This window comes from Myxine glutinosa, unplaced genomic scaffold, assembly GCF_964187855.1.
Source record: "Myxine glutinosa unplaced genomic scaffold, kmMyxGlut1.1 SCAFFOLD_1248, whole genome shotgun sequence".
NCBI lineage: Eukaryota > Metazoa > Chordata > Myxini > Myxiniformes > Myxinidae > Myxine > Myxine glutinosa.
Window position 1 is genome coordinate 49,644 of NW_027617343.1, and position 72,089 is coordinate 121,732.

General features: G+C 46.4%; 2 protein-coding genes across 2 annotated transcripts in view; both read right to left on the reverse strand.

Moving 5' to 3' along the window:
• Positions 1–6,251, reverse strand: part of LOC137432326 (plakophilin-1) — a 51,942-nt gene extending 45,691 nt beyond the window's left edge. The window contains exon 1 of the mRNA XM_078769122.1: positions 5,946–6,251. Within this exon, the coding sequence (XP_078625248.1) occupies positions 5,946–6,150 (205 nt within the window). The 5' untranslated portion in view covers positions 6,151–6,251. The remainder of the gene's footprint in view (positions 1–5,945) is intronic.
• A 9,722-nt stretch (positions 6,252–15,973) lies between these two features.
• Positions 15,974–39,444, reverse strand: LOC137432325 (aflatoxin B1 aldehyde reductase member 2; the record flags this gene model as incomplete). Its single annotated transcript, XM_078769123.1, has 5 exons — positions 15,974–16,918; positions 17,150–17,279; positions 20,477–20,573; positions 38,956–39,157; positions 39,257–39,444. Coding segments are annotated over 5 exons (779 nt in total), but the record flags the coding sequence as incomplete, so codon positions are not given.
• Between the last annotated feature and the right edge of the window lie 32,645 nt (positions 39,445–72,089).

The following is a 72,089-nucleotide window of genomic DNA, read 5'->3' on the forward strand; positions in this document are numbered from 1 at the left end:
TACCAGTATAATAATAATGTTGGAACCCATCTGTGGATCGGTCCCATCGGCCGATGGGTCTGACCCATCTGTGGATGCACGAGAAATGACAATGCAGACCCATCGGCCGATGGGTCTGCGCCATCTGCGGATGTGTTGTTCACCTTGAAGGAATGTGTATGCATCAATGGTGGATGAGTATGTTTATTTGAACCTAAAAATAAGCAATTGATGTCATAAATGTTTATAAAGCAGTCCGTGACATGTGGTTTGTCGATAAGATAAAAATAAGATAATATTTTTAGGTTCAAATAAACATACTCATCCACCATTGATGCATACACATTCCTTCAAGGTGAACAACACATCCGCAGATGGCGCAGACCCATCGGCCGATGGGTCTGCATTGTCATTTCTCGTGCATCCACAGATGGGTCAGACCCATCGGCCGATGGGACCGATCCACAGATGGGTTCCAACAATAATAATAATAATAATAATAATAATAATAATAATAATAAATCTTTATTGTCCCATATTCAGGGAAATTATTCTTTGGTAACACCGTAAGTTAACCATCATTAAAACATAAAACACAAAGGGAATAAGAAAACATTATATAAAAAGATATTATAGAATATAAAATAAATATAAAATATGGAAGATGGACGAAACAGCAATATGGCTACAAATTTGAATTTAGCATTTAAATTGCACATGGTACAAATTACTTTTTGAAAATGTTCTTCTTCATCCACCTTACACCAAAGCGTCTCCCTGATGGCAGTTTTTCAAAAAGTCCGTTCAAGAAATGACTTTCATCGGTACACACCTGCACCGCCTTCCTTTTCAATGCCCGCTAGTATAGAGAATCCAGACTGGTTGAAGGCCCACCCACTTTAAATGCCAGTGTAATGACCTTTCTCAATCGTGACTTATTCCGCACATTAAGATAACTGTACCAGGAAATCAAATTAAATGATAAAACACTGATCAGTGAGGAATTTGTTAACATCCGCATCACACGAGAGCTAACACCAAATTAATTCAACTTCCTGAGAAGATACAATCTTTGCATTGATTTCTTGTACACAGCATCAGTATTTCCATCAAAAGTTAGCTTGTTATCAATGAAGGTATTAAAATGGTACTGAGAGTTAACTGCTGTACCAGTATTAAATAACTATTGGGAGTTAACTGCTCTACCAGTATTAAATAACTATTGGGAGTTAACTGCTGTACCAGTATTAAATAACTATTGGGAGTTAACTGCTGTACCAGTATTAAATAACTATTGGGAGTTAACTGCTGTACCAGTATTAAATAACTATTGGGAGTTAACTGCTGTACCAGTATTAAATGACTACTGGGAGTTAACTGCTGTACCAGTATTAAATGACTACTGGGAGTTAACTGCTGTACCAGTATTAAATGACAACTGGGAGTTAACTGCTGTACCCGTATTAAATGACTACTGGGAGTTAACTGCTGTACCAGTATTAAATGACTACTGGGAGTTAACTGCTGTACCAGTATTAAATGACTACTGGGAGTTAACTGCTGTACCAGTATTAAATAACTATTGGGAGTTAACTGCTGTACCAGTATTAAATGACTACTGGGAGTTAACTGCTGTACCAGTATTAAATGACTACTGGGAGTTAACTGCTGTACCAGTATTAAATGACTACTGGGAGTTAACTGCTGTACCAGTATTAAATGACTACTGGGAGTTAACTGCTGTACCAGTATTAAATGACTACTGGGAGTTAACTGCTGTACCAGTATTAAATGACTACTGGGAGTTAACTGCTGTACCAGTATTAAATAACTATTGGGAGTTAACTGCTGTACCAGTATTAAATAACTATTGGGAGTTAACTGCTGTACCAGTATTAAATAACTATTGGGAGTTAACTGCTGTACCAGTATTAAATGACTACTGGGAGTTAACTGCTGTACCAGTATTAAATGACTACTGGGAGTTAACTGCTGTACCAGTATTAAATGACAACTGGGAGTTAACTGCTGTACCCGTATTAAATGACTACTGGGAGTTAACTGCTGTACCAGTATTAAATGACTACTGGGAGTTAACTGCTGTACCAGTATTAAATGACTACTGGGAGTTAACTGCTGTACCAGTATTAAATAACTATTGGGAGTTAACTGCTGTACCAGTATTAAATGACTACTGGGAGTTAACTGCTGTACCAGTATTAAATGACTACTGGGAGTTAACTGCTGTACCAGTATTAAATGACTACTGGGAGTTAACTGCTGTACCAGTATTAAATGATTATTGGGAGTTAACTGCTGTACCAGTATTAAATGACTACTGGGAGTTAACTGCTGTACCAGTATTAAATGACTACTGGGAGTTAACTGCTGTACCAGTATTAAATGACTACTGGGAGTTAACTGCTGTACCAGTATTAAATGACTACTGGGAGTTAACTGCTGTACCAGTATTAAATGACTATTGGGAGTTAACTGCTGTACCAGTATTAAATGACTACTGGGAGTTAACTGCTGTACCAGTATTAAATGACTACTGGGAGTTAACTGCTGTACCAGTATTAAATAACTACTGGGAGTTAACTGCTGTACCAGTATTAAATAACTATTGGGAGTTAACTGCTGTACCAGTATTAAATAACTACTGGGAGTTAACTGCTGTACCAGTATTAAATAACTACTGGGAGTTAACTGCTGTACCAGTATTAAATAACTATTGGGAGTTAACTGCTGTACCAGTATTAAATGACTACTGGGAGTTAACTGCTGTACCAGTATTAAATGACTACTGGGAGTTAACTGCTGTACCAGTATTAAATAACTACTGGGAGTTGACTGCTGTACCAGTATTAAATGACTACTGGGAGTTAACTGCTGTACCAGTATTAAATGACTACTGGGAGTTAACTGCTGTACCAGTATTAAATGACTACTGGGAGTTAACTGCTGTACCAGTATTAAATGACTACTGGGAGTTAACTGCTGTACCAGTATTAAATGACGACTGGGAGTTAACTGCTGTACCAGTATTAAATGACTACTGGGAGTTAACTGCTGTACCAGTATTAAATGACGACTGGGAGTTAACTGCTGTACCAGTATTAAATGACGACTGGGAGTTAACTGCTGTACCAGTATTAAATGACGACTGGGAGTTAACTGCTGTACCAGTATTAAATGACTACTGGGAGTTAACTGCTGTACCAGTATTAAATGACTACTGGGAGTTAACTGCTGTACCAGTATTAAATAACTATTGGGAGTTAACTGCTGTACCAGTATTAAATAACGATTGGGAGTTAACTGCTGTACCAGTATTAAATGACTACTGGGAGTTAACTGCTGTACCAGTATTAAATGACTACTGGGAGTTAACTGCTGTACCAGTATTAAATGACTACTGGGAGTTAACTGCTGTACCAGTACTAAATGACTACTGGGAGTTAACTGCTGTACCAGTATTAAATGACTACTGGGAGTTAACTGCTGTACCAGTATTAAATGACTACTGGGAGTTAACTGCTGTACCAGTATTAAATGACTACTGGGAGTTAACTGCTGTACCAGTATTAAATGACAACTGGGAGTTAACTGCTGTACCCGTATTAAATGACTACTGGGAGTTAACTGCTGTACCAGTATTAAATGACTACTGGGAGTTAACTGCTGTACCAGTATTAAATGACTACTGGGAGTTAACTGCTGTACCAGTATTAAATGACTACTGGGAGTTAACTGCTGTACCAGTATTAAATGACTACTGGGAGTTAACTGCTGTACCAGTATTAAATGACTACTGGGAGTTAACTGCTGTACCAGTATTAAATGACTACTGGGAGTTAACTGCTGTACCAGTATTAAATGACTACTGGGAGTTAACTGCTGTACCAGTATTAAATGACTACTGGGAGTTAACTGCTGTACCAGTATTAAATGACTACTGGGAACTATCCGCTGTACTTTGGAAAACTTTCAAATTCTTGATTGATTCTGCACATGGTTCGCAGCAGCAAAAGGTGACAAGACCAAACACGGTCCTGTCGTCCACAAACCCTCGAATGTTCCAACATTTCTCTTTTGTCTGAACATGAATGAAACAAAAAAAGTGACAAAAAGTCACAAATTCAAATTGCCAACTGAAATAAAAAAGGAAAATGGACAAAAATAGATGAAGAAAGAAAGGACATTTGTAGAGACACACACAGGTGGAGATGGACACGTGGAGGTGGAGATGGACACACACACATGTTGTGAAGGACACAGGGAGGTGGAGATGGACACTGGAGGTGGAGATGGATACACACAGGTGGAGATGTATACACGGAGGTGGAGATGGACTTGGACACACAGGTGGAGATGGACACACAGAGGTGGAGATGGATACACAGAGGTGGAGATGGATACACAGAGGTGGATATGGATACACAGAAGTGGAGATGGATACACAGAGGTGGAGATGGATACACAGAGGTGGAGATGGATACACAGAGGTGGAGATGGATACACAGAGGTGGAGATGGATACACACAGGTTGTGATGGACACACGGAGGTGGAGATGGACACACACAGGTGGAGATGGACACACGGAGGTGGAGATGGATACACAGAAGTGGAGATGGATACACAGAGGTGGAGATGGATACACACAGGTTGTGATGGACACACGGAGGTGGAGATGGATACACAGAAGTGGAGATGGATACACAGAGGTGGAGATGGATACACAGAGGTGGAGATGGATACACAGAGGTGGAGATGGATACAAACAGGTTGTGATGGACACACGGAGGTGGAGATGGACACACACAGGTGGAGATGGACACACGGAGGTGGAGATGGATACACACAGGTGGAGATGGACACATGGAGGTGGAGATGGCCACACACAGGTGGAGATGGACACACACAGGTGGAGATGGACACACACAGGTGGAGATGGACACACACAGGTGGAGATGGACACACACAGGTGGAGATGGACACACACAGGTGGAGATGGACACACACAGATTGAGATGGACACACAGATTGAGATGGACACACACAGATGGAGATGGACACACACAGATGGAGATGGACACACACAGATGGAGATGGACACACACAGATTGAGATGGCCACACACAGATTGAGATGGCCACACACAGATGGAGATGGACACACACAGATGGAGATGGACACACACAGATGGAGATGGACACACACAGATGGAGATGGACACACAGATGGAGATGGACACACACAGATGGAGATGGCCACACACAGATGGAAATGGCCACACACAGATGGAGATGGCCACACACAGATGGAGATGGACACACACAGATGTAGATGGACACACACAGATTGAGATGGACACACACAGATGGAGATGGAGATGGACACACACAGGTGGAGATGGACACACACAGATGGACTGATGGAGATGGACACACACAGATGGAGATGGACACACACAGATGGAGATGGACACACACAGATGGAGATGGACACACACAGATGGAGATGGACACACAGATGGAGATGGACACACAGATGGAGATGGACACACACAGATGGAGATGGACACACACAGATGGAGATGGACACACACAGATGGAGATGGACACACACAGATGGAGATGGACACACACAGATGGAGATGGACACACACAGATGGAGATGGACACACACAGATGGAGATGGACACACACAGGTGGAGATGGACACTCACAGGTAGAGATGAACACTCACAGGTAGAGATGAACACACACAGGTAGAGATGGACACACACAGGTAGAGATGGACACACACACAGGTGGAGATTGACACACACAGATTGTGATCGACACGCGGAGGTTGTGATCGACACGCGGAGGTTGTGATGGACACGCAGACGCTCCGACCGACCGTGACCCGGAGGGGGATGGATGCTCGAGGGGGAGGGGGGGGGGTCCTCAATCCTCACTGTTTTTAAGACTGGTCACGGTGTTCGTCCCACGGCCTCGCAGTAACATGGACACCTGCTGCGCGACACGATCGCTCTGCTCCCGCGGACTCATGTGTCCGCTGCTCCTCTCCAGCTCCACCTCGGTCGGCAACGCGAGCGTCGAAGTGGACAGTTCGCTCCGGGACGACGTGACCGTCCGCAGGAAACCGTCGCCCATCATCATGGAGATCGGAAAACAGGACACGGAGAGCGGGATGGCCGCGGTGTGAGACCGTCGGTGGCTTTGGGGACGTAGGGCAGGTGCGGAGTCGCGGACGAGGTGAATGGGCGGAGCCAAAACAAACTGGGCGTGGCTATTAAGGGCGTAGTCCCTGGGCCGACAGATCGACTTCCGAGGGTGCTCTGGACGACCTTGATGAGGTGCGAATCCCAACCCCGTTCCATCCGGGAGTTCCTTTCGATATTAGTCCAAACGCAACAGGTGAAGCTCAACTACACAAGCTCCAGGTGTAAAACCGGTGGAAGAGTACGAATTTGTACCTTGTCCGCGAATATACCTGTAAATCTCGTCTCGGATGGAATTTGGATCAAAATGCAAGGATCAACTTTTGGGAAGTTTTTGTAAAAGTTTCTCCTCTGTGTTTTGTGCCCTTTGACTATGGAGGACACCTCTTCGAATACACCTTTATACACCTGATCGCTATACGTCCTCCTCTTATTACGATCTACCTCTAATGATCGTCATTGTTGTACTTACTATTACTACACATTAACTAGTAATAGTAATTAGTAATAGTAATTAACTATAATAATAATAATAATAATAGTAACTAATAAAGTTACTAATAGTAACTAATAGTAATAATACTAATAGTAACTAATAGTAATAATAGTTAATAATAGTAAGAATAGTATTAATAGTAATAAAGTTAATAATAGTAACTATAATAATAGTAATTGTAATTAACTATTACTATTATTATAATAATTAACCCATTCGAATCATGACTGAGTTGAGGTCCACGTGAAAGGTCACCTGGACAGGTTTGTTTTGAAAACTCTAACATTTGCTTGGTGATTAACGTGAGAGTAAACTGGTATTGAAATAAGATCGATGAACATATAAAAATACTAATTAATAATAATAAATAATAAAAATTAATATTAATCAGTCGTGTGCAGCAATGCATACAGCATCATTTACTGCATCTGCAGCTGCGCCACTGATGCAGTGCCCCCTGTAGGTTAGGGCAGGTATATTTGTCATTTCTTTCAGGATCCCGGCGATAGCTCGTGTACTCGTGGCGAAGGACACCTTGGCATCTTTAAAGTTCATCAGGTATTAATGACGTTTAATATCTATCAGGAAAGAAATGGCGGGTCTGCTGTGTGGGGAGGCGGCGAACACAGTAACACCGTTCACACGGGGATACAGGCATGAAACCTGACCGTGATGTTCTCATATAGATACTCTTTAAATCCGGTCGATTAGCCAACTCGAAGTCCATTCGACATTTAGGCAATCCGAAAGCCATCTTTTTTCAAAATGGCCTTCAACATTGCTGAAATGTGCCATAAACCTTTAAATACGTATTGAATTTAGGATGTACGAGTATCAACAAAAAATTAAGAAAATTGAAAATTTTAACCACCTCTTCTACATAATATATAATTCTGCAATTTTGTATTGCTACCTGTACATCCTAAATTCAATATTAAAAGGTTTACGGTGTGGTGCTGTGCACACACGACTCGATTGCCAGAGAGGTAGGCCACAACGCGTGGATACAAACGAAAGTACTTTATTACACGTTCGCTCATCAGCACTGGGCGAGCTCGACCTGAGAGCCCGCATATATATCCCGAGGCCACGCCTTGCCCCCGGGCGTGGCCGAACGGCCGAAAGGCGGGGCATGTATTTCAGTTCCACGCCCGGACGCTCGCGCCACCCACTGGTGCGTGGAATTATTGACCGTTGTGCCCGCCACACGCGCCCCCCCAGAATTCCCGCGCACCTGAAGGGTGAGCTTGCGGGGAAGCCGGATGACCCGGCCGAAACGCCCCCTGGCGATGCGTGCAGGGCTGGGGGGTACCGGGACGGCGGGGCTGGGGGGTGCCGGGGGCCTGACCGCCAGGGGGCGGCCTCGACACGGAGGCAGAGCTGCTTGCGGGGGGTGGTCCAGATCGAGGTGGGCTGGCTTGAGGCGGTCCACGGAGATACGATCCGGGGCACCGCCGATGTCCACCGTGAAATGTTTGTCCCCGGTCTCTAGCACACGGAAGGGCCCGTCATACGGGGGCCGCAGCGGTGCCCGGTGGGCGTCGTGCCAGACGAAAACGTACTCCGCCGTGCGAAGCTCCAGGGTGACGTGGGAGGACGGGTAACCGTGGTGTGCCGTCGGCACCGGGGCGAACCTCCTGGCAGTCTCCTGCAGGGTGGAGCGCTGCTGCGCCGCGGACCAAGGAGCCGTGGAGTCGGGGATAAATTCGCCCGGCACCCGCAGCGGTTGTCCGAAGACCAGCTCCGCCGAGGACGCACGCAGGTCGTCCTTGGGCGCCGTCCTGAGGCCCAGCAGGACCCGGGGGAGCCTGTCGGCCCAGCTGCCGTCACGGAGGCTGGCCCGAAGCGCGGCCTTCATCGAGCAATGAAAGCGCTCGCACAGGCCGTTGGCCTGGGGGTGGTAGGCCGTGGTGCGGTGCAGTTTGACGCCGAGCCCTTGCGCCACCGCTCCCCAGAGCTCCGAGGTGAACTGGGGGCCGCGGTCGGACGAGATGTCTGAGGGGGCACCGAACCGGGCAACCCACGTGGCGATGAAGGCTTGCGCGACGTCAGCCGCAGTCGTCGCTGCCAATGGCACAGCCTCCGGCCACCGGGTGGTGCGGTCCACCATGGTGAGGAGGTGGGTGAACCCCCGCGAGGGGGGCAGAGGTCCCACCAAGTCGACGTGGACGTGGTCGAACCGACGCTCGGGCACCGTAAACGGGGCCAACAGGGCTTGGGTCGGTGGACCTTTGCGCGCTGCCACACGAGGCACGTCCTGGCCCAGTCGCGGACGTTCTTCCTAAGGCCATGCCAGACAAACTTCGCCACGACAAGTTTCTGGGAGGCCTTCGTGCCCGAGTGGGACAGGCCGTGGATGGCGTCGAAAACCGGCCGCTGCCAGCCAGCGGGCACGATGGGGCGAGGCCGGCCGAGGGAGACGTTGCACAAGAGGGCCGTGCCCGCGACGTGAAACGGCACCTCGGTGACGCGGAGGCCCGTGATGGCGGTCCGCAAGGCCTGGACGTCGGGGTCGGTGGTCTGGTCCTCCGCCATCCGGGCATAGTCGATCCCGAGGTGGACCGCGTGTGCGACGGACCAAGAAAGGCAATCCGCCACCGGGTTGTCTTTACCCGCGACGTGACGGATGTCCGTCGTGTGCTCGGACACGGCAGAGAGGTGACATTGCTGCCGGGCCGACCATGGCTCAGCGACCTTGGCCATCGCGAACACAAGGGGCTTGTGGTCGACGAAAGCCATGAACAGGCGGCCCTCGAGCAGATGGCGGAAGTGTCAGACCGCCAGGTGGAGCCCGAGCAGCTCGCGGTCGAAGGTGCTGTAGCGGCGTTCGTGCGGGCGAAGCTGCCGGCTAAAAAACGCCATCGGCTGCCAAGCACCACGCACCCACTGCTCGTGCACCGCGCCCACCGTGTAGTCCGACGCGTCGGTGGTGAGGGCGATTGGTGCATCGGGCGCTGGGTGCGCCAGCATGGTGGCGTTGGCCAAGGCCAGCTTTGCACCTGCAAATGCCACGGCCATCGGCTCCGACCAGGCGATGTCACCTTTGCCCGGCTTTCCCCGGAGGGCCTCGTGCAGGGGGCGCAGGAGCTGGGCGACGTGGGGCACGAAGCGGTGGTAAAAATTGACCATGCCCAGGAATTCCTGGAGCCCCTTGATCGTGCGGGGGCGTGGGAAACTCCGGACGGCCTCCACCTTGGCCGGTAAAGGAATGGCCCCGTGCCTGGTGATGCGGTGCCCCAACAAGTCGATGGCGGTGACGCCGAAACAGCACTTCGCGGGGTTGATGATCAGGCCATGCTGGCCCAGGTGTTCGAAGAGCGTGCGGAGGTGGAGCAGGTGCTCCTCCTGGGACGCGCTCGTGACTAGGATGTCGTCCAGGTAGACGTAGATGAAAGGTAAGTCACGCAAGACACTGTCCATGAGCCGCTGGAACACCTGGGCTGCATTCTTCAACCCAAAAGGCATCCGCAGGAACTCAAAGAGGCCGAAAGGGGTGAAGACGGCCGTTTTTGGGACATCGTCCGGTTGTACGGGGACCTGGTGGTAGCCCCGGATGAGGTCCACCTTGGAGAACACGGTCGTGTTTGCCAACCAGGCGGAAAAGTCTTGGATATGCGGGACCGGGTAGCGGTCGGGGGTGGTGGCATCGTTGAGCCGGCGGTAGTCACCGCACGGCCGCCATCCGCCGCCAGGCTTCGGCACAATGTGCAGAGGAGAGGCCCAAGTGCTGTTGGCGCGCCGTACGATACCCAGCCGTTCCAGCGTGGCGAACTCCGCTTTCGCCACGGCGAGCTTTGTGGGGTCGAGGCGGCGCGCCAGGGCATAGACCGGTGGGTCGACAGTGGGGATATGGTGCTCCACCCCGTGCTTGACGGCCACCGCTGAAAAGGTGGGCCGCGTGAGTGCCGGGAAACTGGCGAGGAGGCGGGTAAACTCGTCCGCTGCCGGAAGCGTACAAACTAATCTCGCCGGGACGGAACCATTCAGCAAGCCGCTTGGCAAGCCGCTCCGTGAGCCGCTCAGCGAGCTGCTCAACGAGCCGCTCAGCGAACAAGCGAGCGAGCTGAAGGTTTCGGCCTGGATGAGACGTCGACGCTTAACGAACGTCCACCAACAGCCCATGCGCACAAAGGAAGTCCGCACTGAGCAGGGCCATTGGCACGCTGGCGGTGACGAACGACCATTGGAAACGCTGCCCTCCGAACCGCAGTGAGAGGCAACACTTCCCGAATGTGCGGATGGGTGTTCCTTTGGCGGCAAGCAAAGCTGGGCCCCGGCCCGAGGCTTGCTTGTCGGACGCGGAGGCAGGGAGGACGCTTACCTGCGCTCCCGTGTCGCATAGAAAACGACGACCAGACGAGGTGTCCATGATGAACAGGAGGCTGCCGGAATGGCCGACGCTCATGGCCGCAAGTGAGCGCCGGCCCGGTCATTTCCCGACCCGTCAAAATAACACGGCGGGCGGCACGTTCTAGCCTTGCGACCGAACCTGGCGTGATAGTAGCACCAGGTTTGCGGCTGTGGCGGCCGCGTCAGCCATGCCGGCGGCGGTGGTCGTGGCGGCGGCGGTAGTGGGCGGGGCGTAGCAGCGGCCACGAGGGAAGCCGGGGGCGCTGTAGCCTCCGCACCGGGATCCACTACAGCAGCACCGTAAACCGACCGCGTGTCGCAGGCCGCGAAAAATTTGTCGGCCTCTCCGGCCAGGGCGCGGGCTTCCGTGATTTTGGAACCGGCCAGCGCGAGGCGCACCTGTACAGGTAGCTGGCGGAGGAAAAGTGCTCGGCACAAGAAATCCGGGCGCTGGTCTCCAAGCAGGGACAGCATGAAATCCATCCGAACGGATGGTCATGTGTCGCCGAGGGCGGAAAGGTCCAGGAGGCGGTCGGCGCGTTCGACCTCCGTGAGCCCGAACGTGGCGAGGAGGAGACGTTTGAGCACCTCGTACTTGTGGTCGCCCGGCGGGCGCCAAAGGATGGACATGACGCGGGCGGCAGTGCCGGGCCCGAGGGCGGCGACCATGTGGTAGTACTGGGTCTCGTCCGCCGTGATGCCCCGGAGTTGGAATTGAGCTTCGGCTTGCACAAACCAAACGTCGGCTTGCGCTTCCCAGAACTTCGGGAGTTTGATGGCGACGGCGTTGATAGCCATGGCGCGTTCGGGGGTCAGCAACGGCTGAACCAGTCGGGGTCACCAGTGTGGTGCTGTGCACACACGACTCGATTGCCAGAGAAGTAGGCCACACGCATGGATACAAAAGAAAGTACTTCATTACACGTTCACTCATCAGCACTGGGCGGGCTCGACCTGAGAGCCCGCATATATATCCCGAGGCCACGCCTTGCCCCCGGGCGTGGCCGAACGGCCGAAAGGCGGGGCATGTATTTCAGTTCCACGCCCCGATGCTCGCGCCACCCACTGGTGCGCGGAATTATTGACCGTTGTGCTCGCCACAACGGCACTTTTTAGAAAATTTGACGGCCATTTTGAAAAAATTGCCGCCATGTTGAATGTCGAGTTGGCTAATCGACCGGATTTAAAGAGTATCCATATAAGAACATCAATTGCAAGTTTCATGTTTGTACCATAATGTGAACAGAGTTTTTGTGTTTTCCGCCTAGCTAGTGGGACCAGAATAACAAGGATTAACTAGATCGACACTCAGTAGAGAGCATACATACCTCCACCTGGTTGGCCATATCACTCAATGTTGAAGAATCACTTTAAAAATTATACTAGCTGGATCCGGATCTTCACCAAAATTAATTCGATTCTTTCTTGTCACACACACACAACCTCTCCAACAAGTTTCGTCCAAATCCGTCCACAACTTTTTGAGATATCCTGCTATGTATAATTTTTAGCCATGGTGAAGACTCACTTAAAAAATTAAATAATTCTCATATCCGAATCCATATTCAGATCGTCACCAAAATTGAATATATTTGTCCTCGTCACACACCCAACCGGTCCAACAAGTTTCGTCCAAATCTGTCAACAACCTTTTGAGATATCCCGCTATGTATCGTTTTTGGCCCGATCTCCCAATGGTGAAGAATCACTTTAAAAAATTTAAATAATTCTCATATCCGAATCCATATTCAGATATTCACCAAAATTGAATATATTTGTCCTCGTCACACACCCAACCTCTCCACCAAGTTTCATCCAAATCCGTCCATAACTTTTTGAGATATCCTGCTATGTATCGTATTTGGACCCATCTTCCAATGGTGAAGAATCACTTTAAAAATTCTCGTATCCGGATCTGCACCAAAGTCGAATCATTTCGTCCTTGTCACATACGCTACATCTCTGTGCCAAATTTCGTCCGAATCCGTCCACAACTTTTGAGATATCTTGTTCACAAACAAACAGACAGACAGACAGGGACGAAAACTCCATCCACCTTTGTTGAGATAAAAAGGAGCCCCACAAGCTTTTATCAATTGTCAACGCATTTCTCCGACATCATTTTGAAAAATTCTTGAAAAACGAATCTATATCCACACTGTTTATTTTCTAGCATTGTGATATCTTTGCAAATTCCTCGTTTGGTTTTTGTCTAAAGCACACGACTTCTCACTCCCTTCTACATTTCATGATTGAAGTTGGTTCTGCTATTGATAATCCCTCTCAGACAGTCGGTGTTTTCTGGGCTTCCCCAAGCCTTTGACACAATTACCCATCATATGTTATTATGTAAATTATCTCACTATGGAGTCAGTGGGAAGGCTTTGGAGTGGTTCAAAAATTATCTTCCCAATTTGTTTGAAACAAAAAAAAAAACAATTTGTTTCTCTGAATGGAACATAATCGAGTTGGAAGTCAGTGTGTTGTGGTGTGCCCCAGGGATCCCTCCTCGGGCCACTTCTCTTTATCATCAACAGGTAGTGGGAAAAAAATGGAAACACCTGGATCTGATATTTTGGATACAATTCCACTTCTTGGTTTATGAATGGTTAGGGGAAAAGAAGCATCTCTGAAGACAAGTGATTCCCCGGTGATTCGTTAAGTATCCACCATCAAGTATCCACCATGGGAACCAACTGAATGCTACAAATCAGTTCCATGTTGAACGCTGTGGTCAACATCTGCTGTGGGCTGAGGAATATTGGGTGTTCCCACATTCCAAAACCACATCTTCGGTTATATACATGTTAATACATATGAAACAAGAAAGAGCAATCAGAGATTGCAGGACGTGTTGTCAGTGGTTTTTAAGGCTTTTTGTGTTAAAAACAAATATGGCAGCCGAACCACGTGACCAATGACGTCATAATTACTTTTTTTTTCTCCACCAATTTATCCCTAGATGATGCTCAAGAAATTTCATCCTGATCGGATTAAGTTTTGTACTTGTCGAAAAAGAATCGATTCTTCCTCGTCACACACCCAACCGGTCCACCAAGTTTTGTCCAAATTCGTCCACAACTTTTTGAGATATCCTGCTATGTATCGGTGTTATCCCTATCTCCCAATGGTGAAGAATCACTTTAAAAATTAAATAATTCTCATATCCGAATCCATATTCATATTTTTACCAAAATTAAATCGAATCGTCCTTGTCAGAGACCCATGTCCATCAAGTTTCCTTCAAATCCGTCCACAACCTTTTGAGATATCCCGCTATGTATCGTTTTTGGCCCTATCTCTCAATGGTGAAGAATCACTTTTAAAATTCTAGTAGCCGGATCCGAATCCGGATCTTCACCAAAATCTACTCATTTCGTCCTTGTAACATACGCTACATCTCTGCCAAATTTAGTCCCAATCCGTCCACAACTTTTTGAGATATTTTGTTCACAAACAAACGGACAAACAGACAGAGAGACAGGCGTGAAAACATAAGCTCCATCCACCTTTGGTGGCGGAGGTAACCATCAGGCCAGCCAGCACAAACTTACATTCATCACTATTGAGGACAATACCTGTCTTTTATTAAATATTGTCAAGTTAAAAATAAAAGACGAATTAATATATTGACTTTAATCAGGGTTTGTGGTAGATTTTGCAATCTGTGAACATCTTAACCTCAGATGATGCCCCACTAAAACATTTGTGGATCCGCTACTGTACAGGATTTATATTACGTTCACCTGGTGTCTTTCATGTTCCAAGTGAGTATAAAATGAAGTACCGCAGGCGTTAATATTAATCAAAAACCACGATTTGAGATTATGAGACGAGAGTTTTCACGCTATCAGAACAGACTTTACATGCAAAAGTTTTATTTATACTGGACCAACGTATTGGAATTCCCTCTCGATCCAAGCATCAGACAATCCATAAGTCTCAATGTATCCAAACATAACCTGAAGTTGTATTTGTTACATGTCCACTCAACTGATTGATAAAAAAAAAACTCGTAGAGCGCATAATCTCACCTCGAGCGTTCAGCGCGTTCATTCCGAACAAAAATCCCATCGTTAACTCGGCATACTTTATGCCACATCGTTTGTTGGCATGGGTTATGCACGTTTCAGATTTTTTTGGATAAAGATTCAACTCGAGCAATTATGGCTGGAATTCCACTTCACCGATGACATCATCGATATCACCCTATATACCCCATGGGGAGTTGATGACATATGGCAAGTTTCATTTTTTTCGTTGAGCGGTTTCAAAGAAAATGTCCAATTTTTTTTCCCTTTAATCCCATATGGCTGTCACACCATCTGATCTATGAGGTCAGAGTTAGCAATAAAATATTATACATGGAGAGTCCCTCCTCTGTTTAAAGTTTTGCATTCATCAGACAAGCGGTTGCAGAGAAAACCAATTTTAAAGTGAAAATATATAGACGCGGACACATACTGACAGAGAGACAGACAGGGGCATTGCAATAGTCTTGCATCCACTTCAGGGCGAGACTAATAATAAATATAAAGTCTGTATATATATATAGATAGATAGATAGAGAGAGAGAGAGAGAGAGAGAGAGAGAGAGAGAGAGAGAGAGAGAGAGAAAAAAAAAGAAAAAAGAAAAAACGTTTAGAGGCCATTTTTCCCCGCAAAGCGGGGGTTGGCCTTTTTCGGGGACCGTGGTAGTTGTTGTTTTTCGGTCCCCTTTTTGAAGCAATGTTTTACAGACAAGTAAAAGTTTTACAGACAGACAAGTCTCTCTTTAGAGAGAGACAGAGAGAGAATTTTTTAATTTTACTTTTTTTTATTAAAGGCACGTCTGATATTTACTGGGATGGGTTTCAATCCCGCTCCTCAATTCACATTCAGTACAATTAATCCCAAGCAAAGTTTGCAACATGGATCAAACAGACTGCTCTGTATTACATTTGTGGGGGGAAAAAATGAAAGTACAAAACACACAGCAAGTGTCAAAATTCAAAAAATCATTAATTAATTTCATCTTCCAAACATTTATGTTCCGGCACCTTCCTTATCCAATTACTATGTTGCATCCCAAAACATCCAAAAAGCACTTTCCATTTCCCTACCCATTACTCAATGAGCGTGGTATCTTATAGAAGACTCAAGACGAGTGAAGCTCTATATATGCCACACCAAATGTTTACATAAATACATCTTTACACCATTCAAATAAAGTTAATGTAAAGTGCGCATTGAATAAGGAGCAGAGTGAGCATCTGAATTACTTGTTAGGACCAATCATTGTAATGCCACATAAATAGCAGTAATAATCACAAATAAATTAATAACAATAAATCAGCCTTTGACCTGCCAGCTTAAGCACATCAACAAATTTGTTGTGGATCTGCAAATCATGAGTTAATGTTTCACTTTGTTGTTCCACATTCATCCACAAAATAGTATCGTTATACACGGGCGTTGTAAATGTTCTACGAACAAGATACTCGCAATCGTCGAAAATGCACCAACATGTTTTATTCCTAAATAACTAATAATAGAATGTAAAAATGTAGTATTTGTTTATACACGCCTTGTCATACGTTTTTGGCATGTTTTGGACTTTGCGAGTATTTATGAGTTTGTACATTTTGAACGTGCATGTTCCCTATTAACAGGAAGTGCTTGCAAGTTGCTCTTCGTAGGTATCGTAAGAGGAAAGCAATCAACGGAAGTAGTTTGGGCAGTCATGGGCAACCACATTCCAGGCCTGTTGGAAGGCTTCCACCACAGATTCGTGCAAAGGTCCCCCTGTTATGGCCATGAGGTTTTGATGTAGCTGAGCTAGATTGGAGACTCCCAAGATCACACCATCACCATACTTCTCCTGCCAAAGAACACAATAAAAGAGCATCAAAACCCAGGACATCCTTTTTCATTTGTACAAAAGTCACTCTACAACCCACAGTCATGGGCCCAATGAGAGTTCCAACTAGTACTTTAACCAAATGAGAAACGACTTTGAATTAGACAAAACAAAACAATCCAAATTGCATGATGTAAGCATTTCACAATGAACAAAACAATTGTCACACGAAAGCCAGCTGAAAGGCCTCACACTTAGTTGTGAGTGGTGTTGGAGCCAGCGCAGAGAAGCCTCCGTCAGTGCCACCTTTCCTGGCCCGTAGGCCTTGTCCAAAGAGGTTTTTACCTTGTCGAGCTCTTGAAACAACACGAGCTTCCAGTACCTGCTCAAGACACGCACGGTGGTACCACCATGAGAGAGATGAGCAGGTGCCACAAGCATAAAAATATCAATTTAAATAAATAAAATACATCATAGATCAAGCAAATTTGGAGGAAAAGTGTGTAAAACACCAAGGGTGGCATTCAGGTAGATAAACTGTATTGAAAGGAATTAACCATGTTTGCACTGAAAACGATTATATAGTTTGGACCCATCTATTTATTACACCAGTGGGCCCGTTGTACCAAATTTTCATTGGTCTTCACTGCCTTTTTGCACACCTGCCTGTCGGACTCGGTAGGGGGGGAGGTATTTTGAGTCCCCAGGGACTTTTGGGTCTTTTGGGTCATCAGGGACGTTTGGGTTTTCTGGATCCTCAGGGACTTTTGGGTCATCTGCATCTTTTGAGTCCTTGGGCTTTTGGGTCTCTTGTGTCATCAGGATCTTTTAGGACATCTGGGTCTTTTGGGTCCTCGGGATATTTTGGGTCTTTTGGGTCTCAAGTGTTGAAGGGTCTTCCAAGCTCTAAGAGGTCTCAGCAGTCTAAAGGGTTAAAAGGTACATTTGAATAGTACATAATTAATTAATAGATGTCAAAAAGTATGACGCGCACACACACAAAACTCATCCATTTATAGGAGATACGCCAATATGGTGGAATACTGCATGTGATGACTCCAGCCCTTCCCCCGCAGCCCCTTCTATTTAATTTCCATTCTCCTACAACACTCCCCTAACCTTTCTCTCTCCTATCATCTCTCCATTTATCTCTCCACCTCTGTGAATATGTAATTTATAGATGGACCCAAACCAAAATGAATGAAATCAACGACATTCAAATAGTAAATAACATTAAAGCAGCAAATTTCATAGTGAAAGACAAATAAGTCTCCATTCATCCATTTGTTAGCGATCAGGTTTCTTCAGATCGTGATCATAAGAAAGTTAATTGCCAGGATCAATATGTTATACCAAGACCGTCTCTTCCTGCTTGATGGATAATTTATATGTCGCTAATGCACTATTTCTTGGCACAATTGTTCTTTCTGAATGAAAGTCGGACTCACGGAAATACGACAAATAACCGGGGATGAAACTGAAAGGTGTTTATTTCCTAATTAGCGGACGCAGTGAATAAATTAAAACAAAACCAAAAAAACACTTTTAGCAATAGATGCAAAATTCTAGTGTAATTACCTCTGCAACCAAGGTTAACCAGAGGTTATGTTTTTCACCCCTGCCTGTTTGACTGTGAACAGGATTCTCCAAAAATCAAAATGATTCACAAGCCGATTAGATTTTGCCGATTAGATGCAAAACGTAAACTGTTCAGCCTGGCGGCGGTATGCACTCTACCGATTGCCGTTCTAGCAGTAAATATTGTTACGTTTGTGGGATAGGGATGAAATACCATAGTAGAGAATGGAATGTGTAGTTTAGCATGGACCGTGTGATGTGAAGAAGAAGAACCTCAATGTACTAAGTAGGGAATCGGTGGAGCATAAGATCGTATATGTGTCTCCATTCGAGGGGTGGAGCTATTCTAATTAGGTAGGGCTTGAGGATAATCCCCAGTGTGTATTTTCCCCCCTGTGGTTTTCCCTACGTTTTTATTTCATCTAAAAAGGGCCGCCATTACAACAACAACCATAATCGCCGACAGTACCCGGACATAATGATCGGCAAGTGAACCCCACCCAGCCGAACATTCCCGAAGGACGGCTAGGCTCTGCCTCGAAGGATCGTAACTGGCAGGCCACGCCCCGAGCTTCGTCATTGGGCGTCAAGCAAGCTGTGAGGCCCCGCCCTGAAGGGGATGATTGGTCGTGGAGATGGGATGATGTAATAGGGCGTGGGGATTGGTCTGAGTGACGTCAGCGAGGGAAAAAGGAGAATGAGTCCTTCCCTCTCACTCTCTGTTGTTCTGGCCTGGGTCGAGGACAGCAGCGCTTCGTGCTGTGTGCGCATGAGAGATTTATCAGGGCTTTGTGGAGCGCGGAATGACCGGAGGATGGTGTTCCTGAGCAGTAGTGCTCTCCGGACACGCTGTGGCTGCGCGGTGCGGCCCGGCCAGGAATTCGGAGGAGGACGTTTTGCCACCCGCTTCACGGCTCAGGGTACCGTGTGGTGATTCATGTCATCTTGTGCACTCCCGCATGGAGAATCTGGGACCGTTCACGTTCGTCCTTGTTGGAGCAGGCTGAGTATTGGCCGACTCACCACACCATTTTCTTGTATTTTATGTTTTCCCCTATTGTGTCTGAGTGGAGGCGTCTCAAATTAAGAAATAGTTTTTACCTCACATTCATTTTATTTGGTTTACAATTATTCGTAATAAATTCATTATTCATTGAATTTCATTTCTGTTTTGTCGTGTTTCTGTGGTTGTGGGTTCGAGGAATAAACCCTGTGGCGGCCGTCCGTAAAGGTAAGACCTCAGCCCTTCCCGCGTGCCAAAAACAGGATTCCGCCAAGTTTCAAACTGCCGCCTTGGAGTTAACTGTTCGGCTATCTGTCAAAGGCTGGTTTTCATCGGCCATGGACATGACAATATCATTTTAAACTTACTCTGCACATTCAAAAGCACCAGATGTCCTTCCCACTGATGTTCAGAAGACACTAATCCAGAAAAACAGTCCATTCACTGGGAGCGATCTGTCAAGGGTTTCCACTTGGGCCTTGCGCCGGCCCACATGGTCGAGAGTTTGTCCTATGAGCAGCTTCCCGTTCAGCGAGCTGAGAAAGCTCTTAGTCTTTCTTTGTGCAGAGGCACATCCCTTTCTCTTTGGTACTTACCAAGTATTTCCAGGTAATTTCAGAAGCTTTGCAAGACATTTTAAGTTACGATGCTTATCTCCGACACACCATATACTCTGTGATGCTCTGAATGCTGATGTTTCTCGGGGTCTCTGATTTTCCTATAATCTGTCGAAAATCAGAGTGCATGTCGCATTCAATGATAATCCATTGGAAAAGCAAAATTTCCAAATCATTGCAGAATCCCAATGGGAAGATGAGGTAATCCTCATTTTGTAGCATCACCAAAAAGTGAGTGCATATTTTTTTATGCAAACGTCAAGCTTATCAGAAGCGTAGCAGGTGTGCCCAAGCAGCATGACCCAAACTTATCTTATTGGGCTCAGTGCACTACACCACAATAGGGAAAACGTATACCCCAGATGTTGGTATCACGCATACCTCTTACGGTAAGTTTCAGCCCAAGCATTGCCAAAGAACCTTCCCTCTGGTGTCTTTTCCACATCGTTATAAATGTATTTCCCAGTCAGGAAACCACCTGTAAACAGCCACACAAAACAAAATAAAAAGACTTTTCAAACCACGGTGGCTCTTTATAAATTTTGGCAAAGAAAAAAAGTTGATGGATACATGGATTTTTACAACATCACTTTGCAGCCTAATTGGGGTAAAAAATACTCCATTTCACAACATCCATCTGAATGAATCCTGCTAAATCAAACAAACATATTCACCAATCTCCTCGACAGTGGGAGACCTCCTCTAGAGTGTACAATCAATGTTCACAACACCTAAAGTTAGTCGGTATTCACCGCTTGCTTCATCAATACCTTGCAACACCTCTGGCTGCATCTTTCCCTCCATAACAACCTCTTGTTTGTATGCATTGCCCCATCTTTCAAGGTAAGGAACACCTATTTTCTTACCCTTACTGTTCTCTGTTGTTCTAATCTGCTCCTCTCGTCTCGTTACCCTCGCCAAAGGAGAGGGTGTTGCATTTGGGTCCGTTTGTTTATCCACACAGAATGTGCTAACGTAGGCCACAATCGCCACCTAGTGGTAACCAGAAGGACACGTTCTCTTTTCTCAACCGGGTACCTTTATAAAGTAGCCTATGTGCAATTAGAATGTGAGTACGGCTATAAACTATGTACAATAACATTGTGAGTATGTCTATGAAGTATGTACAATTAGAATGTGAGTACATCTATAAACTATGTACAATAACATTGTATGTCTATAAAGTATGTACAATTAGAATGTGAGTACGTCTATAAACTATGTACAATAACATTGTGAGTATATCTATGAAGTATGTACAATTAGAATGCGAGTACATCTATAAACTATGTACAATTATATTGTGAGTATGTCTATAAACTATGTACAATAACATTGTGAGTATGTCTATAAAGTATGTACAATTAGAATGTGAGTACGTCTATAAACTATGTACAATTATAATGTGAGAATGTCTATAAACTATGTACAATAACATTGTGAGTATGTCTATAAAGTATGTACAATTAGAATGTGAGTACGTCTATAAACTTTGTACAATTATAATGTGAGTATGTCTATAAAGTATGTACAATTTGAATGTGAGTACGTCTATAAAGTATGTACAATTATAATGTGAGTACGTCAATAAAGTTTGTACCATCAGAATGTGAGTACGTCTTTAAAATATGTACAATAAGAAAGTGAGTATGTCTATAAAGTATGTATAATTGGAATGTGAATATGTCTATAAAGTAATTACTATAAAACTACACAAGTCTGGGCGAGAGTATGCAAACTTTGATTGTTCGTTCAAGTTTGATTATGTACTGGTGAAACTGACCAACTTGCTGATCATCTTCCAGGAACCACCAGATCATTCCCATAGCTGTCAGTTCAACAAGGCAGACTGGACTGGTCTTTCATCCGTTGTCTACAAACTTTTCTTCAATTTCTTCAGCAATACATTTTAGTAGATGCGTACAATTTATTGCATGAATGCTTACTCTCCCATACGTCTCCAGCTTTCTCGAGCATCTTGTCCACTGTATACATAAGCTCGAGACCACAAATCTAGCAATATGTCCCAACCTTTCTTTTGAACAGCTATAGCGCAATAAAAGGTTTAGCTACAATGAGACCCTTCAGTCATTTCTTCAGCTGGGTAGGCCAAACTGTAGGATATGGGCCGAAAAATATTTGTACCTTTTTGACCTGTCCGGGCCAGTTTGTCGAGCGGAGGGACCAGGGACCTCATACATACATGAACACGATTAGCTGCTTGGCCAAAATCAACATGGCGCAGATAACGATATAATATTGAAAATATTTGTGTAATTTAAAGTTCAGGCAAACTCTAAATAATGGAAGCAGCAGGCAGGAGCTGCTGAGTTTGCAGAGGCAGAAAAGCAGAACAAAGTGATTTGTCTATCTTGTTCATTTGGATGCATCAGGCGTTTTTTTTTTTGTTTTGTTTTTTTGTATACAAGATCGAGGCTCGTGAAAGAGCGAACATTAATCACACAGAAAGACAAACAGACACACAAAACAAACAACATCGGGAGCGCCAGACAAGATGGGGAGAGAGGGGGAAGGACACAAACACAACATTTGAGAGCAGGGACCGAGAGACATGGAGACATCGAGAGAACTGTGGGAGGGAGAGGGCTTTGGGGGGGAGGCATGGGAAGGGGGTGGGGGGTGGGAGAGGTATAAAACATATGGACACTGCCAGGACTTCCAGGAAAGAAGTTGGAATTTCAAACAAGGTGGATCTGGGGTGAATTAGCGGGGGTAGAAAAGATCAAGGTTTTGGATGGGGGAAGATAAGAGATGGTGGTGAACAGCTGTTTTAAAGACCTGGAGGGAGGAGTGTGATTGAAGTGAGTGTGGGAGTTTGTTCCAGAGGCGGGAGAAAAGAGGAATGAAAGAGTGAAGGTGAGCAGAGAGCCGAGATTTCGGCAGTTTAACCATCAGAGGGTTGCTGGCAGATCTTGTGCGACCTGTAGGAATATTTGGGGGACAGAGCACAGAGAGAGCTGGGGGAGCAAGGCCGGAGCGGAGTCGGTAGAAGACAGAAAGACCACCTACCTGCCTGCGGTGAGTCAGTGAAAGGCCCTCAGAGATAGCTTCATCGCGGGAGATTCCAATGATTCTGAAAGCTTTGGTTTCAACAGCGTGAAGACGAGCTAGGTGTGAGGCAGGAGCACCAGCCCATAGGGGAGAACAGTATTCCATTAAGCTGCGGATGAAAGCCTTGTATGTGGTGAGGAGCTCAGGTGTGCCTAGGAAGGACTTCGCACGACGGAGGATGCTGTGGAAGTGTAACTCAGTGTAACTTATTAATTGGCACTGGTAACTTATTAATTAACCTGGTAACGAAGCAGATACATTTTACATGCAAACTCTGTGAAAGACGAGTTTGTAAATGAGTGTCAGGAATGCGCCCGAACATGATAATCTCTTGTCCACCTGGTCACAGCCCCTGGCTGAAGCACCCCCCTATCGTTTGGTAAACGGAACTCACAACAGGAGGGGAGCGAGCTGATACCAGGACTTGGTACATGCATGACCTCGGGGCATTAGCGGAGAGGGGATTAAGTCCAGTTTGTCCATATAAACGAGAGCAAACGTGGAGTCGAGAGAACTTGCTACCAGAAGCTCTGACCAACGGGAGTGGCAGAGGAACATCAGCCGAACGAGAAGGACATTGGAAAAGAGTTAACCTGATCCATTATATTATGCGGTATTATTTGGTAAATGGAATGAAGTGAATAACCAGTTAATAAACCAGACCTTTTGTAAACCTGTGTCCGGTCATTGGAGTCCTGTGAGTCTCTCAGCTACAAATTCCCCTACAATTTGGAGGCACCGCTGACATCAATTGTACGAACAAGTCTTTAAAAAAAGGTGAGTGTGTCTTGTTTTGTCCAATATGATTACGAACTTGGAAATAGTTATGTTGTATATACATGGAGGATTTGTGTGGGACTTGCGATTGTCCATAGGTGATACAAGGATGAAACGTGTTAAATGATTCTATTTATTCGTGTTTTCCTAAATGATTTCTGTAAATACGTATTTTTGCGCTGGTCATTAAGGGTCTTACTGTGACCTGGGAGCAAACGGAGCAAGCGTGCACCTTGCGACCATTTGCTTCCAGGACGTGTAAGGCCGGTACACTCGTTTACCCACCCGTAAACGTATAAAGTACTTCTTTTTTTTTTTTTTTTGCACTTGTTCAAAGCACTCGACTTGCTCAGCGAGCGAGCGACTTGCTCGGCGCTCGGCGAGCGACAGGGAACCGGGAAAGGGAATTATATTTATATATATATATTTTTACCTCATTCCAATTTATGGTATTGCGACAAAAAGGCTTATATCTTTGGAAACGACTGGTCGGATTTAGACAAATTAAAACTCGTTCGATCAACAAATAAATTCATGACAGACAATCCCACCTCATGCCGGTCCAGAGTTACTGTGAAAGATGGCGATTGGATAAAAATTGCATACCAACACTCCCTCACTGTCCCTCATTGTCCCTCATGTCCATTCCGGCACCCTGTCTCTTGCTCCCGCTCTTTTTCCCTCCCTTTACTTCCCATTGGCGGACGTTTTGCGAGAAGCAAAGCGTTTTGCAGGACGCTTCCAGGAAACAAAACCAGTGCTGTTTTTTTTTTTTTGACGAAATTTGCCAGATAAATAGCATGGGTGACACGGAACCAGTGCTGTTGTTTTTTTTTAACGAAAAAATAATTCTGTATTATTTAGTTAACCAGTTTGTGTGAAACCTCAACCTAAATATAAAAATTGATCTGCTTGGTGTTAGTTTAAGGGCTGTTCCAAATTTATCCTGATTATGAGAGATAATTACAGGAAATGTGTACTGTTCTTGTTTGGTGATTATGAGACAAAAACAGCAGAGTGGGAATCGGCAGACAATGGAACAGCTAGCGACGAGTGTTTGTGAGTAACAACCACCCTCTGGTCGAGGCTCATAGAAGGGGTGATGCTTACTGATTCGGCACGCTTACAATAGGTGTTAATGGTGGGATGTCAGAGGTTTTGGTGTGGGTTAATGTTCACACTGTTTTGGAAAATAATGCTCGATGCAACATGATCCTAAAAAAAGAACCCAGCCCTACATCGAAAGATCAGGAAGGGAAGGAATGGAAAATTTGTCAAGGTTTGAAATTAATCGGACAAGTGGGTCCCAAGGTATGGTCACCGTACTCGCAAGCCGTTCGCTTTGGCTCTGCGAATGGACCAAACCATTTCATGTAAATAGAGGGGGGGTTCTGTGGTCGTTCGCTTTGGCTTTGCGAATGGACCAAACCATTGCATGTAAATAGAAGGGGGGTTCTGTGGTCGTTACTGCCACGTGGTTTCAAAGTTTTTGTTGTTGCTTGCACGCATGTTTTTTTTTTGCAAGCACGTACGGGCAAGCACGTACGTGCGGGCACGCCCTAGTATATATAAATAGAGGTAATATTGAGTTATGGAATTAATTGCTTTCAACAATGCAAAGGGTGACAAGATATGGGATTTTAATGGGATTTTAATGGGATTGCATTGTGATTCATTGGGATTATCCATTGGGATAATCCACAACGTTTCACTTTCGTTGTTGCAACGTTTTGCTCCAACGTTTTGTGAACATTTAAATGTTGGGTTTTGCTGACGTTTCCACAACGTCGCCACAACGTTTCACTTTCGTTGTTGCAACGTTTTGCTCCAACGTTTTGTGAACATTTAAATGTTGGGTTTTGCTAACGTTTCCACAACGTCGCTACAACGTTTTACTTTCGTTGTTGCAACGTTTTGCTCCAACGTTTTGGGAACATTCAAATGTTGGGTTGTGCTAACGTTTCCACAACGTCGCCACAACGTTTCACTTTCGTTGTTGCAACGTTTTGCTCCAACGTTTTGGGAACATTCAAATGTTGGGTTTTGCTAACGTTTCCACAACGTCGCTACAACGTTTTACTTTCGTTGTTGCAACGTTTTGCTCCAACGTTTTGGGAACATTCAAATGTTGGGTTGTGCTAACGTTTCCACAACGTCGCCACAACGTTTCACTTTCGTTGTTGCAACGTTTTGCTCCAACGTTTTGGGAACATTCAAATGTTGGGTTTTGCTGACGTTTCCACAACGTCGCTACAACGTTTTACTTTCGTTGTTGCAACGTTTTGCTCCAACGTTTTGGGGACACTCAAATGTTAAATAAACCGGATAAGAATTCACGAGTTATTTAATTATGAGCGATTATAGAAGTACTTATTTAATTAATTACATTTCTTATTAAATTACAGTAATTACATTACAGTAATTACCTGAGGTAATTACAGTAATTACAGTTCCGGTAATTACAGTAATTACAGTAATCATTACAGTAATTGCAGTAATCTTATTACAGTAATTACATTACATTAACTCAGGCACCTTTTGAGTAAGGAAGCTGATATTTGGACATGACACTGACCAAGTGATGTGGCTGTCAAGGAAAATATTGATTTATTGATTAATCATTTAATAAATTAACTCGTTGATTTATAAATGACTTATTTAATTAAAAGTCCTCAGAAATACATCTTCGGATGAAATACTTACAGATTGGTTATGCTATGAGCCAATTGATTAAGGAAAATATTTTGTGATGGCCATATTGGCAATTTCGTGGCCATATTCGTGGCAACTCAGTTAGTGCCACTGCACCTTTAAAATGCATCCCTGCGTTCATTTTTCGATCGATTGAGTTGAAATTTTGAACACTCGGATCTGGACTGTCGTTGTTAACGACTCTAGCACGCACTCGTCCAATCAGGATGGAGCGGTATGGTCCCCGGATTATCACTGCCCGCAGTTTTAATTAGTTTTACTTTTTCTCTTGGTCATATAATTTTGAAGACATGCATGTCATGATAGAGGAAATGTTTGTTCTGTTAAACGGAATAAATGTTGTTTATTTGTGTGGGTGTGTATTTTTGTGTATTTTGGATATATTTTCACGACTAATTCCAGTTATCGTCCTGCAAAATGTCTGCTCGTTCTTTTTCCTTTGAGTCGTAAATTCCTGTTGAACTCTCATTAAAATGCGGAATTAAGTACGCTGTGTGATGATGGAGATCCTTGATGACGAATCAGGAATAGTGAATGAGCAAACAAATATCACGGATGGTACACCGGATAGGGAAAATGTAGATGAAACCCCTTTTGCTCAGGTGCTGTGTAGCGCTGCACAAAGATCCATATGAGTGGGGCCTGGGTGCTGTGTAATTAGTACACAAAGAGCCAATTACTAGGGTGCTGAATAAACACAAAGATCCATTTTTTGGAGCTGGTTCTCCCGGTGCTGTGATTTATTCAAAGAACCAAAAAAAAATCTTGTAAGAATTAAGATATGATTTGTCGACATTATAAATACTTTAATATATGTAACGATTTTTGTAACGATCATCCTGCAAAAGGTCTGCTCGTTCTTTTTCCTTTGAGTCGTAAATTCCTGTTGAATTCTCATTAAAATGCGGAATTAAGTACGCTGTGTGATGATGGAGATCCTTGATGACGAATCAGGAATAGTGAATGAGCAAACAAATATCACGGATGCTGCGGCTGGAGCAGTGGAAGCGATTTTTGAATTGTTCAATGATTATTCGATATTGTTATGACTTATTGTCAATAGGTATACTAAGTGGCCATGAGGTAGCCTGTTGCTATGTACAGTTTTATTCTATTGTTGATTATACCACATAGCTGTGGTGATAAAGGAAATGTTCGTTTAAATAGATGATTATGATAGGACCATGACTATAAAATCATGATGATTATTATGAATGATATCATAGGGTTCAAATGCAGAATGCTGCATGAACTTGGGAAAGAACTTTCAAGCCCTATGGGATAAATTGGGTATTACAAGTGATGGAGTTTCAAAATTTAGCATGATTGAAGGAATTTGACAGTCCCATTTCAGGAGTTTTACGAAATTTATATTGCCAAGAGATTTTGGGTACTATTAAAAGAAAAATGATGAGATATTTTCCCAAAGAACTTTAATATCTGCCATCCATTTTGGCTGTCTCACGAATGAAGGATGAGTTGCCTTTAGTGGTTGCAAAGAAAATTTGTGGAGACCAGGCAAAATGGGGAAATATGTCAGATATGACCCTAGGACAGGACGGTGATTCACCAATTAACATGAGGTACGAACCAGAGGTGACGGTCAATGGATGGACCTGTCCTGACATCATTGGGGAAAGGGCTTATGCAAGGAGTCATCCAAAATGATTAATTTGATTTATTGATGAATATTGATGAATTAATTGAAATTGAATAATTGATTGAATTGTTAATTGATTGAATCTAATTGATTGAATTTAATTGAATAAATTTAACTGAATAAATTGAATTGAATATATTGATTGTTTGATTGATGAAAATGCGGTCTCAAGAAAGAAGCTTTGATATCTTTGCGAGATATTAACAATGTGGAGACAACCTGGGAAAATTGAGCAAGGTGGTGAGTTTATATACAGATATATATGTGCGGTTACCATTGTGCGATTTCCCCGTCAACAGAGCGGACACCTGAGGATTCACCCATTTCATACTGACCCTCCGGCTCATCTGCAAATACTGATCTGTGAGATTGGATTGTGCAAAAGCCACGGCTGAGGGAGATTCTCTGGAAATCACCGTGTGAACAGGTGGAGAGACCCTTCCTGGAGGTACGAGTGAAGCTTTAGAGGAACAAACTACAACACATCCAACGCTACTTTGATAAAAGGCAGAATGGGAAATGGAGCCTGCAAGAATACACAAGGACAACCAGAGATTCCACAAAAAGGTACTTGTACACATCATATGTACGACCGTTATGGTGCAGAAGCTATAAGGCAGGTCGAGAATTGGTATTTGTGGACAAAGGGACATGATGAGGAGTTTCCAAGAGATGGTACATTTGAGCGAAGTCGATTGGAAAGATTGGAACAAAGATTGAAAGCCAGGAAGAGACAGAATCTAACGGTAGACTGGCTTGCATTCCATCTTTGGGATGGTGAATCCAGACAACGGGAACAGCAAGAACGGATAACGGATCTAGAACTTAAAATAAAAAGGATACAGGATACAGTGGAGGAGACAAATGCACAACTGCCCTCGAAATTAGGAATGAAAGTGACGGTTGTCCCATCTGATTTCCAGTTGTCTCCCCAAAAAGGACGGTACAGAGAATTTTTTCGTGTTTCAGGAGACAACGAGAGATTGCAGTGGCAACTCAGGGATGTAGAGATGCAACCCAGCAATACAAATGCACAGGTGCACAGACCAGGAAACGACAGAAACCGGTGTTTCGAGTGTGGAAAGATGGGACATTGGAGAAGAAGATGTCCGTATGTCAACAGGAGGACAAGGTCATGGGGCAAACCAAGATCAAGGGTACCAGTGCGTACCGATACCTCAGACAATGATTAGGCCTTCATTGCGACAAATCCCAAATGACGATTGGCCTCAACAAATTAGATTACTGGACAAACATGAATAACTGTCGATGATTCTTGGGTCTGAAAAGTTTTCGGAGCAAGAATTATTCATTTTTTCTTTTGCTTGTAAGCAAATTGATAATTAATTGATCAAATGCCGAAATTGGATCTTTTATGTTGGGCACACAATTTTAAATTTACAAAGTTGGAACAATTGATTTGCAAATTTTAAACCAAGGGACAAGGGTCACATGATGATCAGGTGGGAATTTCGGACTATTGTTCCACACGATTGATAAGTCAGTGGTCGACTGACATGTAAATGGGTGTGTAGTCAAATTTGGATAAATTATTGTGGGAACTGAAAGGGTAATTTCAATGTGACATCATAGGGGTTTTCTAAGAATAAGCTTTTGGTCCATTTGTGTATTAGCATTTCTAAAATTGAAGGACAAATTTTATGAAATTGAAATAAAATTGACACCCATCTTGATCTGTAAATAATAGTTCCAACGCAAACAAATACGCATAATGCATGTGTGTGTGTATTTTTTGTGTGTCAATGTTCGTGTTTTTTATTGTTTTGTGTATCAATCTTACAAGATTGTTGACACCGACAGTGTGCCTGTCTGGAAATGGATAGTTTTATGTGGATGGGATTGAATATGCAGAGAATCCGTAAAATAAAATAGAAATAAAATTTGATTATGAACATTATCTCTTTTGTCAAGGGAGATGGAATATAAAGATTTGATGTGCTGGGTTATGAGCAGCCATTAATTAAATAGTAAAATTGTGAGTAATTTGGGGATTCCATTTTTGATAGAATTTATATGAGAATAACAGCTATTTATGGATATGAGCTTCATAAAAAGAAATGAGGGAGTACAAAATTATCCAAATTTGGGAGAGGTCTTACACTGACTTCCCAGAATACTCTGCTCATGGATTTATATATATATATATAAACTTGAATTTTATCAGCATATAAATTGTGCTGCATGTATGGATGTGTATTAGGCATAGATGATATGGGAAAATAGTAAAGAAAATCTTGCTGATTTGAACTATTGTGAGTTTTAAAACGGAATGCATTGTGCATCTTAAACCAAGGGGCAGACATGAACGCGCTGTTACGTTATTTATACTCAGAACGCGCTGTTACGTGTACCTGCAACATATTTGTTAATCTCGCACACCTATATTGGCATACTGGTGTCAGTAGTACTCACTGGGTGCATAGAAATGGATGAGCAACAGTTAAGGGGGTGTAAAAAAAAAAAAACACTTACTTGGATATTTTCTACAAAAGTAGGGGTTTCAATAAGTGGTACCATACACATGGGATTCATCAAATTAAGTTTTGGAGTTCAAACAAAGTCACTGGTTAACAGATGGGAATGGATAGTAAATAAATTCTTCGATGCTGGGTAAATGAAGTGAGATATTACAAAGACTTATTAGAGCTATTGTTCTTCCTTGCAGCAGTGGGAGAAAATTTAGATCCAACATAATGAATCTATAAATGAATGTGATAGGGATAATATCCTCAATTTGTACTAATTATTTGATTGTGGGTAAAGGAATTAATTAATCGTAGTGGATTGTTAACAAGCAGCCTGAAATGTCCTGAGAGTGTGCATCCATGTAATCAGAAATCCCAGATTTGTTTTTACAAACAACATTTTGGTAGAGATCTTATGTGGACGAATACTTGCTTGGTAGATAAAAACGGTACTGCATGTTGGCAGCCACTTCAGTGGCCATTTAGGCCGAACAAATAGGGAAAAACTGTAATTGAATATGTAATTTACAGATGAGTATTTGGGAAGTAAAAAGGGAATTTATTGATTTGGGAGACATTTTTCGAAGGTTTATTAAAGTGTTGCAATATGACATTTGGCAAGGAAAATTATTGGATGGGAAAATTAGATCTGTTTATAAAATGAGTTTGTTGACCCATTGAAGTTAATTCTTTGAATTGTTGTTTAATTAGCATTTTGAGTTCAAATTGGAAATAGTTTGGTAGAGCTTTGGTTAAAACCTTTGGTTGCAGTGTTTTGGAACAAATTGATAAACCGTAGGAGGTTGATAAGAATATAAACAAATATGGACCTAAAATAGAAAGATTGTTATGATGATATGAATAAATACTGAGATTAAAAGATTAAATCAAGTGATGTTGCAAATGAAACAGTAGAATTAAGATAATGGCATAACGACAATGTTATGAGTTGTGTCAATTACAATATCAGTGAACTCATATCACCACGAGTGACACACTGTTAGGAAAAAGAGGGAAAAGAAAAAGTGGAGAGGAATTATGGTAATAATACATTATGTTTAATTTGTTGGTTTGGAAAAATTGTTGTTGGGAATTAGGTATTCCCGTTTGTGATTGTAATCATATACAATGCTATTCTTAGTTTAGTAATAAAATACATACCTGATTGAATATTATTTGTGTGATGCATATAAATGAATATAACTTTTGTGTTAAGGAAAAACAACAAATTGTTGAATGTGAAACTGTCGGAAGATATACATGATTATGCTGATTTCATGGTAAGATGTACCCTATCTGATCCAGTGTGTGCGGAAAGCAGATTCAGATGTGACTGAGCATAAGGATAAGACGAGATCACATTTTGGAGGGATTGCTAACGGAATTGGGAAGAAGTTCGAGAAAGAAAATTTGTGGCTAAAAAATGAAGTTAATCGTGGCATACACCCTCTTTCTCAAAGAATGATGAAGACAATCTCCCGTGTAACTTGGAGATGAATGCTTACCTTCACCAAGGAAATTTATGTGACCATTTGCCTGGATCACACTGCAACATATGAAAGAAAGGCGATCACTTACTCTTGTTCGAAGGCTTCGAACATTCACCACATCAGAAGTTGCAGGACAACGACATTTTACCTGCAACCTCTGTGAAATGCGGGGACATATGTTATTACTTCACCAACGTCCGGGGAACCAGCATGGAGCTGCAAAAAACGGCTGTGCCCTTGTCACAACAGCTGTGCACGATTCTGCTGGTTGCTCCTGGTAAGGACCATGAATGACCTGAACACCATGGTCCCAACATCATTGTGGATGCATCCGGCATCCCTGTTCCACATCTTGCTGGCCAATCAACGTCACACCAATACTTGCTGCCCACTCACAATGAGGGAGGAGGCAAGTCGACTACAACTGGGTGAAGGCCTTGTTCAGGAATTACTATGGTGTACAGCAAAAAGTGGCAAGAATGCTACAAGGAGAGCAGGGTCAGTCTATGACTCCGAAATGTTACCACAACAGCGAAATCCTACACGAAGTAGTGCAGGAGCTATGAAGACATTAGGAGAAAATGTTTCATACCAGGATTCAAACACAAGTGATCAGCCCTTCCTTTCAAACAAAGTCAACATTTGTGTGGAGGCAAACGTTTTTTGCCAGATGGTGCAGATGATTTATAAAACTTGAAAATGAAGTGAAATTGTTGTATCTTGGTGATGGTGAAGTGTTGTTTTGAAAATATATTTGTGATGCAAATGCAATAGATTGAACGATATGGAAGGAGTCAATGACCAACGAAATGTTTTGTGATTCTTGCAGGATGACGGTGTATGCCCAAGGGAATTTGATTACCAAAGTGACTGATTATTTACTTATACTTGTAATGATGTTTACTTGTAGTGATTGATTGTTTACTTATATTGATGTTTAGATTAATGGTTAATATAAACAAAAACAAAAAGATGAGGGAATTGTGGAAGTGTAACTCAGTGTAACTTATTAATTGGCACTGGTAACTTATTAATTAACCTGGTAACGAAGCAGATACATTTTACATGCAAACTCTGTGAAAGACGAGTTTGTAAATGAGTGTCAGGAATGCGCCCGAACATGATAATCTCTTGTCCACCTGGTCACAGCCCCTGGCTGAAGCACCCCCCTATCGTTTGGTAAACGGAACTCACAACAGGAGGGGAGCGAGCTGATACCAGGACTTGGTACATGCATGACCTCGGGGCATTAGCGGAGAGGGGATTAAGTCCAGTTTGTCCATATAAACGAGAGCAAACGTGGAGTCGAGAGAACTTGCTACCAGAAGCTCTGACCAACGGGAGTGGCAGAGGAACATCAGCCGAACGAGAAGGACATTGGAAAAGAGTTAACCTGATCCATTATATTATGCGGTATTATTACCTTCGCAAAAGCGGAAGGTTATGTTTTGATCGCTGTGTATTTATTTGTATGTCTGTGTGTGTGTGTGTATGTTATTCGCATAACTCAAAAAGTATTCAACCGAATTGCATGAAATTTGGTGGGATGATTGGTTATTATACGGGACACATTTGATTAGATTTTGGGAGCAATCGGGTCAAAGGTCAAGGTCAAGGTCATGAAAAGGTCAAAATCGTATTTTTACCAAGTACAGAACAGTAGCTGCGGCGAAGGTATGCGCTCTACCGAGTGCCCGTTCTAGTTTGGTAAATGGAATGAAGTGAATAACCAGTTAATAAACCAGACCTTTTGTAAACCTGTGTCCGGTCATTGGAGTCCTGTGAGTCTCTCAGCTACAAATTCCCCTACAATGCCCAGTCGGCGACTGGCTTTGGAGGCCAGCTTGGAAATGTGGTTTTCCCAAGAAAGATCATGGCAGATAGTGAGACCCAAAAGCTTGAGCAACAGAACTTCTTGGAGAGGATTGTTGAGAAAGTAGATGGGAGGGTTGTCCAGTCGATCTTTTCGGAGAGACATAGTAAGAGTGTGAGATTTGTCAGGATTGAAAGACATGTTCCACTTGTTTGACCAGTCTGTGATTTTGTCCAGGTCTTCAGAGAGTGAGGAGGCTGCAGACTGCCGATCTGAGGGAAGAGGAATGGAGTGGCAGAGAGTGGAGTCATCAGCAAAGAGATAGAGAGGATTTTCCAGAGAGTCGGAGAGATCATTGATAAAGACCAGAAAAAGCACAGGGCCCAGCACACTGCCTTGGGGAACTCCAGCCTGAACAGGAAGGGGAGATGAGAGAAATCCATTCAGGGCCACACGTTGACTACGACCAGAGAGGAAGTCCGCAAGCCATGCATGGAGATTTCCATGGATACCATAGGAGGAGAGTTTGGTGAGCAGAGCTGGGTGCCAGACCGTATCGAAGGCACGTGATATGTCAAGGGAGACAGCTCTGATTTCCTGTTTGGCATTGAGGACCTCCATCCATTGTTGAGACAGCAGAAGCAGCATGTCCAGAGTAGAGTGACCTGGTCTGAAACCAAATTGATGATCAGAGATCAAGCCATTGGAGAAGAGGAAAGATTTCATATCCGAAGCAATGATGGATTCCATGACTTTGCTGATAATTGGGAGCAGGCTGATTGGTCTGTAGTTGCAAGGATCTGTTTTTGCACCTTTTTTGTGTAAAGCGGTAATGTTTGCTGATTTCCAAGATGATGGCAGATGACCTTGAGCAAAAGATAGGGTGAAAAGAACAGAGAGAGGGTGAGATAGAGCGGCAGAGCAGGATTTTAGGACCCGTGGGCTGATGCCGTCTGGTCCAGTTGCAGAATCAGAGTCGAGGTTTGACAAAAACTCCTCCACCTTGTCAGGAGACAAGGCGTTGTCTGGAAAACACACTTCCAACGCGATTTATGCATGGCAAGCAAAGAGAACACATCACAAATCTTGCAGCAACTCAATGATTGGCTCACAAGACACAGCTGGTTGAACTTTACAGTGGACCCATGGGTTGGGGAGAATATCTGGCACATTGTAGCTTTTCTTAGAAGTGCTGTAGAATATCTCAATAAGTTGTGGATGGATTCGGATGAAATTTGATGGGCAGGTTGGGTGTGTGTGACAAGGAGGAATTGATTCAATTTTGGTGAAGATCCCAATCCAGATCCGATAATGTGATTCTTCCCCATTATGTGATAGAGCTAAAACCAATATATAGCAAGATATCTCAAAGTTATGGACGGATTAGGACGAAACTTGGTGGACAGGTTGGGTGTTTGACAAGGATGAATTGATTCGATTTTGGTGAAGATCTGATTCCGGATCTGGACGAAATATATATATACTGTATATATTTTTAAGTGAATCTTCCCCATTGAGAGATGGGGCCAAAAACAATATATAACATGATATTCTAAAAAAAGTTGTGGGACGAGTTATGACAAAACTAGGTGGATGAGTTGGTTAGGTGAGAAGAACAAGCCAATTAGATTTTGATTCAGGTCCGAATCCAGATCCGGCCTATCAATGGGATACAAAACGGAAACTGTTCAGTCTGGCAGGGGTATGCCCTCTACCGAGTGCCGTTCTAGTTCAATGTGTGTATGACCAGCGCAGCGAGGCAAATTTATTTTTCCTTGCCAAGCAGATTACGTTGCACACGTGTCAGCTGTTTTCGCCAGTGCCATCTTGAATCTCAAGAGTAGCCTTGTTTGTGGTGATTTTAGGTTTTTAGGAACTGAATCCCTCTCGTTGATAATTATATGCTTTACTCCATGCAATCGTTTTTTGCTGGTTTACGCTATGCTCGTACCTATTTAACAGACAGTATGGCAGATTAATTCTAATGTGCCCTGGGTAATAATAAGAAGTACTTGTTCATTGATTTCTCAACTCGTTTAGGGCTCTACGAGACCCGTCTCCACTGTGAAACGACGTACTGTACTGGTGTAAAACAGCCTGAGTGACAATCTTGCTCACCTTGACTTCGGGGAAACCAAGGCTTCCAAGATCATTGAGTCTATGGGCCTATCACTTCGCCATCGCTGACAGGTCGGTGGTCTCTGTATTCTTCCGCCTTCTTGCTGATCTTGCACGCGCTGGCTTTTCTGTGCTGTGTCCACCCCACTGCCTCATTCTGTGCTTTGTGCCCCCCCCCCCCGATTTCTGTAGGGTGCATGCCCACCTCCACTCATTTGTTCATCTGTTTTCACACCTGTTCTACACTCTCTTCAATCTCATTTTTCCCTCCAGGTTTTCAAGAAAGCTGTTCACCACCACCTCAAATCATCCCCAATCCAAGCCAATGTTCTTTTCTACACCTGTTAAACCACCTCCACCCTCCCTAATTTTGTTTTTGTGTCCATCTTGTCCACCCCTTGTATTCTCCCCTATCCTTCATCGTTACCAGCATCCCTTGTTTGTCCGTCTCCGTCTATTTCGCCTTCCTCCCTGCTGTTGGTTGGCATTTCCTCTTTCTCCTCCTGTTGTTCCTTTTATTTGTTGTGGAAGAGTCTTGACTATATATTGTCGTACACCACAGTGGTGTCGTACATGGGAATGTTCGGCTCGGTGGGGTTCCTTTGCCGATCGGCAAATGTTTGGGTTTCTGTCGGGCGATTATGGTTGTTGTAGTGGCGGCCATTTTTGAAGGAATAAAACGAAGGGAAAAATTACAGGGGGCCAATTACACACTGGGGTTGATTAATCTTACGCCCTAGAACTAGTTAACACAAAAGCCACGCCTCTTATGGCGACATGCAAACACTCTTACCTGCACAGTCGGCCTACTTGATAGAGATTATTCTTCTTCGTGGCACACCGTCCATTCTAAACGATACATTCCTGACTTTCCTAAGGTATTTCCTCACCTACCCCCACAAACGTAACAATATATTCCTTCAGAATCTGCCTACCTGTAATGCAACATCTTTCCTTAACCAACCGTAGCTTTTAATCTCACCAGTAGCCAACCCATAGCTATACTATGATCACACATTTCTAAACGCTCATTCACTTCAAGCTGCCATATCATGTTCGAGTCGCTATTAGGAAATGTAGCCTGGCCTTAACATGTTACATAAAACCTCCCTCAACTGCACAAACCTATCTCATCTTTGCCGTTTCCATTTATCGCGTTTGCCTGCACCTTAACTTTTATGTGTTGCGTTCGTCTGTCTCCTGTTAACGGCGGTCCTTTCCGCCACATTTGAAAAGCTGTCTCCTGCTTACGGCGGTCCTTTCCGCCTGCATTTGAAAAGCTGCTTAGTGGTTATTTAGCATTCTCATTCACTTTTCTTGATGCAATATAGTCAGTCACTTTATTGTCCCTTCCAGTAATCTTGGAGTAACACACAATTTAAAATAGATATATTTTACACACGTTTTAGACAAATTGAACCTCCGCCACCCGATGTTGCACCAACATTTTGCTCAGAGCTTTGGCTTTGGTTGAAACCAAAAATGCAACACAACCCTTTTTAAAGTCCATTAAATAACTTAAATTTATAGATTATCTTAAACTTTTTCCGTCACTGCGGGCGGGTACTCTTGCTTGTAGCTGAAAGTTTAAAATCACCAACAATGAGAACTCAACCTTTCTTATCTGTTTGTACAACTCTCTCCCACTCTCTTCATCTTGTCCTGGGATCCACAATGGCACCCGATGATCACTTCATTACAAGTTATACATTCATTAATGTCTATTCATATAAATTGGACAACGTGCGGCAAAACTATCCGCCAACACAACTATCGGGGACGCCTCTTCGTGGTAGTTATACACCTCAATGCAAATCGGGGGCTAAATCTTCCCCATTCTTCCATGCTGCCCAGATTTGTCGGGGCAGTGCAGTCACGGTGAGCATGCCAATCGGTCCCCATGGACTGGCCATTTCCCTCTTGTCTCCCTCTTTTTCTTTCTCTGTCTCTCGCCATTTCCCTCTTGTCTCCCTCTTTTTCTTTCTCTCTCTCTCTTTCTTTCTCTTTCTCTCTCTCTCTCTCTCTCTCTCTCTCTCTGTCATGGCCCTGCCTTTGTGAAGGCAGGGGTAGACAATCCTAGATGTGGGGGGGATCTCTGAGTAGCTCCTGTGAGATCAATCGGCTGTCTCCGTGCCACGGGCTTGTTCAAGGTAATTGTCCGGGGCTATACAAAAACAACAACTATCAGTTAACAAAAGCATTCTCCCAAAGAGTAATGATACGTCTCCAAATCGGGAAATTTGAATCAACTGAGGATTTTGGAGCAAACAAATCGGGAAATTTGGATAACCACCATTTCAGATCGTCCCAGATCCAAAACCATGATATTTTATACCCTTGTTAACCCCCTCCCCTCCACACCCCAATCCCTCCTTCCAAATTCCCAGTTTTCTCACCCGAGAGTTTCCTACTGTATCCATCTTGTCCTCAAACTTCCTCTCCTGCCCCTCATTCCTCTCCACACCCATTGTCTGCCTCTATCTTAGCCTTCAACTCTACTGTTGGTGTTTCCCCCGTCCTCTCAACTCTTTCTTTTGCCCTGATCCATACAGTGTAAGAATACTAGCCCTTCCACGTGACTCGACTATGAATACAAAGGAACATAATCAAAAAGGACTTTGGCATCGAAATCAAGCCTTTACCACTCCACCAACCTTTTTATCTTACAGGACCTGAGAAAGCTCAAGGTGAAGAAATCCGAGTAGATTATTTATGAAATTACATCAACATACCAGCAAGAGGGTTGTAGGCATAAAAACGCATGCCAAAGTGCCTGATGCATGGAAACAGCTCAGTCTCGACTTGACGAGTCACCGCGTTATACATGCCCTGGTACACGGAAGGGCAAAGCCATCCATGTTGTCGACACAAGATGCATATCTTAGCCACCTGCCATGAAGCGTAGTTTGACAGTCCCAGCTCCTTGAACTTTCCCTGGGATGAGACGGAGTTTTCCAAAGATGGAGACATGATTATTATGCAGACAGGATTAAAAACAAATAAATGGGGCAAAATTTGAGACAGTTCTCATACCTCCCTGTACAATTGATTGCAGGCTTGAAGAGTTTCTTCTATGGGTGTTCCATGGTCCGGAGCATGCAGATAGAATACATCAACAGATTGAGCCTTGAGGCGCTGTAAGGATTCACAGAGTTGGGCTCTCACACTATCCGCTCCCAGACCTTTTCCTCCCCAAGGGTTTGCCTTTGTGGCAATTGACACTGTCAAGACAGGAAAAAAAAGAACTCATGGAAATATTCCCTTTCAGTATGCTTGGAGCTCATATGGATTCGAAAAATAATTATAGATCATCAAGAGCAAAAAAAACAAACTTTATCTTACAACAAAAAATAATGGTGGGCGAAATGTGTGTGTGTATATATATATATATATATATATATATATATATATATATATATATATATATATATATATATATATATAATTATATATATATATATACATACACAGTAATACCCCGGCCTACGTCATTAATTGGTTCCATAAGCCGTGACGTAACTCGGTTTTTGACGTAAACCGGGCGTAATGTCTTTAAAATGCCTTAAAATGAAGACAAACACCGTAAAACTAGAGTAAATAACCGGAGGAGGCAGCGGCTTCGCCCTGAATCTTTGTCGCTCCCCGTCGGGAGTCCCTCTGTTGTTTTCTATCGGTCGGGTCTTCTCCTCGAACGGGGTGACCGGCACGGACGTGTCGACCGTGAGCTGGCTTGTGTGCCGAGTGGCTCCGCGGCCCGCTTCACCACGGCGTGCTTTACCCAACGTGTCCGAGCAGTTTCACCGGTGGTCGTGTCGTGTCGTCTGTGACGAACGAACGAGCTCAGGGTTCCGTGAACCCGGCCGCCCCGGGGTCGATGCTCGCCTCCGAGTCGTAGACGTGCCCCATCTTTCCTCGAGCGGCCGAAGTTGCTTGCTTCTTTATTTTTGGACGATGCGATATACGCAGAAACGACGACGTACAGGCAGGCATTTGCAAATCCATGCACATGTGCACATGCACACGTCGATCGGTTCGTCGACGCCGGATGCCGGCGAGGTGCCCGACAAGGCACCCCGGCTCGAGGCATGACACGGTCGTTCGTTTCACATGGGCCATGGGACCTGACCTCATCGCGGACATTGCACACTCTGCACGGTGACGTGACGTGACGTGACGTGACGTCTGCCACAGATGGTCGTCCGAGCCGGCATCGTCATGTTTCACCGTTGCCACGTTACGTTGGTTGTTTTACACAGTAAAGGAACCTTTACACAGTAAAGGAATAATCACAAAAATACCAGCGAAAGGCAAAGCAAGCACGCGACCGCAGCACAGGACAAAATGCATATGGCGTCGCCTTTGTTTTGAATGAAAACCAGCAGCTACGCGTACATTCAGTATACTGCACGTACATTTTAAATATTTTTAATGTGCTTTTTATTGAATTTTAAATTGTTTTTTTAGCTTCTTTTATTGTTAATTTATGTACTATTTTATTTATTTTAAATATATTGTTACAGATCGCGGTTAGGATGTTATAGACCGAGCGGTGGTTTAAAACCGCGACCTAACAAAACTCACCCGATTCCACCCGAACGTTGGTTGTATCGCACCCTAGCTGCTCAATGAGGGAAAAGACAAAAGCGACGCAATGCAAGAGGAAAACGGAGACAAAAAAAGGTTTGAAATACTACTACATTTATTCCTACTATTTACACACAAGCAAAAAGACAGATGTCACGTTTATTTACAAGCACAAGACGCAGGTGACACAGTGCAAATTTAGCTTACCTACAGACTTAACTTATATCCCAGGACAGAACAAACAGAACGCTGACTCACGCGGGGAATGCCAGGGATGGCAGAAGGTGGATGGCTGGAGGGAGAGGAAAGGTCCAAGGGGGGTCCCGCAGCACAACTGGCGCGTTCAGCAGCCGCCGCTCCGTTTCGGCCCTGCTCCGAACCGCCGTTCAGGCCCCCTTTGGCGGTTGGGTGGCACTGCTGCGGCCGCCTGCACTTGCCTTGCCAGGCCTTGTCTCACTCGTCACCACCGACTCCTCACCACCGCAACCAACTGACCACCGACTCCTTTCTCTGGCAACCGACTGTCACCAACTCCTTGCAACCAACTCCTCCTCTCTTTCTCTCAACCGACCCAGACCAACCCAGAGTGCATCTCTCTTTCTTCTTCTCTCTCTCCACTTCCGGTTGCGCCCTTTTATAGCGCCCCCAGCGATCACGCCCCCGGCGCTTTGGACACGCCCATCGGGGCGCTCACCTCGGCCCTGGCTGGTCGCACGACCCTCGGGCTCCGCCCCGGACGACGACGGGCGGGCGCGCCCCTCCCCTCCTCTGACGAGGTGGAGACACGCCTTTCTTCCCTGACTCGAGCCTCGTGGTCAATGGCGGTTATTGGAGGGGAGGTGATTGGGAATCGAGGGCTCAGCAATGACGAGAGGGGATGTAATATGGCAATCGAGGGTCGGCAATCACGAAAGGGGGATGTGAAGGAAATGGGGATTTTTGGGGATGGGAATGAAAGGGGGATCTATTCTCTTTCACTGGTGCAATGGAGTACTTCAATTAATGGGAGACACAGCCTTATCCTAAAACACAGAATAAGATATAACTGTCAAAAGAAAAGATATATCGTGTCCTGCATGTATGTTTTTATGGACTAACTACGGGAACGCCCTTTGACCTTTATACAACCACAACGGAGGGAGGAGGGGTGATATTTTACAACATTTTACCACCACAACAAAATAAAAAAAAACATTCTCATATTCACAACACTGCACCCTCCTCCCCTTAGGCACGTCCCGGGCCTATTACTTTTACCTTAGTGTGGCATGTAGGTGTAGTTCCCTCTACCTTTAACCTGACCCTGAGTGCGACTGGTTTTAAAACATAAATAAATGTGTCCCGCTGCTCCATTGCACCCTGCCTAACAGACTTACGCCCACAGTTAACCGAATTGCGGAATGGTCTTCAAACTATACACTGACGGTGGGGAGCATTATTTACACTGACGCTAATTTTATTTACAAAACTAACCCAGGACCTGTAATTGTTCTTTCTGGGGGGAGGACAGTCTGCTCTGCATCAATGCACCATTAAAGCACCCAAAAACGCACCAATACACACCCAAGCACCAATCGGTGCAGTCACCATTGTTCAATGAATAAAATAAAACCAACAAACCCAACCCTGCAGGTGTCTCTTGCTCTTCGGCTCCCTCTGCTGGTTATTATTATTTCTTCCAGTTGTTGTCATTTTCATTTGCTTTGCTTACTGGCGGCCTATTTGCAATAAAGCTTGCCCAAACGTGTCCATTTTATTTATCTTTATTTATGGCCCACAGGGCCGACTACGTGTGGTTCACCTGTGGGGCATCGGTGCCCTGTGGCCAAGGTCCGCCAGCAAGATTTCGGGCCCTCATGGCCGGTTCCAGCAGAGGGGCCATGCCCCAACCCATGGGGTCCATAAGTGGTGCTCGGCCACTGACATGTGGTCCATAATGTGGTGCATCGATGCAGACAGCTGGTTCTGGGAATTTCGGGCGCACAATGGCCGACCCACGCACGCTCCCCTCGGCGCCCAACGGCGCTCAGGTCCTCATGTGGGAGACAAAAAGGGGGGACAAGACAGATGAGCGAGGGGTAAGGTCTCAAGGGTACACATCAAAAAGGCAATGCAAGGCGAAATGCGTACGGAGGGCGAAGTGAGAAAGCTCGTCCCTACCGTACGTCACCCCCCTGTTACCTAGCCCACCCTTGCCCTTACCCCATATGTACAAAACCTACACATTACCAATTCGTCACTACTGTCACGTCTTCCCCATATTTCCCCTATACCAAATTCGTCTCCACAATCCCTCTACTTCAAAATTTGCCATCATCAAGTCATCATCAATCCTCATAAGGAGGCAGAGATGGAACATCAAAGCACAATGTCACGCCCACGTCATGATGCGTCTCACAATCCAAACATTTGCATCATAAAAATAATTAAACCATGGCATGGTGTGGAGTTACCTGTCACCTCCGGTGAGTGGGTGCAGATGGTGCGAGGAGATCCTTCATCCTAACTATTCTCTAAATGACTTTAACACACTTTACACTACCCGGGGTCTTTCCCCTGCCAATCCATTGGCCACTTACACTATGGGTTCTAACAACCAATCCCCATTGACCAAACTGTGGTGCTTCTCAATTTGGGGTCTCACTCCCCCGATTCATCTCCCGGTGCCCTCGCACAATTTCTGGGCTGCGACGTGTAGCTCTCCCAACAGGTCTACCCACCTGCACACCTCCACCACTGTAGTTGCCACCCGAGCTTACCTAGCTCCTCACCCTAACCTATCTAACTGGGGGCAGCCCCTCTCCTGGCTCTGTCACCCCATGGTGCCCTCTGGCACTGGGCTACCCGGGTCCGTCCTCCGGATCCTCGGGCCCCATCCACAACAACTACTACCGGCTCCCAGAGCCCACCTGCGGCCTCACCTGGCCGACATCCTTACAGTGGTGGAGTGCCCAAACCAACTACACACACTAACAGGCTACACGCCCAGCCATTTCCACAACACTAATGCACCCATCCAAACATCATTCTTCCAACCGCACCACAGATGCCAATATCCAACCACAATTTACCTGTACCCTCTACCTAACACTTACACTACCCGCCCCGGGTATCCGTGATGGGGGTCCACTCTTCCCCCATTCACACCTTCGCACCATCCACTCCACTCCACAATTTCCACCATTCTCACTCCACGACCATCCATTCCAATACTCCAGATATTCCACACTACCATTTATTCCACACAGCCACATACACCTGTTGTTGCACACCTGTGCCCTCACACCTGGTGCCACCTGCACCCTCCTCCTCTTCCTGGACCAGTTGGTCAACACAACACACATCACCATCACTCACTCATACACTGCTCCATTCACCTGTTCAGTTGCACACCTGTGCAATCACACCTGTTCCATTCTCACCTGTTCAATCCTCACACACACGGCATCATCTCAGCTAACTACTCCCCTCTGAAACTTGCGCTTCCCAGTCGTCCCTTTAAACTATTGCGCTCCCACGTCATTATAATCCACACTAATCTACCTGCGTCCCCACTACAGGTATCAGTCACTAACTAACTTAACGTCACCTAATGTCATCTTCGCTAGATCCCTATCATTATCCAAGCCCTCCCTGGCTCGGTTGTCATAGCCACCCCATAACTAGTGCTCCTTTGCCCCACCTTGTGAGGGATGACAGAGTTGCCATCCCACCACAGCGGGGCATCTCTCACTACCATTCCCCCAGTCCTCTGACGCTACGAGCCCCCGTCGCAAGAGGTACTGGGTCCTGCCTCGGCATCCAGAGCCGAGGCGATCCATGAGGGCGCCTGCTCGCCGGCATAAGGTCTTATCCGGTCGGCATGGACGATCCGAGGGGGGGTCCGTGGCCCCATTTTGATCTTAATGACCACGTCACAGATTTGCGACAGGACGACTCCCGGGCCTTGCCAGGGGGAGGTGAGTTTTGGGCACCTTCCCTTCCGCCTCCGGGGATTAAAGAACCAAATCTTCATCCCCGAAGCGTATTGACTCCCCTGGCTCCGGTCGTCGTACCTGCGCTTCATCTTGGCCCCCGCCAGATGGAGCTGGCGGCGGGCGAAGGCATGGACCCGCTCCATGCCTTCCTCCAGGTGACGTGCGTACCCCTCCCTCGGCGGTGTGTCCGTGGTGTCTGGCACGGGACCGCATAGCAAGTCGGCGGGAGCCCGTAACTCCCGCCCATACATAAGCAACGCTGGACTGCATGCGGTGGCCCCGTGCTGGCTAGTTCGGTAGGCCATCAACAGGTACGGGAGATGTTCGTCCCAGTCATCCTGACGGGTGGTGGTGAACAATGCCAGTTGTTGGATCAATGTTCGATTGAACCTTTCCACCATCCCGTCAGATTGTGGCCGCAAGGGCGTGGTCCTGGTTTTCCGAATTGACAGGAGTCTGCACACATCTTTTAGTAATTGACTTTCAAAATTTCGACCCTGATCGGTGTGCAGCTCCTGTGGAATCCCGTGCCGACATACAAATCCTTCTACGAAGGCCTGTGCTACCACCCCTGCTTCTTGGTTGGGGAGGGCATAGGCCTCCGGCCACTTGGTGAAATAGTCCATTACAACGAGGATATACTTATTACCTTGGCGGGTGCGGGGCAGCGGTCCTAGAATATCCATAGCCACCCGCTCAAGGGGGGCCCCCACCTGATGTAATTGAAGGGGGGCCCTCATCCTCCGTGCTGGTCCCTTTTTGGCAGAACAGGCGTCGCATCTCCGACACCAGTCCTGTATGTCGCGCCCCATATTCACCCAATAGAACCTCCGGCGGACCCGAGATATTGTCTTTGTCCTGCCCAAATGGCCGCCGGAGCGGGTACCATGCACCTGTTGCAATATGACGTTCTTGAATTTGTCAGGGACTATCACCAGCCAGGAAGTTCTATCAGAGGGAACCTCCACCCACTTGCGATACAAGATGTTGCCTTTCAATTCCAGGGTCTGCCACTGAGCCCAATACGCCTTTGTTTGCGCCCCGAGGGGGGTGACCTCTTCCCCCTTCGGTCTTTGCCCCAATTTGACCCATTGGAACACCGGCCCCAGAACAGGATCCTCCTGCTGGGCCGTGCTCCAAGCCAACTCTCCAAATTCCTCGTCCGCGGTTAGTGGCAAAATTGGCCCTCTCACCCGGGTTGCCCGGACGACGAGAATCGGGGCGGAATCGCCCAATTGCTCCCTCTCCTCGTGTCTCGCACAAAATTTACAGTTTTCCCCCAGACAAGGACGCCGAGAGAGTGCGTCCGCATTACCATGGGCCTTCCCGGCCCTATGGGCCACATCAAAATCGTACTGCTGCAACTTTTCCAACCACCTTGCAATTTGGCCCTCCGGTTCCTTGAACCGAAGGAGCCATTGCAAGGAGGAATGGTCAGTTCTAACCAAAAATTTCCGCCCGTACAGGTACGGGTGGAAATGGTTCATGGCAGCCAGCATGGCCAATAACTCTTTGCGAGTGACGCAATAATTTCGCTCGGGCCTACTTAAGGCCCGACTATAATAACCAATCACTCTCTCCACGCCCTCCTGTGTCTGAGACAAAACTGCGCCCAATCCTTCCTGGCTCGCATCCGTGTCCAGGGTAAATGTCCCGTCACTAGTGGGGTAAGCTAGAAGGGGTGCGGATGTCAGACACCCCTTCAATTTTTGGAAGGCCTCGTGGCACTCCCGTGTCCAATTAAATCGCGTCCCCTTCTCCGTAAGCCGGTGGAGGGGACGGGCCAACTCTGCAAATTTCGCCACAAAGCGCCGGTAGTAGGAGCAGAGTCCCAAAAATCCCCGCACCTCCTTGATGGTACGTGGTGCGGGCCACTCCTCTACCGCTTTAATTTTGTCTGGGTCCGTTTTTACCCCCTCGCGGCCGATCACGTGACCTAGGTAGGCCACCTCTCTTGCAAACAAAGTGCACTTACTCGGGTTCAGCTTCAACCCTGCCTGTCTGAGGCACCCGAACACCTGGTCCAAATTAGCTACTGCCTGGGGGAACGTTTGGGCATGTACCAGGACGTCATCCAGGTACACCAGGCATGATTGCCATGGCATGCCGCCCAGTACATGCTCCATCAATCTTTCAAAGGTGGCGGGGGCGTTACACAAACCAAACGGCATCACAGTAAACTGATACAGTCCCTTACCTGTGGAAAATGCCGTTTTCTCCTTCCCTGCCCTATCCATCTCCACCTGCCAATACCCACTCTTGAGGTCCAAAGTTGTGAACCAATTTGAGCCCGCAACGGCATCGAGGGTGTCATCAATCCTTGGCAGGGGATATGAGTCCTTGAGTGTCACGTTGTTTAGCTGGCGATAGTCCACGCAGAACCGCGTGGTCCCATCTTTCTTTTTGACCAGCACAACAGGTGACATCCAAGGACTTCCCGAGGGCTCGATCACACCTGCGTCGAGCATTTTTTCAACCTGCTCGTCAGCTTCCGCCCTCTTGCTCCAAGGGAGCCGTCGGGCGGCCTGACGAATAGGCCGGGCCTCACCGGTGTGGATCTGATGTTTCACCAGGCCCGTACGTCCAATATCCTCGGTGGACAAGGAGAAGAGGTCCAAATGGGACCCAACCAGTTTGTGTAAGGCCTCCCTCTGGGTACCTCCCAACTCTACACTACTGCGATTTACCATCTCGCAAATGGGATCGGGCCAATTCCTAGAACTTATTGAAGGCTCCCCCTGGGGCCGGCTCGGCTGGACGTTCTCGCCCCTCACTGACGCGACTTCTCTAACTGGGGTGCAGCCAGCTACCTTCGTGCCCCTCACTATAGTGCGTGGTTCTGGGCTAATATTAATTACTCGGACGGCCACCACCGGCCCGTCCGTTTTTACAAGGGTACGGCCCACGATTAAACCAGGTATGGATAGCGCTGCCACCGGTTCGACCAGGCCGTAGGACTCCTGCCATGTCGGGCGAGCTGACCATCGGGCCGGCACTATGGCCTCGGCCCCCGGGGGGATGGTCACGGCCTCAGGAGCCTCCAGCTCCACCCTCTCGGCCGTGCTCACCCCCTCCAATGGTAGCTCTTCCACTCCCCATCGCAGGACCCCCCGACTCAAGTCGATTTTACAACCGCTGGCAGTCAACAAATCCAACCCTATTAAGCATGGGTCGCACACCTCCGCCACCCAAACCTCTATCTCTTGCTTCACCGATCCCAACTTGAGGGTCACAAAACCACGCCCTATGATCGGAGCCGTTGCCCCGGTAGCCAGCTGCAAGCTATGATTTTCCAGACGCTGGATTTTACCCCAGCCGTCTGCACTCGAATTAAGGACCACGGGGCTGATGATCGTGGCGCTGGCTCCCGTGTCCACCACGGCGTCTACCCCCACGCCGGCAATTTTGCACCGAATTGTCAAACTACCCGTCCCAATTCGGCCACAATGAATGACCTGTCGCGTCAACGAGGGCTTCTCCCCATCCTCTACTGCCGAACACCGCCCTGCATGCCCGGCACGTTCTAGTTTCCCTGGCCCTGGCGGGGGGGTGTCTGAGGTCGGCTAGGCCGATCGATACTGGGCGGAGTTGAGGGCATCGGCTGGCGGGGAACGTCCCGGCGCGGAGCTCGACACTCCCATGCACGGTGACCCATCCTAGCACAATTATAGCACCTCACCTGGTAAGGTGCTTGCCTCCGGTATTCCAAATTCCCCCCCCTGTATGTCCGAATTGGGGTACTCTGTCGGGGACTACCGGGTGCCACCGCTGGGGCCGCCTGCCATGGTCCAGGTCCCGCCAGGCGCCGATCCACTAACCTCCGGACCATGCTCTCCAGGTCAGGGCCCCCGTCGGGGGCGGGCCCCCTTGGGGGCCCGCCCCCCATCACGGGCCCCATCTGACGCACCGCCACTGCATGGCGCTCGCCTCCCCGGGCCAGGGGCCTCGCTGCTTCCCAACGGGCTGCAGCGTCGGCCGCCTGACTCATGGTTTGCGGGCGCCACATGGCGAGCTGTTGCCGGAGCTCCAGATCCGGAAGGGCCTGAATAAAGTGATCCAGCGCCAGGCTTTCCTGGGAACTCGCCGCCATGTCCGCGTGTGCAATCCCGACCGCGCGGCGAATATCGTGAGCAAGTTCCCCGATGGTCTCCTGGGGCTTGCGTTTTCGCTGCGCAAGTTGGGCTTTAACAAGCTCGCTTTGCTGTTCAATGCCGAACCGATTAATTAATGCCGCACGGAGGGCTGACAGGGTGAGAGCACCCGGTGGTAAAGCCGTCAGCACCTCCGCCGCCGCACCGCGCAGTGCCCCCACCAGGTGTACTCCACCTTCGTCCGGATTCCAACCGTTGCCTTTACACACGTACTCAAACTGCGCCAGGTACGCCCTCAAATCACTCTTGCCGTCATACGGCGCGAGTGGGACCTTGTGGGCGCCCGAAGGTCGGATCCCGCGCGTCACTCCTTGCGGGATCAACGCGGGACCAAACCGTTCGGGCTCCCACAGTACGCTATTCCCGGGGGGCTCCCGCGCGTCCCCCGTCCCTCCAAACACTACCCCTCCTGGTGTCGATGCCTGGGTCGCCCCTCCGCAACCCGCTACCCACGCCATACCCCCACAGCCTTGCTCACCAGCACCCCCCTCACTCCCCATAGCCAACCCTCCTTGCACACCTCCTCTGTCCATACACTCCGGACCAGTCATACCTCTTACCATTGGTCCCTCACGAACACCCGGGTCTACACCACCCCTCAAGCCGACTGAATCTCCCCTCACATCATGTACATTGCCACTCACCTCCGTACCTCGTCGCACCTCCTCTGCCACCTGTAAACTTTTTATTTGGTTAGTGAGCACCTCATCATGATTTGAACACAGACCTTGTACATATTCCATGACTTCCTCCTTTATCTCCCTCTTAGCTTCCCTCCGTCTCTTCTTAATTTCACTCACCCCTTCTTCCACCTCCTCTAATTTTTCCTTTACCTCCTTCAGCTCCCGGTGCGCCCCCTCGATTTCTTCCTCCATCGCTACTTTAACCGTTTCTATGTGCGTCCTTACCTCCCGGTCCTTCGTCTCCATTACTTCTGTCACCTCTTCCAACCTCTTCGTCAATCCCTCATGTACCATTTGACATTCCTTTTGTGTCGCTATTAATTCATTTTTTATGTCCTTTTGTGTTGCTTTTAAACCCCCGATGATTGCAGTGTTCTTTTCCACTTGGTCCGCTAGTTCTTTTTGTCCCACTGTCAGCTGTTCTACTCCTTTCGTCAGATCTTCTATTCCCCCCTGTAACTTTGCCGTATTATTTCTCACCTCTTTCTCTATACGCTTTTCGCCTCGCTTTACCTCCTCGCGTAGCCCCGAAACCTCCTCACTCACCCCTCGTCGTATTTCCTCCATCTGGTTCCCCATCTGTTCGATTTCCCGGGCGGATTGTTCCCCTATTTCCCGCAATTTGTCCTCCATCCTATTTTCTAACCCCATTAACCCATTTTTCACCCCTTCTATCCCATTGTCTAACCCCTCAAATTTCTTGTCTAATCCCTCAAATTTCTTTTCTAATCCCTCACCGGTACCCCTCGCTTCGTCCCTCATTACCCCCATTTGGTTTCCCATTACCCCCAATTGCTCACTCTGAGCATCCATCCGGTTCCCCATTACCCCCATTTGGCCCTCCAATCGCTCACTATTCTGGGCCATAAGGGCCTTCATTTGTATAAAAAAAAGGTTCAAATCCATTGGCATCTCCGGTTCGACTACCGCGACCATGGGCGTGGCTAAATTTGGCGCCGCTGTAATCACGTGCGCGAGAGCGCCATTTTGTGCACCTGAAATTCCCGCAACCACATTGCCATTTTCCTCCTCCCTTTCTTCCCCGAAGTCCTGGGTTACTTCTAACCCCTCTATCTCTCCCACCGGCATCCCGTCGCCTTGGACAGCCATGGCGCGATTTCAAAATTCGGGCTTTTCCTTTAAAACAAAACAAATTTCGGTATTTTATAATTTTGAGCGCGGGGTCGATCTCACTCCCCGACACCAATTGTTACAGATCGCGGTTAGGATGTTATAGACCGAGCGGTGGTTTAAAACCGCGACCTAACAAAACTCACCCGATTCCACCCGAACGTTGGTTGTATCGCACCCTAGCTGCTCAATGAGGGAAAAGACAAAAGCGACGCAATGCAAGAGGAAAACGGAGACAAAAAAAGGTTTGAAATACTACTACATTTATTCCTACTATTTACACACAAGCAAAAAGACAGATGTCACGTTTATTTACAAGCACAAGACGCAGGTGACACAGTGCAAATTTAGCTTACCTACAGACTTAACTTATATCCCAGGACAGAACAAACAGAACGCTGACTCACGCGGGGAATGCCAGGGATGGCAGAAGGTGGATGGCTGGAGGGAGAGGAAAGGTCCAAGGGGGGTCCCGCAGCACAACCGGCGCGTTCAGCAGCCGCCGCTCCGTTTCGGCCCTGCTCCGAACCGCCGTTCAGGCCCCCTTTGGCGGTTGGGTGGCACTGCTGCGGCCGCCTGCACTTGCCTTGCCAGGCCTTGTCTCACTCGTCACCACCGACTCCTCACCACCGCAACCAACTGACCACCGACTCCTTTCTCTGGCAACCGACTGTCACCAACTCCTTGCAACCAACTCCTCCTCTCTTTCTCTCAACCGACCCAGACCAACCCAGAGTGCATCTCTCTTTCTTCTTCTCTCTCTCCACTTCCGGTTGCGCCCTTTTATAGCGCCCCCAGCGATCACGCCCCCGGCGCTTTGGACACGCCCATCGGGGCGCTCACCTCGGCCCTGGCTGGTCGCACGACCCTCGGGCTCCGCCCCGGACGACGACGGGCGGGCGCGCCCCTCCCCTCCTCTGACGAGGTGGAGACACGCCTTTCTTCCCTGACTCGAGCCTCGTGGTCAATGGCGGTTATTGGAGGGGAGGTGATTGGGAATCGAGGGCTCAGCAATGACGAGAGGGGATGTAATATGGCAATCGAGGGTCGGCAATCACGAAAGGGGGATGTGAAGGAAATGGGGATTTTTGGGGATGGGAATGAAAGGGGGATCTATTCTCTTTCACTGGTGCAATGGAGTACTTCAATTAATGGGAGACACAGCCTTATCCTAAAACACAGAATAAGATATAACTGTCAAAAGAAAAGATATATCGTGTCCTGCATGTATGTTTTTATGGACTAACTACGGGAACGCCCTTTGACCTTTATACAACCACAACGGAGGGAGGAGGGGTGATATTTTACAACATTTTACCACCACAACAAAATTAAAAAAAACATTCTCATATTCACAACAATATTTTTAAGGAAAAATTTAATTTTTTTCATGTCCGTAGGAGTGACGTAAAGTCGCACATAATGACGTTCGCTGAACTGAAATTTACTCTAGAAGAGTGGCGTAAAGTTGGATTTGACGTTGGCCGAAATGGCATAAAATGGGGTATGACTGTATGTGTGTGTATATATATATATATATATATATATTATATATATATATATATATATATATATATATATATATATATACATATATATATATATATATATATATATATATATATATATATATATATATGTATATATATATAATTATATATATATATATATATATATAATATATATATATATATATATATATATATATATATATATATATATATATATATATATACATATATATATATATTGTTACGGATCGCGGATTAGATGTTATTTACCGAGCGGTGGTATTGCCGCGACCTAACAGTTCCCCCCGATTCTTCCCCAACTCACCCGATTCCACCCGAACGTTGGCCAAATCGCGCTACGCTAAATCAATGATTGGAAAGGACACAACGACTGGGATAAATGAAACGACGCCAGGGGTACAGTTCTCAAGACCTCCGGAGAAGGGTATAATTAGTGGTGGAGAAAAGGGGTAGATTACAAGGTAGAGTGAGGTAAAAGACACAGAAGAGATGGGCACTTAAATACAATCTTATCTTATCCCAGACAGACCACAGACAAACGGAACAAGGCTGACTTACACAGGGATTGATGGCAGGAAGGGACAGGCAGTCGATAGCACAAGGTGCACCTTGGCTCAGGGACAGGATAAAGCACGGTCCAAGAGATGCAGGGAGGCCTCACAGCGCTCGGAGGTGGCGTCTTTCTTTCTCCAAGCTCAGCGCGCATCTGACGTCACCACTCCCTCGGCTGCGCATGCTCAACGGGGAGTGACACGCCCTCGGCTGGTTGGCTCCGCCCCAGATGGGACCGGTCCGCCGCTTCCATTGGGTGCGGGGGTTACCGGGCTCCGCCCTTGACGAGGAGCTGACAGGGAGCCCCTATTTGGTAACCCCGTCGAGCACATGTTTGATGGCGGCTCGTGGGGAAGGCCTCATGCCCTCCCAACACCCCCTACCAACCAAGCCGGAGTGAGGACGCGCACTCCCTGTGCACGCCGCCGCCGTTGCTGTTGTTGTTGTTGTTGTTTCTGAACCGTGAGGAAGAGCTGCGGGGAGGTATTGGGAGGTCCTAAACTTCCTAACGGTGCCATACAATCACATTCTGGTGCAACGAAGGGTCAGAATTAATGGAAACGAATCCTTAACTGACATAGACTAAGAATAACTAGCAAGATGTCCTATAGTTGTCTACGTGAGATGCGGTGGACCTGGATGCGACATTTAATGGGGGGAAATAGGGGGAGGTCGGGTCTACAGAGTGTTGTTTACAGAAAATGGGACTAGGGAATGGGGGATTGGGGATAGTTGGGAAGTATTGAGGAAATAGGGGAATATTTACAAGCGGATATGGATGGATGCAAATCCCATATCCGCAACAATATATATACACAGACTTGGCATTTAATATGGAATATTTTTTTTGTCGGGGTGAACTTACTTTTCAAGATGACTTAGAACCAAAAGTTCATTGGAATTATGTTGAAATTATTCTAGATTTTGTTAATGTGACCTTTAAAAGAAACAAAAACCACATTTGACATTTCGAAGCAAATAAATTAATCCTTGAAAGTGATGTAAACTGATATCGAACTCAATTCACGGACAGTACTGTGTTAAACTTCTGTGCGTTTTCCAGAAGTATCTCTTTATTTTGCACATTAGCCAAATTTTTTTTTAACAAAAACAAAAGTTAAATTATGACTGGGATTACAGACAGTAAAATTACAGTTCAGTACTTCGTGTAACCCCCACGAGCATTCAGGAGAGCACGTACACATTGAGGCATGCTGTTCACGAGATTTGCCAAGGTTTGGACAGGAATCACTTGCCATGTAGTTACAATAGCCTGCTGCAATTCACGCACAGAGGCAGGCTGCTGGTCCAAGTTGTCGATTTGACGCGTTAATTCTGCCCACAAGTTCTCCATCGGATTCATATCCGGGGACATGGCAGGCCACTCCATATGCTCTACACCACGGTCAGCAAGAAAGTGTTGGATCATGCAAGCACGATGAGGCCGTGCATTGTCATCTTGGAAGACAAAGATTCCTCGAAAGGCTGCACGAACAAATGGAGGCAATGTTTCTTCCAGAATGGCCCTGTGCTTGAACTGGTTCAGGTTTCCATTCAGAACAACCAGGTCAGTTTTGCCCCCTGCATGAAAAGCAGCCCAAACGGTCACCCCACCACCTCCAGCTTGGACTCTTGGCACTATACAATCTTCGTTGTAGGCTTCATGCACTTGTCTGCGCACTCGGACGCGGCCGAGTGCGCAGACAAGTGCATGAAAAAGTTATTGCAGCTTCCCCTGGAGATGGTCCGTCAACTCGACAATGCTGTTTGTCATTTAGTGGTGGCTTTACGAAATTCCAGCATGAAACAGCGTGCTATTGCTTGGCAGTATGGCATCACTCAAGTTCAGGTGTCAAATATCCTGAAACGAAATGCTCAGAGGGGTGTCCCTACTCCAATACTGAGGCCAGGACATCCCCGCAGAACCACAAGGAGGGATGATCGCCAGCTGCACCGGTTAGTCCGCAATGGCCGTACCAAGTCAGCTAATCGGCTGAGGGCTGAGTGGCAGCAACTGACAAATGTGCCTGTATCCAGAAGGCTAGTCAACCAATGACTGGTTCAAGCAGGCTATCGTGCCAGGCATCCCCTGAGAAAGCTACGCCTGACCAGACAACACCGCCAGCGCCGATTGCAGTTGGCCAGAGAGCACCGTCAATGGCAGCCAGGACACTGGAATCACGTGATCTTCAGTGACGAGTCTAGATTTCTGGTCTATCGTCAAGATGGCCGCGTCCGAGTGCGCAGACAAGTGCATGAAGCCTACAACAAAGATTGTATAGTGCCAAGAGTCCAAGCTGGAGGTGGTGGGTGACCGTTTGGGCTGCTTTTCATGCAGGGGGCAAAACTGACCTGGTTGTTCTGAATGGAAACCTGAACCAGTTCAAGTACAGGGCCATTCTGGAAGAAACATTGCTTCCATTTGCTCGTGCAGCCTTTCGAGGAAACTTTGTCTTCCAAGATGACAATGCACGGCCTCATCGTGCTCGCATGATCCAACACTTTCTTGCTGACCATGGTGTAGAGCATATGGAGTGGCCTGCCATGTCCCCGGATATGAATCCGATAGAGAACTTGTGGGCAGAATGAACGCGTCAAATCGACCACTTGGACCAGCAGCCGACCTCTGTGCGTGAATTGCAGCAGGCTATTGTCACTGCATGGCAAGCGATTCCTGTCCAAACCTTGGCAAGTCTCGTGAACAGCATGGCTCAACGTGTACGTGCTCTCCTGAATGCTCGTGGGGGTTACACGAAGTAATGAACTGTAATTTTACTGTCCGTAATCCCAGTCCTAATTTAGCTTTTGTTTTTGTTAAACAATTTTTTGGCTAAAGTGCAAAATAAAGAGATACTTCTGGAAAACGTACAGAAGTTTAACACAGTATTGTCCATGAATTGAGTTCGATATCAGTTTACATCACTTTCAAGGATCAATTTATTTGTTTCAAAATGTCAAATGTGGTTTTTGTTTCTTTTAAAGGTCACATTAACAAAATGTAGAATAATTTCAACATAATTCCAATGAACTTTTGGTTTTAAGACATCTTGAAAAGTAAGTTCACCCCCATAAAAAAAAATTCCATATTAATTGCCAAGTCTGTATATATATATATATATATATATATATATATATATATATATATATATATATATATATATTGTTGCGAATATGGAATTTGGCCTCCATATCCGCTTGTAAATATTCCCCTATTTCCCCAATACTCCCCAACTATCCCCAATCCCCGATTCCCTAGTCCCATTGTCTGTAAACAACACTCTGTAGAACCGACCTTCCCCTTTTTCCCCCATTAAATGTCGTTCCCAGGTCCACCGCATCTCACGTAGACAACTTTCGGACATCTTGCTAGTTATTCTTAGTCTATGTCAGTTAAGGACTCGTTTCCATTAATTCTGACTCTTCGTTGCACCAGAATGTGATTATATGGCACCAGTAGTGAGTTTAGGACCTTCCCATGCCTCCTCCCGTCTTCTTCCCCAAACAACAACAACAACAACAACTACAACTAAACTACAACTACAACTACAACAACAATTACAACAACAACTACAACAACAGAGGGGCACGGCGCTGCGCGGGGGAGTGTGCGTCCTCACACCGGCTCGGTTAGCCGCCATTGACGATGCGCTCCGACGGGGTTACCACGAAGGGGCTCCTTGTCAGCCCCTCGTCAAGGGCGGAGCCGGTAACCCCCCCGCACGCACCCAATGAGAAGCAACGTGCCGATTCCATCGGGGGCGGAGCTAACGAGCCGAGGGCGTGTCACTCCCCGCCGGATATACACGGCCACGTACCGGACGTGACGTGAGATGCGCCTCCAGCTTGGAGAAAGAACGTTGCCTTCCGAGCGCTGTGACCTCCCTGCATCTCTGGACCGGACCGAGTCGATTCTGTCCCTGAGCCCAGGTGCACCTGGAGCCATCGATTCTGCCTTTCCTTGCCATCAATCCCCGTGTGAGTCAGTTTTTGTCCCGTTTATCTGTCGTCTGTTGGGGTTAATATAAGAGTGTGTCTAAGTGCTTGTCTTTCTATGCTGTCCCTCTCATCCCTGTAATCTAACCTTCCGCCTTGATATAACCTCCTCCGGAGGTCTTGAGAACTGAACCCTTGGTGTCGTGTCATTTTAACCCAGCCGTTGTGTCATTTTCCTCAATTGATCTAGCGTAGCGCGACTCGGCAACGTTCGAGTATAATCGGGTAACTTGTGCAGACGTGGTCATACCAAACCGCTCGGTAAACTAACATCCACCACCGCGTCTGTAACAATTGGTGTCGAGGAGTGGAATTCGAACCCGGGACTAAATTTATTAGGCCCAAATTTGTAGTAGAATCGATTCGGAGCGCGTTTCCCGCGCGAAATTATAACGGCGAAATTTGATTTTGTTATACGGAAATAAAAACCCGAATTTTGAAAGTCGCGCTATGGCAGACCAAGTCGGCTGGGGTCCGGTAGTGGAGAGTGAGGCAGGGTCGGTCCAGGACCAAATTGAGGGACGTGAGGAGAGCGAAGCAGCGAGGGTAGCAGACGCACAAAATGGCGCCTCGCTGGTCACCGCGCCCGCGACCGTGGCAGCGCCCCTGGTGGATTCGAACCTTTTCCTCCTGCAAATGAGGGCCCTTATGGAACAAATGGTGGGAATGAGGGCTGATAGTGAGCGGTTGGGAAACCAAATAGGGGTAATAAGGGACGAAGCGAGGGCTCAGAGTGAGCAAATGGGGGTAATGGGAAACCAAATGGGGGTAATGGGAAACCAAATGGGGGTAATGAGGGACGAAGCGAGGGGTACCGGAGAGGGGTTAGACAATAATTTTAAGGGTTTAGACAAGAAATTTGGGAAGTTAGACGACAAATTTGAGGGGTTAGACAACGGGATAAAAGAGGTGAAAAAGGGGTTAATGGGGGTAGAAAACAGAATGGCCGCTCAAGAGAATCAAATGGAAGGGATGCAAAAAGGGTTAGAGGGGTTAGAAAACACCATGGAAGGCAAATTGAGGGACATGAGGGACCAAGCGGAAAGGGAAGTTAACCAAATGGGGCAGCAGATAGAGGGGGTCAGAATGGGGGTAGAAACTAAACTGGATGCTCACAGGGAGGAAATGGAGCAGATGAGGGTGGCATCTGGGCAGGAGATGCAAGTGATGGGAGAGGAGATCAGAAGAGGAGTGAGTGAGGAGGTTGGAGGAGTGCGCGAGGAGGTGAGGCACTGTAAGGAGCACATGGAGAAGGAGGTGAGAAAGGGGACTGTAAAGTTACAAGGGGGCATAGAGGACCTGACGCAGGAGGTGGAACAGCTGACGGAGGGACAAAAAGGACTAACGGAGCAGGTTCAAAGGAACACTGCGGTATTAGGAGGTTTAAAAGCGACACAAAATGACCTAAAAAATGACTTGGTAGCGACGAAGAGGGAATGTCAGATGGTACGTGAGGGACTGACAACGAGGTTGGACGAGGTGATAGAGGTAATGGAGACGAAGGACCGGCAAGTGAGGACGCACATGGAAACGGTCAAGGTAGCCTTGGAGGACGAGCTAGAGGAGACGTACCGGGGAATAAAAGAGGTGAAGCAGAAATTAGAAGAAGTGGAAGAAGGGGTGAGCGAAATTAAGAAGCGACGGAGAGAGGATAAGAAGGAGATAAAAGAGGAGATAAAAGAATTGGTCCAAAGTCTGTGTTTGGATCGTGATGATGTGCTCATTGACCGGATGAGGGATTCGCAGGTGATGGAGGAGAAGCGAAGAGGAAGAGGACCCGGTGTAAGTGGTGACCAATATGGTCGTGCGTATGATGCGCTAGGGGATTTAATGAGCTTGGGGGTCGAGATAGACCCGGGTGTTCGTGAGAGGCCGTTGGTGAAGTGTGCGACAGGTCTGGTGTGCGAAAAAGGAGGTGTGCGAGAAAGTCCGACTCTGGGGTGTGTGAGGAAAAAGTGCGTGCCAAGGAGTGAGTGTGCTGGCGAGAGTGAGTCGGTCGTAGCGCGTGTGCGAGGGAGCACGTGGAAGCGCGGTGTGGTGAGTGTTACAGAGGGTGTGACGCAAGAGTGTGCGCGAGAAAGGTGTGTGACGGACAGGTGCATGAGGAAAGAGTGCGCTGTCAGAAGTAAGGAAGAGTGTCCACCTGTGGTGAGTGTTACAGAGGGTGTAACGGGAGAGTCTGCGTGAGAAAGGTGTGTGACGGACAGGTGCATGAGGAAAGAGTGCGCTGTCAGAAGTAAGGAAGAGTGTCCACCTGTGGTGAGTGTTACAGAGGGTGTAACGGGAGAGTGTGCGCGAGAAAGGTGTGTGACGGACAGGTGCATGGGGAAAGAGTGTGCTGTCAAGAGTAAGGGTGAGTGCGTTGTCAAGAGTGGTGGTGAGAGTATTGAGAGTGACAAGGAGAGTGAGTTGGTTGTGACAGGTGAGCGAGGATGTACACCTGGGATGGAAGGATGCACACCTGGAATGGTAGAGCGTGAGTGGGAATGCACGCTGGAGTTGGTGGTGAGGCACGTGGTTGGGTGTGCGAATGAGAGCACACCTGTGGTTGTCACAGAGGAGGTGACAGAGGAGGGGGTGCGAAGAGGTGTGTTGGTGAGGTGTGCGACCAACGAATGTGTGCCAAAGTGTTCGGTGGTCAGGTGTGTGACCAAGGCTGTGAGTGGAATGGGTGTACCTGGGTGTGTAAGGAAAGGTACGAGGAGCATGGGAACGGCTGGATGTGTGAGCAAGGAACGGGCTGCGGGGTGTAAGCATGCAGGTGAAGCATCGACGTTAGACGGGGTAGAGTTTAGAACGACTTATAGCCGAATCGGGCCCTCGGTGCGTGCTGGGCCTCGCTTTGAACGGCCGCGTCCGTGCTCCACTAGGCGGAGCGGGCAGCCCGATAGAAAGGGTCGTCATGGCGACCACTTTTTGTTGAGGCAGTCCGGCAGGTCGAGATCGGGACATTGGATGGCTCCACGCCGAGATGGTGCGTGGGATCTCGGCCCGGGTAAGCCCCCGTCCCTGCACCGAGTGCCGGACGCATCCAGCCGCTGGCACAGAACAACCCGCATTCATGGCTTGGCTTTACGAAGCCGGGCTTTGGACAGGGATTGGCGCACCGAGAGGCATTAGTGAGTAGACTGGGTGATGAGGTTAGTGTTTTGGACCCAAAATTAGAGAAAAACTAAATTTGATGATTGGCAAAGGAGTGGCAGTAATGATTGGCAGATGATGGGCAGTGATTGGCCAAATTTTTGATTTGTTGAAATTTGATGTGCAAAATTGGTAGTGAGCGATGGGCCCGATGGGTAAGGGGGGCATCCCTGCCACCCTTCCTATGGGGGCAAAGGAGCAATAGCTTATGGGGTATATGGCAGTGAAAACTAGCCCGGGTGGGTTAGGTTATATTGATAGGGCCCTAGAAGATGACATTAGGTGACGTTAAGTTTAGTTAGTGACTGATACCTGTAGTGGGGACGCAGGTAGATTAGTGTGGATGATAATGACGTGGGAGCGCAATAGTTTAAAGGGACGACTGGGAAGCGCAAGTTTCAGAAGGGAGGAGTTAGCTGAGATGATGCCGTGTGTGTGTGAGAATTGAACAGGTGTGATTGCACAGGTGTGCAACTGGACAGGTGTGTGGAGCAGTGTGTGAGTAGTGAGTGTTGTTGATCAGCGCGAATGCGCTTGGGGAGAGAAGGGTGCAGGTGGCACCAGGTGTGAGAGCATAGGTGTGCAAGTACAGGTGTGTGGAGAGAGTTGGAGTAAGTGGTACGGAGTGGTGTGCATGGTGCGAAGGAGTGGATGGGGGAAGAGTGGACCCCTTTCACGAGTACCCGGGGCGGGTAGTGTAAGTGTTAGGTAGAGGGTATAGGTAAATTGTGGTTGGATATTGGCATTTGTGGTGCGGTTGCAGAATGGTATTGTGGATGGGTGCATTAGTGTTGTGGAAATGGCTGGGCGTGTAGCCTGTTAGTGTGTGTAGTTGGTTGGGCACTCCACCACTGTGATGATGTCGGCCAGGTGAGGCCGCAGGTGGGCTCTGGGAGCCGGTAGAGTTGTGGATGGGGCCCGAGGATCCGGAGGACGGACCCGGGTAGCCCAGTGCCAGAGAGGGCACCGAGTGGGGAGAGCGCCAGAGGGCCTTCCCCAGGTAGTTAGGTTAGGGTAAGGAGCAGGTAAGCTCGGAGGCAACTGCAGTGGTGGAGGTGTGCAGGTGGGTAGACCCGCTGGGAGAGGTACACGCCACAGCCCAGAAATTGTGCGAGGGCACCGGGAGATGAATCGGGGGAGTGAGACCCCAAATTGAAAAGCACCACAGTTTGGCCAATGGGAATTGGTTTTTAGAACCCATAGTGTAAGAGGGCCAATGGTTTGGCCGGAGAAGGACCCCGGGTAATGTAAAGTTGTTAAAGTCATTTAGGAAATAGTTAGGATTGATGAACCTGTCGCACCATACGCAGCCACTTACCTGTGGTGATGATGATGACTCCACACCTGTGTTTTCTTTGTTTGTGTTGCAGAAACTAGGGCATGCCCGTACTATATCTATATCTAAAATTATATCCCCCCCTCTATTTACATGAAATGGTTTGGTCCATGAAATGTTTTGGTCCATTCGCAACGCCAAAGCGAACGGCGAACGCTTTACATGAAATGGTTTGGTGCATGAAATGTTTTGGTCCATTCGCAACGCCAAAGCGAACGGCGAACGGCTTGCGAGTACAGTGACAATCCCCCCGGGGTTTTTATTAGTTTTAAAACATAGTTTAACGCCAACATAGCGCCAACATAGTTTGCAAACGTGAAATAAATGAATACGCTCTCAAATGTGCCATCCGAGGCAGAGTGTGTCCGCCACGTTCGGCACACGCGATAGCTCGCTGCTCTCTGATTGGTTGAATCGTTTTTTGGACATAGCTCGGTAAGTAATTGTCCGATTAATATGAAACCTTGAAAAGGCACATCCTCGGGTCCCCAGCAATATACCTGGCAAGTTTCAAGTATATCGGACCCGTGGTTGTCGAGAAACAGCGGTCACAGACAAACAAACGTACAAACGTACAAACGTACAAACAAACACACAGAGATTACTGGAATTATAGATAGATGAGAATTGCTGTGTGGATTTGTGAGACGCATCACGACGTGGATGAGACATTGGGGTGATTCCATCTCTCCCTCCTTAGGAGGGACTGATGATGAATTGGTGATAGCAAATTATGATGTTGAGTTGGAGATGGCAAATTTTGATGAGAGTTGAAAATGGCAAATTTGATTGGTTAGGAGGGAGAGAAGACGAATTTGGTATATGGGAGGAACGGGGAAGACAGTAGGGATGTTTGTTGATTTGTAAAGTAGATGTTTATGGGTAGTGTTGTGTTTTGTGGATACAGTAAGGGGTAAGGGAGGGGCCATGTAGGTTACCTGGTTGGGGGGGGGGGGGGGGCGTACGATAGGAACGTACCTGTCTCACCTGGTTCCCATGTGCCCCCAGTGTGCATCATCTTGTATTGCGTGCACTTTTGCGCCCTTACCACCTTACTCACTTGTCTTCTTCTTTTGTCTCCCACCTCCGAGGATCTGGCTTTGGGGCAGAGAGAGAGGAGAGAGAGGTGCTGGCTTCGCAGTTGTGGGCCTGCACTTTCGCTGTTTGCTGCCTGGATCGATACACCATATGGACCGCAATGTTTGTGGCCACCCACAATGGACCGCAGTTCTTTTGCGGCCAAGCACCACCCATGGATGGACCTATGGGTCAACGTGGCACCTATGCCATACAGGTGAACCACTTATAGTTGACACCACTGAAGGCCACAATACGGAAATGGACGCGGTTGGCGCCTTTCTTTATTTTTTGAAAGAGGCAAGAACACCAAGTGCACCACACGAAGGCAAGACCAGCGGCAGAACATCGGCCGGCTGTGACACCACCGGTGATTCATAAACACTTTATTGGTGCACCGGATGGTGCTGACTGTGTGATGGGGTGGTGCTTTTGATGCTTGGAAGGGGTGCTCTGCACATTATTAAAGGCCGTAGGCCACAGAGCACTCGTGGGTTGGTGTATCGATGCTGGCATGCGTGCTCTCTCTATGCATAACATCTGCATGTGTCCCTCCAAAAACAGGTCCTGGATCGTAGTGTAAATATCAGCGTAGTCTTGTAAATAATGCTCCCTACCGGCTGTATGTTTAGTTTGCGAATTCTTTCCGGATTCGGTTATCCTGTGGGTGTGTTTCTGAGAGGAGAAGGGTGCAACGTCGCAGGGGGACATATTTACTCATTTGTGAATATCTGTAAAACTGTCGCACTCAGGGTAGAGTTAATAGTAGTGGGAACTACATCTGAGTGCCACACTAAACTAGGTAAAAATTTATCGGGTCGGGACGCCCAGAGGGTAGAGAAGGGTGCAATGTTGCGAATATGGAATTTGGCCTCCATATCCGCTTGTAAATATTCCCCTATTTCCCCAATACTCCCCAACTATCCCCAATCCCCCATTCCCTAGTCCCATTGTCTGTAAACAACACTCTGTAGAACCGACCTTCCCCTTTTTCCCCCATTAAACGTCGTGCCCAGGTCCACCGCATCTCACGTAGACAACTTTCGGACATCTTGCTAGTTATTCTTAGTCTATGTCAGTTAAGGACTCGTTTCCATTAATTCTGACTCTTCGTTGCACCAGAATGTGATTATATGGCACCAGTAGTGAGTTTAGGACCTTCCCATGCCTCCTCCCGTCTTCTTCCCCAAACAACAACAACAACAACAACTACAACTAAACTACAACTACAACTACAACTACAACAACAATTACAACAACAACTACAACAACAGAGGGGCACGGCGCTGCGCGGGGGAGTGTGCGTCCTCACACCGGCTCGGTTAGCCGCCATTGACGATGCGCTCTGACGGGGTTACCACGAAGGGGCTCCTTGTCAGCCCCTCGTCAAGGGCGGAGCCGGTAACCCCCCCGCACGCACCCAATGAGAAGCAACGTGCCGATTCCATCGGGGGCGGAGCTAACGAGCCGAGGGCATGTCACTCCCCGCCGGATATACGCGGCCACGTACCGGACGTGACGTGAGATGCGCCCCCAGCTTGGAGAAAGAACGTCACCTTCCGAGCGCTGTGACCTCCCTGCATCTCTGGACCGGACCGAGTCGATTCTGTCCCTGAGCCCAGGTGCACCTGGAGCCATCGATTCTGCCTTTCCTTGCCATCAATCCCCGTGTGAGTCAGTTTTTGTCCCGTTTATCTGTCGTCTGTTGGGGTTAATATAAGAGTGTGTCTAAGTGCTTGTCTTTCTATGCTGTCCCTCTCATCCCTGTAATCTAACCTTCCGCCTTAATATAACCTCCTCCGGAGGTCTTGAGAACTGAACCCTTGGTGTCGTGTCATTTTAACCCAGCCGTTGTGTCATTTTCCTCAATTGATCTAGCGTAGCGCGACTCGGCAACGTTCGAGTATAATCGGGTAACTTGTGCAGACGTGGTCATACCAAACCGCTCGGTAAACTAACATCCACCACCGCGTCTGTAACAATATATATCTATATTATAATAGCCGTAGATGATTCTGTCTGTCTGTCTATCTGTTGGGTGTCTGTCCGGGGTGTGGCTTACTCGGTTTGCAGAGTAGCTCCACCCATAGCTCCACCCATTCTGGGAGTGGCTATAAACAAATATCCACCATTTTATTAACTCGCATAGCTTTGAGTCCTGTTTTGTAGGCCCGTGGTGTCTTGCTCTCCCCCAGTTTTATTTCAAATCAAATTCGATAAATCATTTCATTTTTCACAGTCGCTAACATAGTTTTAGACTCGGTTGAAAAAAAACGGGAAGAAAATCCGATGAAAGTTGCCGTTTATAGAACGAAATGAATTCTCAAAGGCCTGTAACTTCAAGGCCATTGAGTCTCTCTCACGCCTTTATCTCCAATCTAACTCACCATATGATTTCATTTTTATCGATGGTTTTACTTTTAGACTCGGTGTCAGCAATAATTGAGAACAATCCACACACGCGGGAAAATGCAGAGATATATTTTTTAAAATCGCGTCATGGTGTGGTGTATCATACACCGCCCAACATGACACCGCCGGCAATGTGTCGATATATATTAAAAATTCGCTTTTGCTTTTCCGTTATGATATATTACTATTTCGTTTGATGATAGTCGTCACAAAAACGTCAACAATGATGCCGACATATATTTCTTCGTTTTTATTTCATTCAACATATTAGCCGGAAGTAAAATATGTTTCAGGAAATTACCGAGAGATATTTCTTCGTTTTTTTTATTAGTTATGTGCGCATACACTTTAAATAGGTTTATTTGAAATCTTTAATTTTCCACAAACATTCCACACACGCGGGAAAATGCAGAGATATATTTTTTAAAATCGCGTCATGGTGTATCATACACCGCCCAACATGACACCGACGGCAATGTGTCGATATCTATTTTAAATTCGATATATCATTTCATTTTTCACAGTCGCTAACATAGTTTTAGACTCGGTTGAAAAAAAACGAGAAGAAAATCCGATGAAAGTTGCCGTTTATAGAACGAAATGAATTCTCAAATGCCTGTAACTTCAAGGCCATTGAGTCTCTCTCACGCCTTTATCTCCAATCTAACTCACCATATGATTTCATTTTTATCGATGGTTTTAGAGTCGGTGTCAGCAATAATTGAGAACATTCCACACACGCGGGAAAATGCAGATATATTTTTTAAAATCGCGTCATGGTGTATCATACACCGCCTAACATGACACCGACGGCAACGTGTCGATACATATTAAAAATTCGATATATCATTTCATTTTTCACAGTCGCTAACATAGTTTTCGACTCGGTTGAAAAAAAACGGGAAGGAAATCCAATGAAAGTTGCCGTTTATAGAACGAAATGAATTCTCAAACGCCTGTAACTTCAACTTCAAGGCCATTGAGTCTCTCTCACGCCTTTATCTCCAATCTAACTCACCATATGATTTCATTTTTATCGATGGTTTTGGACTCGGTGTCAGCAATAATTGAGAACATTCCACACACGCGGGAAAATGCAGAGATATATTTTTAAAAATCGCGTCATGGTGTATCATACACCGCCCAACATGACACCGACGGCAACGTGTCGATATATATTAAAAATTCGCTTTTGCTTTTCCGTTAAGATATATTACTTTTTCGTTTGATGACAGTCGTCACAAAAACGTCAACAATGATGCCGACATATATTTCTTCGTTTTTATTTAATTCAACATTATTAGCCGGAAGTAAAATATGTTTCAGGAAATTACCGAGAGATATTTCTTCGTTTTTTAAAATTAGTTATGTGCGAATACACTTTAAATAGGTTTATTTGAAATCTTTAATTTTCCACAATATAATTTACTTGCCATTTATCATTTGATGATTACGAGACAAATTCCTCTTGAGGATCGTGACAATTCATGCGCTGCGTGGAAACTTCTATTTCCAAAATGAATGAGACGATCGATGAAGAACGCAGACTTGAACAGGATGCAGCAAGAAAACGAATGAGACGGGCGAACGAGTCCATCGACGAACGTCAATGCAAACTTGCGGGGTCACCCGTGGGAATCCCACGGGCATGGATGTGTGTGACATTTCGACATATTGAGTTAGATGCTGCACATTCATTTTTACAAAATGGTTACTGGCAAGTCATCAGATCCAGAAATGGTGTAAAAACCACCGTTTAGAGGCCATTTTTCCCCGCAAAGCGGGGGTTGGCCTTTTCGGGGACCGTGGTAGTTGTTGTTTTTTTGTCCCCTTTTTGAAGCAATGTTTTACGGCCGGATGCCCTTCCTGACGCCAACCCTTTTTGCCGCCTTCAACGACAAACAGGGAATTACCAGTGAACTGGTACTCAATTAGCCGACCTCGGAAGGATGACAGGCTGAGTCAACCCCCCTGGCATTAATTCGGCGATCGACCGAGATTCGAACCCAGGATCCTAAGCCGGCACCCTAGCCGCTAGCCCAACACCAGAAATGGTGTCATGAACACAATTTATTTACGCACAAGCACAAAAGCAAGACGGGCCGATTTCCGATTCCGACGGGCCGACGGGCGAGACGGGCCGATTTCCGATTCCGACGGGCCGATTTGGAGCAAGAAAAAGAACGAGACGGGAGAAAAAGGAGAGAAACGAGACGGGGAAAGCCGATTGGAGAGGCGAGTGAGGCGCGATTGGAGAGGAGTGTGAGGCGCGATTGGAGAGGAGTGTGAGGCACGATTGGAGAGGAGTGTGAGGCGTGATTGGAGAGGAGTGTGAGGCACGATTGGAGAGGAGTGTGAGGCACGATTGGAGAGGAGTGTGAGGCGCGATTGGAGAGGAGTGTGAGGCGCGATTGGAGAGGAGTGTGAGGCGCGATTGGAGAGGCGTGTGAAGGATTGGAGAGGAGAGGAGTGTGAGGGATTGGAGAGGTGAGGGATTGGAAAGGAGAGGGATGTGAGGGTTTGGAGAGGAGAGGAGTGCTAGGTGGAGAGAGGAGAGTGTCAGGTGGAGACAGGAGAGTGTCAGGTGGAGACAGGAGAGTGTCAGGTGGAGAGGAGTGAGGGGTCACATATTATGTGAAATAAATAAATTGTGTTCATCACACCATTTCTGGATCTGATGACTTGCCAGTAACCATTTTGTAAAAATGAATGTGCAGCATATAACTCAATATGTCGAAATGTCACACACATCCATGCCCGTGGGATTCCCACGGGTGACCCCGCTAGTATATATATATTATCTCTATATATATAAGATGGAAATATAGGTGGAAATAAATATATATATATATATATATCTATATATATATATATATATATATATATGTATTATCGAGCATATATATATATAAATATATATATACATATATATATATATAAACAAAAAACAATACATATATATATATATATATATAAACGCTCGATAATACATAATATATATATATATATAATTATTTATATATATATATATATATATATATATATATATATATATATATATATATATATATATATATATATATATATATATATGTGTGTGTGTGTGTGTGTGTGTGTGTGTGTTCTTTTTAATAAGGAAAAAAGCTCCTCCAACCAAAAAGGTAACTAGATATACCCTGCTAATCTATATTATAATAGCCGTAGATGATTCTGTCTGTCTGTCTATCTGTTGGGTGTCTGTCCGGGGTGTGGCTTACTCGGTTTGCAGAGTAGCTCCACCCATAGCTCCACCCATTCTGGGAGTGGCTATAAACAAATATCCACCATTTTATTAACTCGCATAGCTTTGAGTCCTGTTTTGTAGACCCGTGGTGTCTTGCTCTCCCCCAGTTTTATTTCAAATCAAATTCGATAAATCATTTCATTTTTCACAGTCGCTAACATAGTTTTAGACTCGGTTGAAAAAAAACGGGAAGAAAATCCGATGAAAGTTGCCGTTTATAGAACGAAATGAATTCTCAAAGGCCTGTAACTTCAAGGCCATTGAGTCTCTCTCACGCCTTTATCTCCAATCTAACTCACCATATGATTTCATTTTTATCGATGGTTTTACTTTTAGACTCGGTGTCAGCAATAATTGAGAACAATCCACACACGCGGGAAAATGCAGAGATATATTTTTTAAAATCGCGTCATGGTGTGGTGTATCATACACCGCCCAACATGACACCGCCGGCAATGTGTCGATATATATTAAAAATTCGCTTTTGCTTTTCCGTTATGATATATTACTATTTCGTTTGATGATAGTCGTCACAAAAACGTCAACAATGATGCCGACATATATTTCTTCGTTTTTATTTCATTCAACATATTAGCCGGAAGTAAAATATGTTTCAGGAAATTACCGAGAGATATTTCTTCGTTTTTTTTATTAGTTATGTGCGCATACACTTTAAATAGGTTTATTTGAAATCTTTAATTTTCCACAAACATTCCACACACGCGGGAAAATGCAGAGATATATTTTTTAAAATCGCGTCATGGTGTATCATACACCGCCCAACATGACACCGACGGCAATGTGTCGATATCTATTTTAAATTCGATATATCATTTCATTTTTCACAGTCGCTAACATAGTTTTAGACTCGGTTGAAAAAAAACGAGAAGAAAATCCGATGAAAGTTGCCGTTTATAGAACGAAATGAATTCTCAAATGCCTGTAACTTCAAGGCCATTGAGTCTCTCTCACGCCTTTATCTCCAATCTAACTCACCATATGATTTCATTTTTATCGATGGTTTTAGAGTCGGTGTCAGCAATAATTGAGAACATTCCACACACGCGGGAAAATGCAGATATATTTTTTAAAATCGCGTCATGGTGTATCATACACCGCCTAACATGACACCGACGGCAACGTGTCGATACATATTAAAAATTCGATATATCATTTCATTTTTCACAGTCGCTAACATAGTTTTCGACTCGGTTGAAAAAAAACGGGAAGGAAATCCAATGAAAGTTGCCGTTTATAGAACGAAATGAATTCTCAAACGCCTGTAACTTCAACTTCAAGGCCATTGAGTCTCTCTCACGCCTTTATCTCCAATCTAACTCACCATATGATTTCATTTTTATCGATGGTTTTGGACTCGGTGTCAGCAATAATTGAGAACATTCCACACACGCGGGAAAATGCAGAGATATATTTTTAAAAATCGCGTCATGGTGTATCATACACCGCCCAACATGACACCGACGGCAACGTGTCGATATATATTAAAAATTCGCTTTTGCTTTTCCGTTAAGATATATTACTTTTTCGTTTGATGACAGTCGTCACAAAAACGTCAACAATGATGCCGACATATATTTCTTCGTTTTTATTTAATTCAACATTATTAGCCGGAAGTAAAATATGTTTCAGGAAATTACCGAGAGATATTTCTTCGTTTTTTAAAATTAGTTATGTGCGAATACACTTTAAATAGGTTTATTTGAAATCTTTAATTTTCCACAATATAATTTACTTGCCATTTATCATTTGATGATTACGAGACAAATTCCTCTTGAGGATCGTGACAATTCATGCGCTGCGTGGAAACTTCTATTTCCAAAATGAATGAGACGATCGATGAAGAACGCAGACTTGAACAGGATGCAGCAAGAAAACGAATGAGACGGGCGAACGAGTCCATCGACGAACGTCAATGCAAACTTGCGGGGTCACCCGTGGGAATCCCACGGGCATGGATGTGTGTGACATTTCGACATATTGAGTTAGATGCTGCACATTCATTTTTACAAAATGGTTACTGGCAAGTCATCAGATCCAGAAATGGTGTAAAAACCACCGTTTAGAGGCCATTTTTCCCCGCAAAGCGGGGGTTGGCCTTTTCGGGGACCGTGGTAGTTGTTGTTTTTTTGTCCCCTTTTTGAAGCAATGTTTTACGGCCGGATGCCCTTCCTGACGCCAACCCTTTTTGCCGCCTTCAACGACAAACAGGGAATTACCAGTGAACTGGTACTCAATTAGCCGACCTCGGAAGGATGACAGGCTGAGTCAACCCCCCTGGCATTAATTCGGCGATCGACCGAGATTCGAACCCAGGATCCTAAGCCGGCACCCTAGCCGCTAGCCCAACACCAGAAATGGTGTCATGAACACAATTTATTTACGCACAAGCACAAAAGCAAGACGGGCCGATTTCCGATTCCGACGGGCCGACGGGCGAGACGGGCCGATTTCCGATTCCGACGGGCCGATTTGGAGCAAGAAAAAGAACGAGACGGGAGAAAAAGGAGAGAAACGAGACGGGGAAAGCCGATTGGAGAGGCGAGTGAGGGGCGATTGGAGAGGAGTGTGAGGCGCGATTGGAGAGGAGTGTGAGGCACGATTGGAGAGGAGTGTGAGGCGTGATTGGAGAGGAGTGTGAGGCACGATTGGAGAGGAGTGTGAGGCACGATTGGAGAGGAGTGTGAGGCGCGATTGGAGAGGAGTGTGAGGCGCGATTGGAGAGGAGTGTGAGGCGCGATTGGAGAGGCGTGTGAAGGATTGGAGAGGAGAGGAGTGTGAGGGATTGGAGAGGTGAGGGATTGGAAAGGAGAGGGATGTGAGGGTTTGGAGAGGAGAGGAGTGCTAGGTGGAGAGAGGAGAGTGTCAGGTGGAGACAGGAGAGTGTCAGGTGGAGACAGGAGAGTGTCAGGTGGAGAGGAGTGAGGGGTCACATATTATGTGAAATAAATAAATTGTGTTCATCACACCATTTCTGGATCTGATGACTTGCCAGTAACCATTTTGTAAAAATGAATGTGCAGCATATAACTCAATATGTCGAAATGTCACACACATCCATGCCCGTGGGATTCCCACGGGTGACCCCGCTAGTATATTATAAGATGTACCCGGCGTTGCCGGGTGGGGGAGGGGAGGAGGGGAGGGGGAGGGAAGGGGAGGGGAATGGGGAGGAATGGGGGGAGGAGGGGAAGGAGAGGGGGGAAGGGGAGGAGGGGGGAGGGGGTAGGGGGGAGGGTGGAAGGGGACGGGAGGGGTGAGGGAGGAGGGGGGGAGGGAGGAAGGGGACGGGAGGGGAGGGGGGAGGGAGGAGGGAGTAGGGGAGGAAGGGGGGAGGGGGGGAGGGAGGAGGGGGAAGGGAATGGAGGAGGGGGATGGGAGGGGAGGGGGGGAGGGGGGGAGGGGGGAGGGAGGAGGGGGAAGGGAATGGAGGAGGGGGATGGGAGGGGAGGGGGGGAGGGGGGGAAGGGGAGAGAGGGGGGATGGGGAGGGGGGGACGTGAGCGAGTCTGGCAGCGAGGATGGAACATCACGTGATCGCTCTCAGCGAATCAGCGAGCTGCTCCGGCACAGGCTGAGATTCAGTGTATAATGTTCCTCGCTGAAATGCGCTAAGTTAAATATGAATAAAAAATACGGATCTCGTCATCGGAGGTCATTTTTAGGTAGGCCATGTCCTTCCCAGGCCCAATGGCCATGTCTATGTGAAAAAGCAAGTACGTGAGCGAGTCTGGCGGCGAGGATGGAACATCACGTGATCGCTCTGAGCGAATCAGCGAGCTGCTCTGCCACAGGCTGAGATTCAGTGTATAATGTTCCTCGCTGAAATGCACTAAGTTAAATATGAATAAACAAGCGTTACGCCTCGGTCCCCCGTCGGTGAAGTGATGCGAGTTGACAAAGTGGAAGACGCAAGGTGGCCATCTTGGATTTTGACGTGGCGACCCAATTTTCAATAGCGTTCTTCCTTATGCCTAGATACACCCACACACCAGAT